This window comes from Tachypleus tridentatus, chromosome 11, assembly GCF_004210375.1.
Source record: "Tachypleus tridentatus isolate NWPU-2018 chromosome 11, ASM421037v1, whole genome shotgun sequence".
Taxonomy (NCBI): domain Eukaryota; kingdom Metazoa; phylum Arthropoda; class Merostomata; order Xiphosura; family Limulidae; genus Tachypleus; species Tachypleus tridentatus.
Window position 1 is genome coordinate 56947865 of NC_134835.1, and position 72089 is coordinate 57019953.

General features: G+C 32.9%; 1 protein-coding gene across 1 annotated transcript; it reads right to left on the reverse strand.

Moving 5' to 3' along the window:
• Positions 1 to 11265: 11265 nt before the first annotated feature.
• Positions 11266 to 55959, reverse strand: ND-49 (NADH dehydrogenase (ubiquinone) 49 kDa subunit). Its single transcript, XM_076467365.1, has 12 exons — positions 55681 to 55959; positions 49105 to 49208; positions 35606 to 35715; positions 34797 to 34998; positions 31936 to 32048; positions 31086 to 31324; positions 19115 to 19234; positions 17664 to 17793; positions 14199 to 14294; positions 13629 to 13712; positions 12776 to 12833; positions 11266 to 11466 (listed from the first exon to the last, which is right to left on the reverse strand). The coding sequence occupies exons 1-12, from the start codon at positions 55779 to 55781 to the stop codon at positions 11429 to 11431; spliced, it is 1395 nt and encodes a 464-aa protein (XP_076323480.1). The 5' UTR covers positions 55782 to 55959; the 3' UTR covers positions 11266 to 11428.
• Positions 55960 to 72089: the final 16130 nt, after the last annotated feature.

Below are 72089 nucleotides of genomic sequence, written 5' to 3' on the forward strand. Positions count from 1 at the left end.
ATCTCAAAGTTAAAGAATTATTTAACTGTTATAGCCTGTAGTTCTTTGAGGTTCGTGAGGGTCATTTTTATGCTCGTTATTATGACTACGAAGGGTTATACAGTGGAGCGCCATTAAGCCGCGGACCAGTAAACCACGAAATCGCTTAAGCCGCTGTAGCAAGTCTTGTGAGCGAGGATTATCGCGGCTCACCGCTAATTTAAGAACGTGTATAAACGCGGCTTACGAATTTAATCCTGGCTTTATAACTTCAAGGGGATATTTAAAAAGAATTTGCTTTAATTTGGGAAATAAATAAAATATATTGCAATAGAAATCGACCGTTAATCTACCTTATCCGCTCTCTATGTCAGCTTTATGGAGGCCGCCATTGTTACTGAATTACACCTCTTCATACATTAAAGTTAATCCACGGTAAATCCGTGAAAAAGTGATCAATAATTAAAGTTTATTTTTAATTCGATAATCCGATATAATGATCACGCAATGGCCTGGATGAGGCTCCTCGGCGGAGCTGTTGGCGACTTCGGCTTTTCAGTCACAAAGGTTTAAGCCGCGGACCACTTAAGCCGCGTTTAAGCAGATTGACCCCCCAAATACCGCGGCTTAACGGCGCTCCACTGTATTTCATTACTATTTTTGCTTTAAAGAGCTTATTTAACCGCTGTGTTAAAATATTTTTTGTATTATCGGTATTACAATCTAATTATTTTGCATTTTGTACTTATACCTTATGGTTTTGTAACATATAACCCTCGTTGTTACAGGGCATTTCCTACTATTTTTGTACAAACATAGTGTGTTATCTTACTTCCTCCTAAACTGGGCAGGTTATTTTTGATAACTTTTAATTGTATCGTAAAGTCGTTGTTAACGATAAGCTTGCCAGTGTTTTTGGCAAGTGGTTTTACTGGGGTACGACGTGTTAACTTTAATCTTTTGGTTTTTCCATAGTCATAGAATTGAGGATGGCTGGGTCAATCTGGGAGTAATGTGAGGTACAGGAAAACACTATATGCTTGTTTTCTGCCTTAATATATATATGTTGTTGTAATTTCTCATTTTCTTTCAGTTCAGTTTGGATATAGAAAGTCTGAAGTAAATAAAATTTAACATTGTTTTATTCGCGTTGTGTCCGGAAACTGATTCATCAACTGGCTATTAAATGTGCTCTCTTATTGGAAACACGAGTTGTAACATTTAATACAGAAAACTGTCTCTTCTGTCTACAAATCAGGTAGTGGTCTGAGATTGCCTCACCCTTATACTTAAGAATCACGTGAAAGCATGGTGTAGCGTGGATACCTTGGTTTAGTGCTATTATTGTATTTTTGCAATTAAAATTCAGACCTTCCCCATGTTAAACAAATTTTTAACTTAAAGATTTGGTAATTTTAATCTCTGAAATTTTCTTCTCATAGTTTCGCCAGCTTCTGGTTATTAATCTGATCTACCACAGGAAGAGGCTTTGTTTTTATTTAACTTTAGTTTAAATTTCCACTATCGATAGCTTACAGGCAGTGAACATACGAATCTCATGAGAGAGAACTAGCACAGATGTCTTTCACTTCACCCTCTCTCTTGTCAGTTTAACACATTCATTATTAGCATGTGCCCTTTATTTCGCTTCATTGTTTTGTGTTTGATCTTTGGTTGCTCTATTATTCACTTCATGTTTAGGCAGCGATTTATCATGGTGTAAAAACTGCTTTTCATACTTTTCAGGGAATCGTTAATGGCGCATCCTACAGGCATTACATAGAAATGACATTTCTATCATATGCTAAAGCAAGGTTTGGCAATAACTTTCTGCTCCACGATGACAATGCCACTGCTTTTAGTACATATTTTAAACAGGATTATCTCGACCAGACGTTACAAGATGGCTATAGCCAGTAAAGACTCCAGAATGTAAACCCATTAAGAACTGTTGAGCAGTACGGAGCCAGAAAACTACTAATTACGACCACAAATAAGCTACTGTAGCCAAGTTGCAGCGCTTTCTAGTAGCAAATTGGAATGAAAACAGTGAATTACATCAATAACCTTATTGACAGCATGCAACATTGCCTTGCAGATGTTATTAGACCATGAAATGAACCAACCAAGAATATAGACTGATATTAGGTCACAGATGTTGTTTATAAGTTGCTCTTACAATTTGTCATTATATATGTTTTGGTAAAGCTTAGTTGTCACAGGTGAAATGTTGCATTATACACCTTCAACAGGGGTCTGATAAAATTGTTTGCTGTTCCAATAAATTGTTCATGATGTCCATTGAATCTGTTTAATTATACAAATTACGTATGCAGATGTTTAATATAACACGAATTTCTCATTTTGACAATACTAAGTGTACTTGTGCACCATCCTAATAATAGTAATAATGTACTTTTTGTCAAAATATGCAAACATTCTGGGCAATACTATTACTGATTGTTTTATTCTGTTTAGATACTTATATAATGGAAATGTATTAATATGTATTACTGACGGTTTTTTGAGTAGTTTGTTACATTTAGCTCAGCAGCTTTACAAAATTCATTATTTTTTAGAAAAACAAAATGTGAATAATCAATTCAGGATTGACCGTGGTCTAGTGTCCAAGATATGAGTCTGTAACTCCAAAAAATGCTATACACTTCTAGGCATAAGTGTGTCATAAGAATGACGTTTAAATTTTACTACTCATAGTCCAGGAAATAGTGTTGAATGCTTTAAACAAATGCATTTCTTCTAGTATATTGGTTCAAAACTAGAAATGGATGATGTAGACAGACCTGTTGTTGCTTTATTTTCAAAACAAACTTTCTCCAGTGAGAAAGCAAAAAGTTTACAGACTTACAATGTTAAAATCCAGGACTTGATTCCCGTGGTAGACAATGTAGAGAATATTCATTATGTAATTTTGCACTGAAGTAAAAGTAAACAAAACATATCTCAGTCACAACTGATACGTTAGCAGTTTTTTTGTCTCTGGGACTGTGTAATCGAACGAGTACTTTTAGGTTTTGCTTTCAGAACAAAAATTCATTATTTATATTTACATAATTCCTGAAATCATGATGGATTGTTTTTTTTAAAAAAAACAGCAGTTAGTATTGTAAGTATATTATTTGTACTTTTTATTGTTGCAAGACAACAGTGAAAGTGTTCTTGATAAAATATTTCATTTTATTATAGTTTTTATTTATATATTTATTTGTACTGCAAAGGGGGATGGCGTTTCTATTGAAAGAAAGTGTTACTATTTTTGCATAGAACTGTATACAGATTTTAACTTGTCTCAATTGATATTTATAATTTTCATTTATACGTGTAACTGTATTCCATATACTTCTATAGGAATTTTTAAAGATATTGAAGGAGACAGTTGCGAAGCCAATTATGTTTTAAGATTTAGTACACTTCCAACGGAGTGTAATATAATTTTTGTTTCTATTATTAAATTGTGTAACATACCTTTTAGATTTACCATCTTATAAAAGATACTTATTTAAATCTCTAAATAATTTACAGTAATTTAATATTTAGCTTTATAAGTCGATTTGCTTCACTAAATTTAAAGGATCTACATAAATAGCTATGTTTAACTATCACTATTCTTACCTTTCTGTAAATATTTTCATATGTCTTTATCTAGAGCTCATTTCTTACTGGTTTGGAACTTTATGAATAAAGCATTGCGGTGTTAGAGTACAAGTTATAAACGAAAATTTTTATGCTTAAACCAAAACATCTAAAATAATGATCTTGCACAGACTTCTAACTCATACTAATATTGACTAAGAGGTCCAACTTAATGTTGATAAACTTTGTTAAGAAACACAAAGGCAGTAGCACTGATGGGTCTGGGATAAGAATATTTCGTAACACATAGACACACATCTTTTTGGTAAAATATATTTCCCGTTTTTAATATGCATAAGACTAAAATCATGTCACTTTATGATGATTCAAAAAGTATCTATTAAATATTTATTAACAAATCAGAAATTACATTATACTATAACATTTAATCTTATTAGCTCACCAAAGCATCACATAATTTTTTTTTTACAAATGAACGTAGTTCATAACCAAAATAAAAAAATGAAAATCATAATCTTAAAAGAACCTTTAGTTATACATTAAGAGTTATAATTTCATGTTTAATACACTAAAATCTGTCTCAGGCAGAATTGCACGGGACCGAGTGAAATTTTCGGCTTAAGCAGGTTTTCCGGCTTAGACAGTGAACATGCATTAGCTTAATTATGTATAATTTTTGAGCGGAACGTTATACTTGCTTGGCTCAAGGGAAGTAAGAAGTTTGTGAATAAAGTTATTATACTGTTTATCCTATATTTATTAGATTAAGAACACAAATAGATATTCAAAATATACATAAGTATACAAAATCTGAATCAAATTTATTTGAAGAAAGTGTCTAGTTGTAACTTTTTCATTTTTATGGGCTTTCTCATGCGGTTAAAAGAAAACACCAATTCTATGGCTTTTTCATGAAATTCATTTTCCCCCTTCATTTCTGCATACAATATGATAGCGTTAATATAACTTAGCAATTGCGATGAAGTAGGAATTTCGATTTTCTCACCATGTTTATCATTTTGTTCATCTTCTGAATCTCTCGCGCTGTTACCATCTCGCGATTCTATTGTAGATTTTCAATTAATTTCATCAGTTACTGTTAAAACATTCTTATTAACGTTCACAAAACTTACAGCGTTTACAGAATCATCTGCATCAATCTTCTCAATTAAATCCACAGTTTCGAAAGCACTTTGTTACGCACTCATCTTTTACACATTTGATTGAATGACTTAAAAATGCAATTGAAACGTCAATTTTCATGGTCATTTCAGATGTTCTCTTACAGTCGTCCATGTTTGCAATAATATGCTCAAGCATCAGTTTTCTGTATTTCAATTTTATACACTGTATAATTCCATTATCTAGTGGCTGTATTACTCATGTTGTACATGGAGGTAGAAAGACTAAACGAACATTTGAAAGTTGAACTTTTGGGTGACAAGTTGCATTATCTAGGAAAAGTAGTATTTTCCTATTTTTCTATTCCATTGTTTTGCTCAATTTGTTCAAAAATTCCTCGAATATAGCACTTGTCATCTACGCTTAATTATTCGCTTTCCATTCCACAGGAAGTTGATTCTTCCTTAAATATTTGAAAAACAGCGCGGATTTTTCACTTTTACCTATTACCCAAGGTTTCTTTAGTTTTTCATCAACAAATGCGACCAAAAGTACAGTCAATCATTCTTTCGAATAGCGACCTCCGAAATAATGACCACAGAAAAAAGAACTGAATATATTTAACCAATACTTATTGTAACAAAATATCCGAGGATTTATTAATATTTAAAGAAATTATTAATTAAACAAGATTTTTTTTAATATTTAAAGAAATTTCTCAGGTTCTAATCCAAGTTATTGATAAATGAAATAGGTGAAAGATAGTTTTCCGTCCGCGTTACGCAGGTTCCGCCATATATAGGGCCTTTAATAAGAGAAATCTTAAGATTAATGCTACAAAAGTTTGACATTTCTGGCTTGTACAGGTTTCCACACAATGGAGTTTCCGGCTTAGACAGGTTTTACTGTAATATAATATATTTACCGTTTATCATTATGAATTCAGACTTGTCAAGCATACTGAAACATTTATTAACCAGACTTTAAGATACGCTGATAAACGTAAACATCTTAATTCATAAAATACTGAATTAATTTTTACAGTTTTTGTACATAATATTCATATTATTATTTTAACTATAGTTTATATTTTTCATTTGTGTAACATTGTGTAAAAACAACACTGGATGTATCTCGAGACACGTACTAAACTCTTGTCAGTACATAAATAAATTAATGAAAGATTCAAACTTGTATTTCAGTCGACACAGCAAAGCCAGGTGGTTGAGGCGCTCGCTTCATAATCTGTGTATTGCGGGTTCACATCCCTGACATATCAGACATTCACGTATTCTTTCAATGTGGAGAGCCTTCTAATGTGACGCTCAATCCCACTATTCATTAGTGAAAGAGTAGCCCAAGAGTTGGTGGTGATGACTAGTTACCTTCTCTCTAGTTTTACACTGCTACATTAGGGACGGTTAACGCAGATAGCCTTTGTGCACAATTCAAAACCAACCAACCGTTAGAGTAAAACATAATTATCATGTGACACCGGCAAAATTATTTGTTCATACTGCATGAGATTTCAATTTCAGGATCAGAAAGAAAAAAAAAATATTTGACGTAGATTTTTGAAACAATGTTTCAGTAACATGAATTGTCGTTTTTACTTAGGAACTATACAAATCAGTGTTCTGTAACTTTCTCATATAACTCACTAACTTTTAAACAAAGATTGAAAATTTTCTTTTAGATCATATCTTTTATTGTGAAACCACAGAACTTACAAATATATCATTGTACTTAGTGTTTCACATTTTCCGAAAGAATCTCAACATCTACGTAAGTATAATCTAATTTTTCAGTCACAGTCAGTGTTCTATGTTGTTATATACCAGATAAAATGTGTTAGTTCTTTGGCTCATTACGTTCAACAAGTGCAGGACAATAGTGATCAAGTTTAAGTCTTTGACTGCTATATCACAACTCAGCGGGAGAGTTCGAGTAAAAAGTACACAAGAAATGTACCTAACTGAAATGTACTAGTTGTATAAAAGTTAATTTAACCTTGCCAATTCAGCAATTTGCAATTCATACACGTTTTATTTTGTGCAATTTCTAGATATTACAGGGTATCGAGCTGTCAGTAGAATTTACCACTCGGAAAACTCATATTGTAAGATGGGTGATACTGACATTTCTCCGAGTGTCTAAACAATTACACCCAGAAGAAGATAACTATACATATATATTGGTAATTTACACTTATCAGTAAGCAACAGTGGTTTTAAACTGCGAATATGCGAGTTCTAGATTGAAAACGGAAAATAATTTCCTAACGTACCCTCGAACGTAACGTCTTAAGAATGTCACGAATGTATATTTAACATTCTGTACTGTTTCGTGAAGTGGAAGAATATATAAATTAGTTTTTTACATACAAAATTCGTTTTTCGTTAATTAATTTAGACTTGCATGTAACTTATTTTGGATATAAAGTATACTCTGTAATGATAAACAGTTAACATGATGTTCTTACAAACTTTGAAAGAATCATCTTTTCTTGTGGACCATATCATTTATGGTAAGAAGCAACAAAACTGAAATATTTTTGTTAAGGACTTTTGCAGGTTTTGTTGATGAAAGCTTCTAAAGTAAAATATATGCACATCATTTATTATAAAACTTGATTACACTCGCCTGCTTCTGAAGTTTTGTTAATAAAATGCTTTCAGTATATATGTGATACTGGACAAGTCTGTCATTTTACTTGAATATATTTATGGTAGTATATTAAGTTATAGTGAAACACATCAGTTTTAATCTATAAGAGAGAGGTAATATGAGGATCATTAGGTTTGATATTCAACAACACGTGTTTTGTAGAGTTTCTAAATGCAGAAACTTTATTTCATTTGACTATAAACATGCTGGAACAAATATATATTTCAAATATTATTACATTGAGCTGTAGGTTAGTATTTCATGAACTAAGATGTTTTCGTGTATCTAAAAGTTTCGTTATTAAACGTTTTCAGTATAGGTAACACTTCATAAATCTGTGATTTTATTCACATTAATGATAATATACGTAGAGAACTATGATGAAACACATAACATCGAGGCTTTTGATGAAAGAAAAATAAAAGTTTCCTTTAATATTCATTTATTACACATATTAAGTGATAAAAAGGCACGTGCACTAGCAAATGCATAATGGAAATTTCATATAGACGATCGTCCAAATAAGGTAACAGAAATGTTAATTTAAATACCAGTTCCCTTACCTGAAATGAATTACAACTTGCAGTATAAGAAACAGAAATCAGTGGTTTGTATTATATACATTAAACAAATGTAATTATTGTGGATAGAAAGGCTACAAAAAGTTTGTATTATCAACATTACATGAAGGAGGTAAGCCATATAAATAAATAACCGAGATAATTTTGATCGGAAGGAAAGAATAAGAGAAATAGATGTGAACAGGCTGCCGTTTAATAGATTTTGTCCATAACCAATCATCATTTAGATTTGATAAGTAGGTCCTTTATCTAATTGAAAACTAAGTATGCAGTGTTAGTTGATGAATCATATTAACACCTAGAAACGAGCATAAAACGTCACATTTTTGGTTCAGATTTGCTGATTAGAGTCTGAAGAAACACTATTGTTAAAGATGTTTTTGTAAACAGTATATTTGTGACCCTGAAGTTTTGTTTTTAAATGTTTCAGTATGTGCAATACTTGTTAAATCTAAGATTTTACTTACATATATTAATATCTGCTTAAAATATATTGGGCTATGACGAAACTTGAGTTTCATAAAAGGAAATCAGTGTACACTGATTTATAACTGTAGATTTGTGTACTTTTATTTTAAGTGAAAACAGAATTGATGTTCCAAAACAGTTTCAAATGTAGTTTTTTGAGACCACAAACTGAAGTCTCACATGAATTGAACATGTAGTGTGAATAAATAATGATACAAAATTATATGACTATAATGCACTTTTGATATCCTTTATTCATTATTCAGTGATGTGTTCAGTAGTGTTTCGTGATAAATTTAGTTTGCTTTCACATATTGTCACCCAAATGAAAAATATAAACTGTAACAGTAATATGAACATAATTTAAAACTTGTATTAATTAAAGCTAATTTAGTACTTTTTAAGTTAAGAAGTTTACAGTATCTTGAAGTTTTGCTAATAAATGTTTCAGTATGCTCGACATATCCGTGATTTTACATTGTCATAACGATAAACAGTAAATATGATGGATTATAAAACGGGAAATAATCACTTGTTGCATAGTTAAAGGTCCTTTTCAGATTATGATTTTCAACTCATTTTTGGTTATAAATTTTGTTAATTTTGGAAAAATGTATTTGATGCTTTGATAAATAGTACATAAAGAACATAATTTCTCATTTTCAAAAAATATAGAAGATTTATGTTTGAATCATTATGTACAGACATCAACTTTAGGTTTGCATATATCATTACAAACTGGAAATATTTTACTAAATAGGTGTATGTATATGTATTACAAAATTTTCCAATTCGATAACTTCCAGTGCTATTGATGTTTTACACTGACAATTTTAAATGAGGACTAGTTGTTTGGCTACATGATGACCTTGTCTGCTTCTTATATTTCTTAAAGTTTATCAACATCATTTCAGTTGTCCTCCTAGACTGTTTCAGTGCGAGTTAGACATCTTTAAGATAATTGCTGCAGAATATTTGATTTGTACATTAAAAATGTTCGTTTATAAGTTGTACCCTAAAACTATAATATTTATGCATTGTTTCAAACCACCAAGAAATGAGCTCTAGAGAAAGACTTGTGAAAATGATTACAGAAAGGCAAGAACAGTAATAGCTAAATACAACTATCTACATAGATCCTTTAAACTTTAGTAGAACAAATAGACTTAAAGCTAAATATAAAACTACTGTATATAATTCAGAGTTTTAAATGTCTTTACAGGATGAGAAATATAAAACGTATGTTATACAGAAATGAAAACTATATTACACTATGTTAAATGTGTATTAAATCATAAAAAAACCAAAAACAACTGGTTATGCTATCTCTTTCAGTATTTTTAAAAATTAAGGTTTGGGTGTGATTAATACTTTTTTTAGTAGAGCATTAAATAAGATGTTACTTACCCTAACTGCTTATAGAAATACATGCAATACAGTTAAATATAAAAATGGTATTGTAAACAAACTGAGACAAGTTGAAATCAGTATGCAGTCCAGAAAAAAACTCACACATCCATAATGTTTTAAGTCCATACCACCATATAAATAACCTAAATTAATTTAGGTATGTGAATAATGTTACAACATTTCATCAACTTCATTATTAAATATATACTGTGAATCAACTGTTTATTCTCTCTCTCTCCGTCTGTGTGTGCGTGTATATATGCTAAAGATTTCCTTTTCAATTTACCTCTGGTGAAAAGGAAAAGATATACAACTTTTGTATATCACTACTATGAGCAGTCAGTAATGCATTACATATTGTTAAAATGAGTGTCACAAGAAACATTAACAACATAAACTGACATTGGTTTGAATTGATCCCCAAGTTGCATTTCTCAAAGGTAGTACACTACTTTTGTATCTTCCAATCTGTTGAAGGATTGTTGCACTGTAATTTAATTTAGTATAAATATCTTTCCACTTTTATGTTCAACTTCCTTTCTTTTTGCCTATGATAATGAGTGTATTGTCTTGACTCTTACATAAAACTTGATTTCAAGCATTCTTGGAAATATGTCTTTTGTCCACAGTATTATAGCATAATAGTGGGTACAGTTTTCAGTGATAATAAAACCAGTTAAAGTAATACATGATACCATGGGATCTGAAACATTCTATCAATGTTTCCCAACTCTTTTGATACAATGAACCAGCTTGTTAAATCACTAAACTTTTGTGGATCAACAAAGTGCAAGTACAATGAAAAACCATTATGAATATTCTCAGTTTTTGATAGTTTCACAGTTGGTTAGTTAGAGTTTATTGGCACAAAGTGCCAAACAAACAGTAGTCAGTAAAATTATAAAACTAAAAGCAACTCAGTCATAATAATGATATGAAAGTAAAATATGGGCAGCTGCGACCTGAGTGTCACAAAGGCCACATACTGGTGAACCTGTTCCTTGTGTATCTATCTTAAAAAAAAAGTAGTGAAAGTGTAGCCAATGTGGAGCTTCGACAAGACAACCTCTCTCTGATCCTTATGGAAACTAGATGGCCAAGCAACAACAGTAGGCTTGTTACTATGCAGCTAACCCCAAATCAACTGCTGACTGGCATGAAGCTGAGCCTTGACGAAAAGTTTGTTATCTCCATATAATTGATAGGCAGACCTGTGACAGTGACAAAGTAGACAAATTTGGTTTGCTTTAGTAAAATCCCACAGATCAGTAAGGGGATCATGATGAATTGGCACATGGTTGAGAAACATGGTGTTATATGACTACATGGTTCATTTCTCAGGTGTCGTCATCTTCTCAAAAAGGTAAGCCACTGCACTCTTCTGGCAATACATAATTGAAACCAAATATAACAATGAAAGGAATTTTATTCAGTGAAAAGTTTTTATTTATTTACCTTCAAGTGTGTACACTCTTCAGTTGAAACTAAACACATGTTTACAACACTTATGGCAATTAACTGCTTAACTTTGAAGCTAATACTACTTGTTTTACTCCTACACTATCATAAGATACTCATGACTTGGATTAACGGTCAATTTCACCAAACACAATATCAAGGGTACCTGAAAAAAAAAAATTAAAACCACTAATAACTTTATCAACACTGATACATCTCATGTAAAACATTACGATCAGGTAAATAAATCTTACATTTTAGAGGTGTCAACTGAGATGCATTTATTAACACAAGGTGCTCTCTATTGTTTATGTGTTAACATTTAGCATAATTCATCTATGATGAAATATACCTAGAAAACTTGTTCTTAAGAGAGTTAAATATAGCAATAACTTTTACTTAATAGCTTATAACACAAATGTTTCATACAACATACTAACATTTTTTAACTTAGGTCAAGCCATTACATGATCTTATTTGCTGAAAGAGAAATCTCAGCATAAAAGCTTTTAAAGTTTTATGCTATATACTATTTTGTAGCATACCAAGTAATCACCTCATAAAATGTAAAATGTCTGGATATGCACTGCAACATTGTACCCAAATGAATAAAGAAAATAAAAAATAAAAACTGCAATAACCAATAATAGAGAACTCAGTTAATCAAATTCCTGTCTTAAACAATGGATGCTCTGGAATTTTATAACTGAATTAAATAATAAGCAACAACAAAGATAAATATTCTAGCTTACACATGTAACATTTTCTATGTTATTACAGCCAAAAGTTGTTAATTTGAAAAACACCTTATACAAGAGTATGCAAACACACAGCATTTTCTTTTTTACAAACAATTTTTTCCACAGTCAGATAAGTCTATCAGAATGATCCTAAATCTTTATGAAAGATTTGAAATTTAAACAATTTATTTCCTATGACTTGATGAAATCAGATATCTTCCACATTAGAAACCATTTTAATGTATGAAAGTCATTACATGTGACATAAGAAAAATATATAAAAACACATGATGAGCATGATTTTCAGTTACAGTAAAAAAAAAAAAAATCTGTAGATTTAAAAAGTAAAACCTTTGTTTCATTATTTAAGTTAGTGCTTAGTTATTGTTAGTATTTAAAAAGTGACTGAAACATATTTGCTGGTTTCATATTTCCATCAGACTGTTTTAAAAAAAACCTGTAGTATCTGTTCAAATTGATAGTATACTGAAAGATGATATCCTTGCTATCACTTGAAAAGAAAAAGTGTGTTAAAAATTCCAGTAATTTGGTCACAAAAGAAGTGACTGCTGAAATACCTTAAAGAAAGATCAACTTGAGAAATATTTCTTATACAAAATTGTAGTTGTTTACCACATAACAAACCAGTGTTTTACTAATAATGACTAAAATAAGATCAATTTGTTATAAACAAAAGTTACAACAATAAACAAAATATCAAACTGGTTTTCTTACCAATAATTGCTACAACATCTGCTAACATATAGTTTCTACCAATTTCGTCAAGAGCAGACTGAAAAACAGACAAAATTTAAAATTTAAGTACATGTTGTTTATGTTTGAATACAAAAATAGATTATGATAATTGTAGTTAAAACTTCTATATTAAAGTAAGGTTGAACATGTTATATTCAAAGCTTTTGAAGCTCTACCACATCATTATAGTTCATGTAAGCACGTGAGCACATGCTCTACCCAATGACTGTGAATCCTGATAACAGCCCTACAATACAGTTTCCATTGCAAAGACGTCTACTGAATGGTTGTCATGTCTAAAGCACATCCATCCTCCTTACATTTTCTATAAGCCATTTAGTATACAAGGACAGCTGTTTTCCAGCTTTCATTTCAACAATCTGATTGTACAGGTGCTGCATTCTCAGGCTACTTAAAGCTTGATACATTTAAGCCAATATATTGTGATAATGTCAAAATGTAGTTTAAAACATAGCATTCAACTGAGACATTTATTGAATACAGTTGTCATATCTCTTGATGGAACGTATATTCAATGCTTTGATAAATTGTACTCAACCCACCGTATACCAACAAATAAATATGCAAGTCTAACATTTTTCACTAACATTGTATGTCAGTCTCAACTAAACTTCAGAATTAGTCAATAAGTAACTTCTGGATAATATAAAGAATCACAAACATACATTGTAGTTTACAACAACTACAATGATAGCTTAAGAGACAAGATAATTACTTAAAAAATAAAATTTAAACTGAATGACATGCAATCATGAACTTATAATGAACAAACACATCTGGTATATATTTACAAAATATCCAGAAAACTTACAAGATGAGCAAACCCAGGGGCCTTAATCTTACACCTATAGGGACGACTTGTACCATCTGATACCAGGTAGACACCAAATTCCCCCTGAAACATACATAATGAAGCTTTAATCATAAATAATAACAGCAACACTGTAGAAAGAAGATAATAAAATACTTGTTTTAGTATTTCTTTGGATAATAATTTATAAGAGGTTTGGAACTGAATTTTTCTACTAAAATCTTAAGATGGAACAAACTTTAGACCTTCAAAACTAAACATCAAACCTGTTCTACTATAACTGAAGATTAAGTATCCTTGCTGACATTAATAGCATTTAAAAAAATCTATATTGTTGTAAAGTTATCCATAAATTTAAAAGTTCAAATAACTGAGTTTATTGTATCAAACACAAATAAACACTAACAGCATTTAAATCAAATATGAGTGGAATAAATGCTAACTCATATTGGAGCCTCAAATGGTAATTAAATTATTGATGCAGTATTTGGTAACTCAAGTTTCTTTTACTTAATCTGTTTAGACAAATTTAGTTTTAAACCTAGATATGTAAATGAATATGAAACTCACTTTGGGAGCCTCCACTACTGTATAAGTTGAGCCTGAAGGAACTTGGTATCCTTCAGTAAACAATTTAAAGTGGTGGATTAATGCTTCCATGGAAGACTAGATAAGAAAAAATAATCTTGTTAGCATTCAAGGACATTCCTATTTGTCACTGATATTATGCTTTAGGTGGCCTTTAGAAAATATTAATTTACTAAATGAAATCCATAGTAACTTTCTATAACAAGTGAACCAATACCTACATATTAACACATAAATTTTGTTTTTAATCTTATGTGCAAAACTGGAGTCAAAGTATGAAGATCTTGATCTTTTAAAAGTTATATTCAAAATTGAATTAAACTTTATTTTCAATTTATGTCAATAAATGTCAATACAAATTTTCTCTTAATTTTAGGAAGAAGGTTTTTTCTTCTACAAAAATTACAGGTTTTGTGATAGACTAGTTCCTGGAAAGTGTGGTACAACTGGTTAAACAGGATGCACTAATGTCTGTGCCTCTTACTTCACCACTATAGGCTGTTGTCATTCATGTCTTCACAGATCATGTTTTAACAGTGTGCTCTCTTTGTCTGTAACCAGCAGAGGATTGTGATCAAATAACCTTGGTGATCTTGTCAAGTAGCTGGAGTTAGAAAAGGCTGACTGGCCTTCCTTTACCACTATGTTAGAACTTCATCCTGTTGTTGTTAATCTTCCCACTAGTAACTGACTGTATTGTACAAGAAGCTCTCCAAATAGTTTTTCCATACCTCAACATATTTCCCATACTATCTTCATCCATGGTGGACCCTTTCCTGTAAGCAAGTGTCACAAAGGCTCAGAAACTGGCCATATATATCTTTTGGAGGTATCCTACTCTTACTAACCACAGTTGTATTCAACAGGCTTCCTCCTATGTTCAGCAGGTCAGATATCAAAGCCAGAAGGAATCTTGGATTAGGTTTATTACAAACATCTCTCTTATGACCAGTTCCAAGGTCATCTTGGACAGGATTCAGAGTGTCACTGGGAAGTATGCCTCCTATCCTCTTTTGATCTTGCTCTCACAAGGCCAGGAAGTTGCTGATATTTAGACTATTGCAACACTGTTAGAGAGTGCATTTTACACTCTTCCAAAACTTACATCTCTTCCTTTGCCTTCTTGGCTATCAAGTCAAAGGCTGAGAGATTACCACTTTCTTTACAAACTGATAGTTTCTATGACTATAAATCAAACACTTATATTCATAAAGCTTCATACTGCTCTCACTTATCTCTTTCAATACAAGTACCAATTATTACATGACAAAGTTCTAGCATCTTATATTCAAAATTTTATTAAGCTACTTTTGTGTTTATGTTATACCAATTAGTGTAGTATAAAACCTTAGGTAACAAATTTAATTTTAATAGTCTATAAGTTTTAATTTCCTAATTTTACAAGTAAATGTTAAATAAATTCCTAAATTTCCACAAGTATGACACACAACATATTTTCTAAAGGCATCTTGTTTTCTCTATTTTTCCACCATTCCTTGAAAGAGTAAAATATTAAATATAAATTACTCAAGATAGAATTGTTATTGCTCAGCCAAATCATAATTTTCATAGCTTTCAATTATATTTGGTTACAACAGCTATAAATAGAAAATCAAACTCTTCCTGAAAGAGAAGATATGACAGATTGATGTGGCAGGAAGTGTTCATGGTTCTCTCTTACATTTAATTATGTATTACATACAACTGATAGAAACTCAAGACTTCCATCTATCAAATGACATGCAGCACAATGCTGTGTTCTGAACAGATAATAGTCAATTTCACTAAGAGTACAAACAACTTTCCAGTGAGAAACTAATGGCTAGCTTGGATAAATTTGTAACAGTTTTTGTCCCACAGTTAGAAAGCCAGAAAAATTGCAAGAGGTAGGGAAAATTGTCTACTTTTTGCATGTTATTAGTCTATGTTCTTTGGTGCATTATTTAATTATATAAAAATTATTTAGTGCAAAACTAACGTTAGAATAAATATGTAGGCTTAAATTTCTTCAACAATTGATAAAGAAAACAAGACTGGGTAAGTACTTTATTTATTATTACAAAATTAAATAAAATATAAAAATAGGGATCTTTTTAGGCTAATTAAGATTGGGTAAAATGAATAAAAATATAAAAATGTTTCATGAGGCATGTACAGAAGCAGTGTGCAAGTAATTTACAGCAAAACACAAGTAATGTAATTTGATAGTGTAATGTGACTTGCATGGGCTAGAGTGATTTACAACTTACTGTCGTGTGGATGGTAGTAGGACATGATTCAAAGGGTAATCAAATAAGCAATAAAACAACAAAATTTAATTATAAACAAATGTTACAATTTGAAGTCATTTTAGAAAGAAAAAAAGGTAATTTAAATTCATTTCAATTATTACATTTTGAAATATGCCTAACTAATAACTCTGCCATACAAGTTGTAAATCCCTTGGTAAATGAGTAGTTATAGTTAGTGAACTAAATAATGTAACATATAAGCTTATCTCTGAAGTATTATTATTACATTTTCTTACCCAATCTAATCTTATCTAATTTAACAATTTCTAATTTTTTACACTTTGGTGACTTCTATAATAATAACTAAAAATATAAATAAAAACAATATAGTACTTACCTTTGACCCTGTTTTTTTTGTTGTTGGTTGGTAATGAAATTTAAACATACTGTTGTTTTTATACTAATGGTACTAGTACACTAAACACTTTTTTATTTACTTAGATAATGAACTTAAGAACACAGAATAACATGTTAACAGCAAACAATATCATATAACTATTATAATTTAACTGGTTTTCTAACTATGGCAAAAAAAACCTTAAAATAATTCCTTACTCATTTTGATACAAACACTGCAAGAAAAACTATCAAACTGAAGATAAAATAGACAATAATTTGTACTTAGAACAACATGTCACTTGATAGATTAAAACATTGTCTTTCTACTGTAACAGAAAATGTCAGAAACAATTAGCTGTAATTTGTTGAGGAGATGTGACAGGTGAGCTTGACTTTCTAGTTTATATCTCTGTAAATGAAAATTGACAGATATAAAAGCTAAATCTAGATTTTGCCACAGTAACATCTGTATTATAATGAGTAACTTATGTTAAACTCTATATTCAAAGAAGGATGGTAAATAAATTTGAGAACGGTCAAAATCTAGAGAAAAAAAATGTCACTTCTCATACAAGAGGAAACTGAGGATTCATTTAAATATTTCCTTCAAAATTAAGAAATTAAAACATATATAATTTTAAAACATTATTAATAACATCTATATTCAAAGTTTGTGTGTGTATGTTGATAATAAAGTAGTCTAATTAAATTTTTAATATAGCTGTGTAAAAGGTGATTTGCACACTAAGCTGTAGAGCAAAAGGGCTAAGCTGTCAGCATATATTCGAACACAAAGTAACAAAATTTAGTATCTCACCTTCATCTCTGCCCTTTTAGGAGGTGAAATTTTGTTGTCATCCACCTTGACTTCTCCTAGTGGCATCTTGTTGAGACACTGATACATAATGTTAAGACTCTGCCTCATTTCCTCAATACGACATAAGTACCTGAGTAAATACAACCAAGATTATCCATTGTTCTACTAAATTTAATTTACATTTATAAAATTGATTTACATCAAATTACTGCCAATTAAGGTAAGAATTATATAACCAATTTTTCAAAAATTTTCACACAAAAATTTTAAGTGAAAATAATAGTAAAGAAAAAACATAAGAAATTAATCACACACAGAGTGGTACAAAAACTGCTTTTCTCCAAGGAGTATAACATTCAATGAACCTGAAACTGATAGGTATTCCTGTTGAAATGTATTGCTACTGAGTAAGTAGTGAGAAGTTAATAACAATGTACAATATACATAATTTTCTTTTTAACTTTCATAAACTAAAATCAGAATCTAAATTTTATTGTTTTTGTCCTCATAGTGATCACTGTTGGTATCAGTTGCTTCTTCTATACAGTAAGAAACTGCTCATCTAGTTCCTGCACCATGGCCAACATTTACTGATAAACTACAGAACATACAAAAGGCAGATTACTGAAAAGTACATGAGATGATGAGCTTTAGAGTAATATAGAAAGATGTGAAATATTTCAATGAAATTACATGTTTAATCTTATGGCAAACATAGAGGTCTAGGTAATATATCCCCAACTTTCATGATGTTAAGACAAATACATATTAACAGAAAATTTTCAACAGATATACACATAATAACTGACACAATTTAAACAGTAACAAAAGAATATATTAATGTGATTTCTAATAGAACAGCAAATTCAAGATTTGTAATTAATTTCTCAAATAATATATACATTAAAAGAAATAAATGAAACCAGGAAATTCATTTTACTTAATATTTTTCTTTAAATTGACTCACTTTTTTTACTTGAATAAATTTATTTAAAAAAAAATTTCATAACACAAGGATAAATGGAAAAACCAGTATCACTTACTACAATATTTATTTCAAAACATTATTTTTCTCATCTCAAAATGACATTGTTATAACAAAGTGAAAAGAACTTCAGAATTCATGCTACAAAGAATACTAACCAATGAACATGGTTCTTGATATGTCGCAATGCAAGCTCTCTGAATAACGGCTAGCCAATTAGAGAATTAGACGATGGGCACAACCTCTGAATAATAGCCAACATTTAATTGTTGGTAGATAGTATAATAACAATGTTAAAATTAATTTTTTCTAATACATTTTAAAATAAATAAATAACTATTAAAATAAAAAAAATGTCATCTGTGTACCACCTCAAATCACCTCAGTTACTACCAAAGGTATGTGTACCACACTTTCGAAAACACTGGCTTAATCCATCAGTTTTCATGGGTGAAACCTAACTCACCTGTCGTAGCAATCTCCCCTGACTCCTATTGGTACATCAAACTCTACCTGGTCATAAGCATCATATGGCTGTGCTTTTCTGATATCCCATTTGATTCCTGAACCTCGTAACATGACACCACTACACAAAGAAAAAACAACAAAAAAGAAACAGTTATAATAAACTCAAATGAAAATAAATTTATTAAATTCAGCACAAATTAAAAATACAATAGACCTGAAAATAATAACTGAGTTTATCTTGCAGAAACAAAATGATAATTTCAATAATCTTAATGTGACAAAGCTCCTGAAGGTGAATACCATCATCACCAATTTTAACCCTTAAATTGTGGCTGCTACCTAAAACATTTCTGCTGTTTAAGGGAAACATATTCATCACAGGGAAGATATCTAGTCAGAAGCACTCTATCAAACACAATCAATGCAAAGGAATTTTCTGTCACTCCTAAAACACATATGCTGCTTAACCATTACAAGACGAGCCACAGTTCAATGGCCATGTCATTGCCAATGGATTTGTTGACTCTCCTTCAGAACTTTACTGAACTTCAATTTTCATATTATACATTATTAAATTTCTTAATTTAAAAGTAAATATTAAAAACTCACCTAAATATCAATTTTTGTGTGCCACATGGTATGTCGAATGCAACACTGGTTCAAATTAAATGTTTGTTGTGTCAAAATACAAAGTCTATAGTTTTGTATGAATTAGGAACTCAAATTACCAATACTGAAAAGCTATAATATAAAAAAGAACCTCCCCTCTTTTCTATCTGCTGAGATATCACTCATGTACTCAATCAAACATAGTGGCCATGCTCATTTCTTTCCATTTTTGGAAATGATCCATAAAATAACCTTATTTCTATATATAACATGTGAATAACCAATTTTTGTTTCAGCCATTTTCAAATATAATGGCATCATCTCTTTCTTTCAAGACAAATCTTTGTGTTGATAAGTCGAGTCTTTAGCCTGTTTGAAATTTCATATTTTTTTTTATCCAATACACCTTAATTACTAAACTTGATACATATGAAATTTCATGGTATTGATATGGTAATTCATGATCTTGTGATTATTGAAATGCATATATAAACATCAGAATGACAGCGACCACCACTAGTGAGAAGGAGAAGGAAACAGGTCTTAAGGGAAAGGTGGTACAAAGAAAACATTGCAACAGGTTTGAAAGTAGAACAGGTAAAAGCATGAAGAATGACTCTGATCCCAATCTGGAAGCTGAAATGGATGAGGCAGTTAGAGAACATGAAAGCAACTGCAAAGAACAGAAATAACAAGGAAGGAGAATGATCAATAACAACAGAAAAAGCAAAAATGTAGGATATAGAAAAACGATAACTAGAAACAGTAGATACAGATAAACCTTGATCAAATAACTAGGTAAAGAACTTGGACAAGTGAGAAACTGAAGAATGAAATCCTTGGCAAATGGACCACTGGTGAAATGTAGATCAACTAAGCTGATACACAGACAATGAGGAAGTACATAAGGATAGGCTAAACAAAGAAGCTACATCAGTAGTAAGTCCCTAAAAGCAGGCAATGGACTGGAGGAAAGCCACACATAAAGATAAAATTTGACGACGTCTGGATGAAACATGCTTAATCAAGGTTGTCAGAGTAGACGCCTGGAAGGAGGTAAGGGAAGGAATTGCTCCTCCTGCTCCAGTAAGAGCTATATTAGAGGAAACCACAACAGAGAAAACCAATACAGAGCAACTAGCAACACACAGCAAGGAGCTGTCTGTGTAAGAGAGAGAACACTGCAGAAGAGTTTGATCTGAGGGTAAACATTGAAATGAAGGCCCCTCCAATCCTGACTGAACACATCTTTCCCCCAGATGTGAGGGGTTGAGGGAAGAAGACCAAAATGAAGTAAGTTTGGCATTTCAGTGGATTGCAAATTGCATAAATCTGAGGTGTACCCAGGCATAAAACACACCCACTGACAACTCCCTGGAAGAAAAGTCTGCTGTACAAGAAAAAATTAGTTGGGGTTGGTAAGTAGGTATTTCATGGTTTATTGGCACAAAGCTACTAAGTTATCTGCACCAAACAAGATGTAGTACACTATAATGGTATATAGAAATTAAGGTAAAGATACAGTCATGTGAAAAAGCCTGTGTATTTTTGTAACATTTTTGGATATATAGATATTTAATCTCAATTTCAACAATACTGAGAGATTATAGGAATATAACAATTAAAACTGAAGAAAAGACTTAAGATCTTCTGTAAATTTAATTCTACAAAAATGCATATTCTAACTGAGGAAAATGTTAGGACACCCTACCCCTAACAGCTAGTGTTACCTCCTTTGGCTAAAATAACTGCAGTGAGACGCTTCTTGTAGCCATCTACCAGTCTCTGACATTGGTCTGAAGAAAGTTTGCCCCACTCCTCAATGCAGAATTCTGTCAGCTGTGAGATGTTTAAGGGTTTCTTGCATGTACAGCCCATTTCAAGTCATCCCACAGCATCTCAATGGGATTAAGATCTGGGCTTTGACTCGGCCATTCCAGGGCTCTCCATTTCTTAGTTTTCAGCCAGTCCTTGGTGGATTTACTGGTATGTTTTGGGTCATTGTTGCAGGGTCCAGTTCCACTTCAGCTTTAATTTTCTTACAGATGGACTTGCATGTTCCTCAAGCACCCTCTGATACACAGTAGAATTCATGGTGGATTCTATGATTGTGAGCTGTCCAGGTCCTGCTGCAGCAAAGCAGCCCCAAACCATGACACTTCCACCTCCATCTTTCACAGTTGGTATGGGAGGATTCTTTTCCTGGAATGCTGTATTTGGTTTATGCCAAACATGTCCTCTGTTCTGGTGTCCACATAATTCAGTTTTGGACTCATCTGTCCAAAGAACATTATTCCAGAAGTCCTGGTCTTTGTCTACATTCTCTCTGGCAAACTTCAGTTTGGCCTTGATGTTTCTCTTAGAAAACAAAGGTTTCCTCCTTGCACACCTCTCATGCAAGTAAACTTGTGCAGTCTGTTTTTAATTGTAGAGGCATGTACTTTCACATCGACAGTAGCCAAAGCCTGCTGTAGGTCCTGTGATGACATGTTAAGGTGTTTGGAGACCTCTTTTAGCATCTTGCGGTCTGCTCTCGGGATGAACTTGCTTTGACAACCAGACCTTGGCATGTTGTTTTGAAAGACCTCCACTTGTTGACTATTTTCCAGACAGTGGAATGGCTGATTTCAAAAGCTTTTGGGATCTTTTTAAATCCCTTACCAGACCCATAAAGCTGCTACAATTTTCTTTCTGAAGGCCTCAGACAGCTCTTTTGCTCTCACTATGATGCTCACTCTCACTTCAACAGTGAGGAACACACCAAACTAAATGTCTGAGGTTTAAATAGGGCACGCCTCATTCAAAATGCTCAGTAACAATCTTCTAATCACGTGCACCTGGTGTGATACACCTGTGTGTGAGTTGAGCCATTATAAGTGGGAATAAATGTGGGGGTGTCCTAACTTTTTCCTCAGTTAGGATATGCATTTTTGTAGAATTACATTTATAGAAGATCTTGAAAAGTCTTTTCTTCAGTTTTAATTGTTGTGTTATATTCCTATAACCTCTCAGTATTGTTAAAATTGAGATTAAATATCTATATATCCAAAATGTTACAAAAATACACAGGCTTTCACAGGGTGTCCTAACTTTGTCACATGACTGTACATAAAATATGTAAAATTAAGACCTGTCAGGAAGACTGAAGCATTAAGTTCAAACTTGCTGTCAGTCACCTGAAGTTGACCTTTCCAGCCCTGGGTTCAGATCAAAATAAAAATTAAAATGTGTTAAAGAAATCATGCTAAAACAGTATAGTCCAATAAAACCCTATATTAAGTTAAAAAGACCAATGGCTCATAAAAATGTAAAAACATGAGTGAGGTGGGCATATCACCTATGACATTGGCTAATATCATGGGCAAACCTACCTTAAAAATGTTTTTAATAAACGACATATTTCTTGGTTGTAACGATGGCATGACAATAGAATATGTATGATTGTGACCCAAGCGTCACACAGACCACACATTGGTGCATCAGTACCAGATAAAAGGAAGTGGTAAGTTAAATAACTGTGACTAATGCATAGCCTAGATAAAACAACTTTCTCCCTTTGAACTTTACAGAAACAAGGTGGCCAAAGAGGGAAAGAAGGTTTGATTTGAAAAAGCTTATTATTTAATTGCTCACTCCAGGTCGACTGCCAACTGGTATACAGTCTGGTTTTTATAACTGGACCACATCCCATATATGGAACAGGTACAGTGGTGATAGAGCCAGAGCAGATGAACTTTGCTGCTCTATCAGCTAGTTCACTCCCATGAATACCAACATGACCTGGTATCCAAAAAATCTGGATGGAGATAGATGATAGAGAGAGATGGACCAGTTTGTTTTGGATATTGATAAGATTAGGGTGGTGACTAACATAGAATGATGTCAAGGTCAATAGACAGCTAAGTGATCATTATGGATCGTACAATTTGAATATTGCATAGTTTAAATAAGATTCGGGGCAAGCTGTTCTCTGATGGCATTAATCTTTATAATGAAAAGTGTAACACTCAGAACACAGCCCTGAGAGACTCCAAGTTCCTGGGGGAAAAATCAGGAAAGTGTTGAGTCCACACAAACCTGAAATCGGTGGTTCATTAAAAAATGCTTAATAAAAAGTAGCAAATTGCCATGCAATCCATGTGAGTGAAGGTCTTGCAAGATGCCATATCTCCATGTTGCATCATAAGCTTTCTCTAAATAAAAAAAAAAAAGAAACAAGATGATGTCACTTCAAAAAGGCTTCCTTGACTGATGTTTCAAGGTAAATTAAGTGGTCTATCATGGAGTGTTGTCTTCGGAACCCTCACTGAGTGGGTGAGAGAAGGTTGTTTGATTCAAGGAAACAAACAAGACAAGCATTAACCATCTTCTTCAAGATCCTACTGACACAACTCGTCAAAGCAATGGGATGGTAATTTGAAGGAATCTTTGGATCCTTCCTTGGTTTAAGAATAGGGAGTACAATAGCTTGGCACCAAGCATCAGGAAAGACATCCTCCTGCCATATCTGGTTAAAGACAGCCAGAAGAATAGTAAAGGAGGCAAGAGAAGGGTGACATAATGTCTTATAATGTATACCACTAGGTCCAACTGATGTACTGTCAGACCGATGAAGTGCAAGTTTGAGTTCCACCAGTGTAAGAGGACGATTGTAGTCATAGGGTTGATCAGTTGAAAAGGAAAGAGGCAGATGTTCAACTTGTGTTTTATTAGCTAAGAAGGAAGGGGATGGGTTTGAAGAGCTAGATACATGAGAGAAACATTCACCAAAAGTATTGGCAATGCTCTGACCATCAGCAACTTCATGGCCATTGAATATTAAGATAGAGAAAGGGACAGGAGTATACTGCCCACTCACCTTCTGGATCTTGTCCTATATGACTTTTGAACTGGTTGTTAAAGAAATGCTGGAGGTGTATTTAATCCAACATTCCTTCTGGCTCTGACGTCTAACTCACCAAGCCTGTGCAAGGGCTTGCTGAGATGCAATGTGGTTTGAAAACGTGGGATATCTGCGAAATTTATCCCAAGCACATTTCTGAGCTTTTTGTGTTATAGAACAAGCAGAATTCCACCATGTGTAGGGATGCTGTGGGAAAGATGTTGAGGTTTTGGAGATGCATTGAGCAGCTGCTTGGCCAATACAGTTAGTTGCTGCTGCTACACAATCATCTATCAATGATTTACATAAGATGGCAGGATCAAGTTCTTAGAGAGCAGTGAAAGAAGGCCCGTTGGCCTGGTCCAACTTCCACTGAGGCACACAGGTCAGGTGGCAATGACCATGGCCACTCTCTCTTAATATGATAGGAAAATGATCACTACCCTGTGGACTGATGCCAACCTCCCAAGAAAAACAAGTTAAAATGAAAGGGGAGCAGATAGAAAGATCTATAATAGTAAATGACTAACTGGGTTCATGTAAGTGTAAGAGCCAGTATTGAATGTTGTGATTCAGATGCATATGCTCTATAGCATGACCCCTCACATCAATACTAGAACCACCCTAGAGAGGTAAGGTACAGAGAGCAAACAATGATGGTACAACCCAAGGAGATATGGATAGCTACAGCCTCCAAGGGCATATTCAATGACAAGAACTGGGTTGGCACATGTTGATCAATCAGCAGTGATACTCCCCCATGTCCTTGTCCTACCCATGACCTGTCATTTTGGTATAAGGAGTATTGTCAATTGGTGATTGTATTAGTAGGTTTTAAAAATGTTTCCTATAAAGAAAGACATTTGGGATGATTAAAAGTTAATATAATCCTTGATGTCACTCACATTTGATTGAAAACCTTGACAGTTCCATTGTAATAGCATGGCAATTTTTATTTATTTTGGAGGAGAATATGGCAAGGAGACTTTCTGCTTGCAATCACGCTTTTTTTCTTTACTGGATGTGGGTCGGTCACTCTCTAGTGATCCTGCTCTGGATCAAGTAGGCAGGTCAGAGTTTGTAGGCATACGGTTCCAGTGATTGAGGATGTGAACAAATGGTTTAATTTTTGGGGTGTCAAGAGAGGAAGACTCCATGGAAACACATGAGCTTGAACAAGGTGAAGTTAGGTAATGACTGGAAGATGTGGTAGAGACAGAGATAGAAGTAGATAATGATTCGTTAACTTTGTTGATTTTTGCAGGGTACTAGATTAAGATGTGCTGTTAAGGATTCTGTAGGAAACACAGAAAGGTCTTTCTGGACTCCTACTGTAGTAGTGGAACAGATTACAGCAGCATAAGTCCAAGATGGAATTGAGAATAGTAATTTCTGAGCCTCCAGGCAAGTAATATTGTAAACTGTTGTTAAACATTGTACTTCTTTCTCTTCTACCCATTTAGGGCAAGAAGTTAAACAGAAAGGATGTGGACCATTACAGTTAATACAATGCAGTTTTAGTTGGCATTCAAAAGCATCATGGTCTTTACCAGCACAATGGGCATATATCAAGGAACCATGGCTAGATATTTTCGAATAACCAAATCGTTGACAATGAAAACATCTAACAGGGTTAAGAATACAAGGCCGTACCTTACAATTCAGATATTCTGCCCTGATTATGGTAGGAGGATGTGATGTTTTAAATGTCAATATTAAAACATTTTTTGGCTCCATAATCCCATCTCTACGAGTAAAAATTCGATGTATGGCTGTAACACCTTGGCTGGTGAAACCTACAAGGATCTCTGAGTTCTTCTAGAGGAGTTACAGTTGAGAGGGATTTAAAGACCATTACAGAGTCAAAGTAGAATGAGGAGTAACCTCAATTGGTATATCCCCAATGGCCTTTAATTTCAAGAGGAGTTTGGAATGTTGTGATGAAGATATTTCCACTAAAATATCCCCAGACTGTAACTTTTTTATCAATTTAGGAAAGCCAGCAAGCCATTCCAAACCCTTCTGAAAAAAATGGAAACATCAGCCCCAAGGGTTTTTCAGTTAAAGAATGTATAACTAAAAATTTCAGGACAGATTCAAGTTTGACCATACAGAGTCATCAATATGTGGTCATTTGCCAATTGTCAGATTTTTCTCTATGTTGTCATGCTTGTTTTGTTTTTTTTTATTTGAGGGATATCCATAATAAAAAAAGTAATATATTTTGGTGCCCACTGACCCCACCCACCATAGAGCCCTACAAGGGTATGCACTACAGTGCCATATGAGGTCACTGCAATGACACCAGGTTTTTGCAAGCACTAAACCCAAACAGCAGTATCAGACATAATGTCCACTACACCTATTGAGGAGATCCTATGCTGGCACTCAGTTGACCCTGGCCCAAATGGACAAACCAACTGATCTTGGAGGGGCCATCCCAAGACTGCACATCTACAGGAATTCAAGGTCAAAATGGTGTGTTGGAGTTGGACCCCTCAACCACCAGAATCCTCTCCCCCCTTCACAGGTCACCACGCATGGCAAATACACAAGTGGATGTTTAAATCCCAGAGGAGGTAAGTTAAAAGTACAGAACCTTCTCTGGGAGGTCCCGTCACCACATACAGGAATCCACATCAAGGAGTAATTGGGGAAGGATGGATGATCTATAACCAGATACGTAACACCCAGAACATGACATGCCAAGAGCATGATGCTGTAGGTGTGAACCTGGTATAAAAGGTTGTTTGTGGAAAAAACCAAGGACCCTGGATATGATACCTCATTTTGAGACATAACTGACAAAAGATGAATTGTGAGAATAAACAATAATCATCCACTTTCATAAGAGTGAGAGAAAATGAGCAAGAAACTGCTAACACCTATAAGGAGTTCATTTGGAAAACAAATTTCTCAACGGACCACTAACCCATTATCTCCCGAGAATTGGAAGAAGCCCCCAAACCAACCAAAATTTGTGAACACATGCAAGGAAGACATGTTTAGGAAAAAAACTCCCATTGTGGTAAGAGCCCTTTAGAGTCACAAAATAAGGTCAGCTTTGATCCCTGGGGGAAAAGAAATATGATCATCTCAGAGAATGTGGAATAAGTTTCACTGGTTGAGAAATATCCACTGAAAGAGTTAAGAGTTTCCATGGCAGCCCATGTTTCTAAAAAGAGAAAAACCCTCTCAAGCAGGAAGGAAAAGTAAAGACACAGGCCATGTGACTGCTTGTTTTATATCCACAATCCAAAGTGGAGAAAGCCTGGCCCAACTAAGATGGAAATTGAAGAGGGCCCCCAAATGAATGGGGTATTAAGCAGGAGTGAGAAGTGACTTCTCCAACTTGATGAGTAAACCTACCTGAGCAGACTTCTAAAGAAAGAAGTGCCTGTGATTGACAGATTGGGCTTGGAAAGAGGTGAATAAGAGCAACCCATCCATGCAATGATGAGTCTGAACACCTAATGAATGAAGATGACATGCAAAAGCATAGCCAACATGACAAAAAGACCAAAGAGTAGTGCATAGAACTGGAACACATCCTCTCCATGAACAAACCAAAAATAATGACGAGATTCCTGAAGAGTGGAGATGTGGAAATAAGCATCTGTCACATCACATTTGGTTATCTAAAGACATGGGGAAAACAAACCTACTAAAAACCAGATAGGATGAATCCATGGTGATTTAGGGTGTGTTCAGGATAGATCAATATCAGGTCTCCAATTTCCTGTCTTTTTGGAAACAACAAACAGATGGGAGTAAAAACCCAGAGGCACAACATGTTCAACATCACTCTTATGAAAAGGACTGTGATCTGATTTCACCATAGAAATGGAGAAGACACAAACTTGAGAAGGAGAGAAAAAAACAAACAAACATGAAAGAGAACAAGGAAGGATGAAACTGGAATTGAATACATTGATCAGATGACAGAAACTGCAACATCCATAGATCCATCATAAAGGGTTTCCAGATGTTGGAAAATAGTTGTAACCTGGTAACCCACCTGTCTGTGGAAAGATATCCCATCGTTAATAACAGTGAGGCTGAGAAGAACAGGAACAGGAAGAATGAGTGTAAGGAAGAGAACATTGGGAGTAAGGAAAACAACAAGGTGAAGAAAAAGGAGCATAGGACACTCAAACAAGCAATAATTGAGCAGAATAGTAGGGCTAGAAAAAGAAGAAGGGGAGAACAAAGAAGAATGTAATTTGCCATATTGACCATGAACTCTGAAGACTCAGAAAGATCCCTAAACACCATTTCACAAAGAAAAGGAGTTTGAGATAGCTCCTGTAATGATAAGGGGGGACACATTCCAGCAAGACACATCCTTTCCAAGTAAATCACAACAGCACAAAATCAAAGAGGCAAGGCTGAATTCAACAACTAGCAAATCACAGGAGCGTCTAGAGACAGGCCATGATCAAGTAAAAAGCCAGAGACAACTGTGAAGAGGAAAAAAAACAAGTAAAAGATTGGTAAACGTAATGTGAATTGTAGTAAACTTGGAGCTATTAAAATGTGATGCAAAGCATCAGGATTAGAATCACACAATGAAAGGAGAGGTCCTAATAGCCAAAATCCAAAAACTGGAATTTGAGGTATAATGGTAAACCATACAGAATTGGTCCAAAATATGAAAGGGATGAGGCATACTTATTCTCCACTGTACTTGAACAGCAAAATACTGAGCATAAATAAGAATGATGAGAGATGGAAATAAATAATAACAATTTGAATGAAGCTTTTCTGTCATTAAGGAAGAATTAGAAGAATCAAGGGCTAAAGTGGATGAATGTGAAACTTTATAAACCTGATCAATAATGTGTAAGAAAGGTGTATTCAACAGTCTCCTGGCTTTAACGTTACATGACTGGCTGAAAAAAACAATTGAAATTATTCTTCCCTAATGAAAAACCTCCTCAGAAGTGTGGTCCTAAAGGAAGGGAGAATGAGCAGAAGAAACAGTATAAGAGTCTACTCCCACTGAATTAATGCCTGAATCTCCTTGACCAACATCAGCAACTCAACAAGCTGGGGACAAGTGAAATGAGTTTCATACATTTGTTACATGGAAATTCAAATTCATAAGTCCATGGGTACTGTTGAAAAAAAAAAAGAAGTAAAGGAACTACTAAATAAGCACATAATTCTCACTAAAAGTGAAAACTAGCAAGAAAGCACATGAAAACACAGCAAAATTCACATGTAGAACAACTGAAAACATGTTTCAACACAATAGCACCAATTGAGAAAGTGATGAAGACTGTGCTACAATGGTCGAGGGAGATACTTGTGCTAGCATACAGGGTGCAATGGGATTGGTGGAGGGTGGTCACATGATCAGCACTTGTTCCTGTAAAGATGCAAAAAATATTGGTGAAAAAAGACTGGTGCACTGTTTATATCTGCTTATGCCTAAAGGGCATATGAAGCTAAAAGAAGTGAAGATAGTACCATTTTGGAACTGCAAATTTTCAAAAGCTTGAGTTAGACTAGAAAAATACCAGATACAATACACGGTTATAAAAAAAATATTTTTTGTTAAAATATGCATCTAGGAGGTCAAAGAGGTTCTTGCAAATGGAACTTGCAGTCTGTGCATTGCACAAAATGTTTTCATTCTTCACATGAACATCCCCTTGTACTCGTGACTTATCAGAGGCGAGTCACACTGATTTTATCTTTTCACATAAATATATCTTTCCTGCAAAAAGTTGATTAAATACATCTGAGCTTTTGTGTAGAACAGACTTCTGCTGCTTATTAAAAGTTTGCCAAAGTTTAAAGATATACCTCACATATATATTTGGAATTATAGTCAACATTAGTTATCCAATACTACCATATTTTAGTTAATTACACAAGGCATTTATAACACTGAATAAAATATGAAATAACTAGACAAACACCACATCCAATTCCAATGGCATTAAATGTACTAGTTCTAAGTAAATAAAATGTGAGGTGAAACAAAAAAAATCCATATTATAATTATCTCATTAGTAACTTTGATAGAAATGTAACTATTAATGTTTTATATCTTATAGTATCCTAATCTAAAGACAAGAAATAAAAATGCAATTACAATGTACATAAATACAAGACACTGATGTTGAACTAGTAAATGTACAATGAATCAAACCATATTAAAGTTTTTAGAAAATAACAGCTTTTGTTATTGTTAAATGGAACATTTTACCATTTTGTTAAAATAAATATAAAAACTCACATATCTGATACTTCTCTTCAGGCTTACTTTTTGTTTCAGTAAAAGTCTTTCCTTATGAAGTTACAACTTACTTCTCAAAACTCCATATTAACAACATTACCTACAAAAATATTTGTTTTGTAGCCTCACTTCTAGTTTTACAAGTCTTCTCATTGTTAATTAAAAAGATAATTTCTTTAACCGCTAAAAGCTTCATAAGCTTAAGTTGATAATCATTAAAAAAGGTCACACCTCATTCCCCAGTTGAGAGCATTCTCAGCTGAAACTACACCTATATCAACTGTTCTATGTTTCCAGATACGGTTGTTGGTAAGCAAGTCTTCAACTTCATCAATTCGTTGCCCAAACCTTTGAGTCCAGTCAAAAATATCATCCATCAAACCTAGAGGCATATCTAAGGCTACACCACCAGGCCTAACATAGGCAGCATGCATTCTTGCTCCAGACACCCGTTCATAAAACTCCATTAACTTAAAAAAAAAAAAAAAGAAGAAAAAAAATTAAGTAATATATATATTTTACTTGCAGGCATAAAACAGTAGAAATGTAAAGTATTTTTTAAACCAGTGTCTCACAACAACATTTTGGAAACATTACAAACTCAAAACCAACAAATATTAAAACCTTTCAAGGCAAAAACTAAATAATATTTAGTATATTTGTAACAGTTTTATACAGGTCAGTTAATTAATTCCACAGGTGAAAAGAAAAATTCTGTGTTAAAGAGTTAAGAAAAAAATTAAGGTAAATTAATTAGAACTTTTGTACCTTGATAAGATTACCATAGTTCAAGATCAATCTCATTAAAACAAACTTTTATAACCAAAAACATAAAAACAAAGATAAGCTACATACATAAATAAGAATAAAAAGTATGATAAACAAAGCTTACACAATAATTATATGTAAAATGAAGATTAAACGGGCAAAGGAATTAGAACAAAATCAAAATAATGTAGATTTAATCTACTTTTATTTTGCAGATTTCAATTTTACTTATAGGTATTTCTTAAGTTTATTTTAGCATTAAAATTTCATTACTTAGTCTAAAAGTCAGAAAAAGTAACATTCTACAACTAACTTTTTCTCTTTCTTCAAACATCCAAAAGAAAGGAGTCAAAGCTCCAATGTCTAAAGCATGAGTTCCAATTCCCATAATGTGGTTCAGAATCCTAGTAATCTCTGCAAATAATACTGAAAAGAAAAACAATGCAATATATTCCATTAAGTTAAAGTAAATGCAAAATTGCAAAATTTAATAATTACAGTGAATTTAAATAGATCTCTTAATAAACTTCTACTGGAAAATTGAAATACTACATTATAAATGTAACAAAATATGTCGCTTGGATATGATGTTTGAAACTTGATCCTGAAAAATTTACAATTAATAGTAATAAAAACCATGAGAAAATGAGAATACAGGCCACATTAATATATGATTAAAATTACAAAAATATTTAGTGTGTAACATAAACCTTATTGGCAGAAAATAATATTTAAAAGAATTTAAGATATATATAAATTCTTTAAAATAATATGTATCAGTAATTAAGTGTATGGAATAACCTTCACTCTACAGATATATCCTATATTGATATACATATTATTTGTAAAATAAGTAACATTAACCTTTCGTGACAGGTGATGGGTCAAAAGTCATGTCATCATATTTGTTGACTTGCATTCAAAACTTTATTGAACTACTATTTTATGAATTTATGTAAATAAGTTTGGAATGAAATTGTGGATTACAATTCAAACTTTAATATTATGTATGAGTTAATTTCTTAATTTAAAAATAAATATTAAAAGAACATGTCTAAATAGTTTTTAGTGAATCATATTGTACATTGAATGCAGCACTGATTAAAATTATATGTTTATGATGTTAAAATACTAAGTCCATAGTTTCATACAAATTAGAAACTCAAATTACTGGTACTGACAGGCTAGCATATAAAATATGAACATCATATCTTTTTAATTTGTTGAGATGTGGCTTATGTACTGAATCAAATCCAATAGACCCATTCACCTTTTTCCATTTTTCAAAACAGTCCCTTATATAAACTTTCTTCAATGTATGACATGTAAGTATCTAATTGACAACTTAGAATGTCCCACTAGTGATTTTCTCAGCCATTTTAATCTGTGAAAAGACTATCACATTCTTTTGAACCAAGATTTCAAGGCAGTTGGTTGTGTCTAGTCTGTTTGACCTAAACACAACTTAGTTACTTAGCTTAATAAAATACAATGGAATTTTACAGTATCATTAAAATTATTAATGATTTTTAGTTAATTTTAAACCTTTTAAACTTTTGCAATTGGAGGATATCAAACAACAGTTCTTTATTAGGTTTTATATATACAGTTATTGATGAGTTTGTGATTAATTAACTGTATATATAAAATCTAATAAAGAACTGTTGTTTGATATCCTTCAATTGCAAAAGTTTAAAAGGCTTAGTAGCCTACACCCAGCAGCAACCGAGTTAAAAGATCATAGTTAGAAAAGATAATTGTTTGCTTTACTTCTTTATTTATTTTTCTACATTTTAAGAAAAGCAAATTTCATAACTTATTTCTAAATCTTAATAACATATAATGTATAATAATTAAAATTTAATTGTATACTGCAAAATACTAATCCACTGAAACACAGCCAACACAGGATCTCTTTGTAAAGAGTAAAGACCAGTTTTATATTAATGGTTACAATAACATAAGTGTCCATGCACTGCATCAAGGCAAGTTATGTAATGTTAGTTAGGCATGACTGGAGGGTCAATATAAAATAATAATAATAATGTTATGAGACTTAAGCTGCTTGGACTAAACATTTGTATTTTTAATTTTATAATGCGTAGTCATTCTAATGCACAAAAAAAGCATAATTTATATTTATTTCCTAAATTGTTTATAATGGTTATAAGATTGGTCAATTGACAGACCCCACATTGTTAGTGAATAGAAAAACCACATATAAAGTCTTACTGAAAACAAGCATTTACAATGTATTTAGGAGGTTTTAGAGATTACACAAATAATATTTGAGATGATGAGATTTTTGGGATGAAGAATAGTTTTTAATCATAACATGAAAACACTTTGCACTCAGACTTGTAACAAAGCAGATTTGATATTTTAACAAACAAATCTTCAGCAAAAATATTTCATTAAAATATAATTTTCTGTGTACCAAAAAACTTGTAATCTTTACTAAAAATCAACCAGATGTCACAAAGATACACCTACTGTATCAAAAGTTCATAAATACTTAACATGAAATGTATAGATGAACTTATGTATATTATACCAAGCCTGTTGTAAAAGGGTTAAAAGCTACTACAATTTTATTCTCAGGTAAATATTCATAAAAGAATACTGTTCAAAATTATTTAATATTTCTCTCATCCCCAAAAATCTTGAATTTTGGCAAAAAAATTAAGATATATGAGGCAAAACTAACACTTTCATAGTTAGCAAAACAGCAAAATAACTAAATACTTTTAAACTACCTTTTTTTAAATTTTCAAAAATTGTCTACTCAGTATACTGAAATTTGAAAAATTGTAACTATTGATAAGGACCAAAATTTGGACTAAAAAGACAACAAAATAACTACTATGTTATCATAAATAGGTATACAAAGGAATAAAATTATTTTTAAAAATTCCATTAGTCTTATATACATAATACATTTGACCAAAGATATTAAAACGGTCTTCCAACTGTTTTTATATGGCTTTAATGGTTCATCTATTGGTTCTGAACAATCACAGGAAAGTAATTCCTGCAACTATGTTTTCAAGTGAAGAACAAGTCTATATATCAAAATGCAGATGGTAATATATGCTATACACTGAATAAATTTAAATTTAACAAAGTAAGATTTAATCTGGAAGCAAGTACAGAATGTAGGAGATGCACACTTACCACGAATGAATTTTGCTCTAGGAGGCACTTCAATATTTAGAAGTTTTTCTACTGCTAATGAAAAACACTGTTCATTTACCATCATAGAGACATAATCCAGCCTATCAAAATAGGGTAGTGCTTGAAGATAGGTCTTATATTCAATCAGTTTCTCTGTGCCTCGATGAAGCAGACCAATGTGAGGATCAGCTCGCATAACTGTCTGAAATAAAGAATAAATCCATTTTACATGCAGAAATAACAAACCAGGTAATACATTTTTAAAACAAACTGCAACTTCCAGTGTAGTCATTAAAAATCCTGAAATGAAAAAGAAAGTTAAACCATGTACACACCATTGGCTCTGTTTTAATTTAATGTGAAGCAACTCTATAATAACACAATATTACTCAAATCTGTTGAAAAATATATAAAACTTCTTTATAACTTTTTTTGTCCATTATGCTAAGCATAATAAAAGTTGAGTAACTTCAGAATGCATTAACATTTCTTTTATTTTTGGCAGTTGGTTTAAAATATTCATCACTGAGCAACTGGAGAATCATAATATAAAACTATCTGGAGTGAAAGACAAACTAAAGCAAATAACTAAAACTTCTTTAGATATTAAAGTTTACCATAGTTTGTTATTTGCTGTTTATACACACACAAAATGGCCATAATATACTGTAAAAGTATTTACAATATATTTTAATACTGAAGAAAACAATAAAGTAACTATGATATACAATATCTTTCAGATTTTCTTAACTGCAGCATACAAATTAAAAAAAAAAATTTTATCAGTAGTGAGTGAGGTACGAATTTACCTCTCCATCTAGTTCTAACACCATTCTCAAAACACCATGAGCTGCTGGGTGTTGTGGACCAAAGTTTAATGCGATGTTACGAACATTCTTTTCTACAGGAGGTGTTTTAGCTGAAAGAAAAAAAAATATACAACACAATGCTTTTTACAACAGTTAATGAAATCTAAACAATATTTTGATGTTAAAGCAATAATTTAATGAAAACCTACATGAGAACCCTTGAAACACTTGTTTTACTTACAAAGTACTGATATGTACAAAACAAGCTACAGAAATATGAAAATATATCTCAGCAATACTTTTCTTTAGAAAATAGACTTTTTCACTTTTGTGAAACAACAAATATTTTTAAAACAAAATACTTATTATTGTAAATTTTTGAAAACTTAATGCATGACAGAAAATAAATCTTGTTTCTGAAAAACATTTTTAATATGCTTATTGGTAGGGTAATCTTAGCTTTTAAATCACATTTAACTTAATCATTGTCCCTAACTAAATATGATTATAAACATACAAAACTATTACACACTTCAATACATCAAAAAAGCCTGAAAATATTTCTTAAAGAACTAGATAGCAACCACTTATTTTATATAGTCTTCCAGTAAATGCCCGGCATAGCCATATGGTTAAGACACTCGACTTGTAATCCGAGGGTTGCAGGTTTGAATCTCTGTCACATCAAACATGCTTGCCCTTTCAGCCATGGGGGCATTATAATGTGATGGTCAATTCCACTATTCATTGATAAAAGAGTAGTCTTAGAGTTGGCAGTGGGTAGTAATGACTAGCTGCCTTCCCTCTTGTCTTACACAGCAGGTAGCTCTCATGTAGCTTTGTGTGAAATTCAAAACAAACCAAAACAAACTTCCAGTAAAGTTTATGAAAATATTTTTGTACCGCCTCAATATTGTTTAGTATTCACATCAGTAGTTTTTCAAATGAAGAATTTATGTGGAAGAGGGGTTAAAGGAGGCATATACTTCTGGTGTTTATCATTCTAAATTTGAGATAAAAATAATGGTGAAGCATCTGTAAAACTCTTGTGAAATAGATCTGTACAACTGCTCATTAGATGACACTTGCTTATAGTGCATACACTGGATACACTGGCTGCCATTTCTGGGAGACTATTTAAAAAAATCTAATTACAAGATGCTTTGTTAAAAAATAAAATAAAAGGACCATGAAACTGAAATAAAAGTATTCTATTTTAGTTATTGTGGAGTATTTCAAGCTCTTTCATTCAGTAATAGTTATAATTGTTAGCAGATTCACCACGCTATACAACTCATTGCATGAAAGTTATTCAAAGTACAGAGCTAAAGATTTTCATACATTTTACTGACATAAACTGTAAAATTTTTATATATTAAAAGTGGTACAATTTATTGAAAAAGTTTTTTAAGAACTCCATTTTTTCAGTGCTACATTTAAAAATTACATCAATAAAAATATAATCAAACCCTCATGTGCAGTCCTAGTGAAAGTTGTAAGAAGAGCATTTTCATTTAAGATTGTGCTATGTTACAAAGAAATGGTTGTTGCACATACCATAGATATTTTTCTAATTTATGGATCTTGAATATCTAAAGTGTGCAATTTCTTAATGGATTTCTGTTTATGATGCCATTCAATAGCTTGTATGGAAGTTGTGGTTTCATCTATATATAGTGACATACATGCTATGACCATTACAATAATATAAGCTTCGGAATAGAATTTTTCAAAGATAAATAAAATAAGTATAAACTAAAAAATACTCCATGTTGGTATGTAAATGCAATGGTATGTTTTTAAGTTAGTATGTACAGTTAAAAAATTATTTCAATTTTGCATTTGATTAAGATGTCAAAGCAAGTCCAAGCTTAAAAGAGGCCACAAAAAATAAAATCTACCATAACTTTGATAAATTATATGTAATTAAAATATTTTTGCAGGATTATTTTCCACACATGGATTGACAGTAATAAATTTTAGAATCTTCATAAAATTTTTCTTATCTGAAAACAGAGACATCATTATTGAAAATAATCAGCAAATCCTGTTTCTGTGGCATAAAGTATGTTTCACTCAGCACACAAAACTGATCCGTTCCAAAAATAAAAGTCAGTTACTTTCCATTGCAGCTACAAACTTATCTAAAACTATTGTTAATGTTTGTTTTTGATTAAATGATTTCAGCCTTTACAGCACCACCTTCCCATATTAAAAATTTGTCTCTTGAGTCTTCAAAGTCATGTAGCATTAAATTAAGTAGCTTTGTCCGATATTTACGTGTGATAATAAAAACCAGATAGTAAAACCACTTAATGAAAGTAACCAAGCCTATACTACACAAAATTTTTAATGTACTGTAGTATTTTACAATGACAAACTATTTTATTTCTTGAATTGATAAAACAGATACTACGAGTCTTTAAACTTCTGGCTACTAAGAATCTCAGTAGGTAATATTGCTCCCATCAAGTGGATGAAATTGTTTGACATTTGACATAAAGTTTCCTAAAGTATGTAGCATGAAAACATATTTAACATTTAATTTTTTTTCTACTATTTCTAATAAAAATTTATTTTAACAACCTGGATTCTGAATAGTTCACCTGCTTTGTGATTTTTATACTGATTATAAAAATACTATTTCAGGCCAGAAAATTTGTCACTTTTAAAGAAAGACCATTTCATCTTAGATTTTCTCTCATTTTAAAGGGTACAAAGGTCACAGTATACATTAACGTTAACAGTACAGAAATGGGTTTCTCAATTAGTTAAGGAAATAAGGTATTAATTTTTCACCAGGGGCTTGGGAAACTGGATTATTCTTCCAGATTATATTTATCATGTAGGTAATCACTGAAACTTACAAAGTAATGGTACATCAGCTTTAAGATTAAATAGAAAAAAAGAAAGAGGTATCATGCTGACTTAAAATGTCCTGTGACCTTTACAAGATTCCTAGTTTTTGTCCACTTCTAATCCCCAATGATGTTTAAAAAGTTTGTACAACTTATAGGTACTTCTCTCCACTTGTTAATTTGTCTAACTCTGAGAAGGATCAAATAAAACTCTTTGGAAGATATGCTTTTTAAAAGTTTCAAGGATTTAACCTTTGGTGATTTTACAAACCAGAAACAAATTTCAGGCATCTTTATCCATTGTTAATTCATACAATAAGTACTAGTTTTTTCCCCTCCCTCTTGACACTGAATGACCTTTGATTTAAGAATTGCATACAGCTTGTATGCACCTCTATCCTTCTATTACTCTGTTTAAGAATGATCAGACAAAATCCCTTAGAGGAGAAGTAAAAAGGGCTATTTTGCACCAATAAAATTCAACACCACCTTGTCTGACAACTAAACCAAGATTGATGATAGTTATACAGTTTCAAAACAGCAGCTCTTTCAAAATCTTGATGGTCAGACAAATAGATAGAAAAACACACTGCCATGATATAAGGTCAACATTATATTTCCAAACAATGCTACTACTAGTATTTTTTTTATGCAATTTCTAATGTAAGCTTGTAAAAATAAATAGTAAACTATGCTTACACTACAGCGTAATACATGGTCATAACCTAGAAATTACATGTCATCACCCATTGCATTTTCAAACTCACTACTTGTTATTCAGCAGTGTTAACTATAACTAGCTAATGCAACAGGCCTAAGCCTTTGATGGGTTTGCACATAAAATTTAGAGTCAAATTATTAACACATCCTATTTCTCTTTATTTCATAAACATGAGAGAATTCTCAACAGCTGCAGCACTTGAAATCTTTTTAGGATGGATTAAATAATTAATTTACTATATTTTGTTTTTCTTGAGGTAGCATTTTCTCTACTATTAGTTTTAAAAACTTTCCAATGAAGTCAAGTGGCAGAGAAGGGAAAACAAAAATAAAATTGTACCATTAGTTACTAGCAAGCATGTAATTTAAGTGTCTGAAATTCCCCACTTGTGACATTGACTTCATTCAATGTTCGGCCTATCAAGTCACCAATGGTTTCATCCAGATTAATTTTTTGTATTGAATGTCTTACAATATCTAAGTTTTTCCTTACAATTAACATTGACATTTTACAAGTGGCTTGTGAAACACAATCAGTTCTATGAAATAAAAAATATCTTAATTGATTAGTTTTCAATCTGGGAAATAGTATTGTAAAAATATGCACCTAAGATTGTGGCACACATTTGTATGTAAAAATACCAGAAATTTCTAGAAGTACTACAGCACATGTATTTCTGCAATGTTAAATCACTTTACAATACCATTTTGATTTTTTTTTGTCTCATGAGCAAAATGCCACCTCAGAAATTAATAAAAAAAAAAAGGAAATGAGATTTTGTTTTCTTCTTAGAAACATGAATTCCAATTCAATATGCAAAGAACGAAAATGGAAAAACAATTTTTTTTTCCACAAAATCAAAATTCTGGGGTCAACAGGACTGTAAAACAATAAGAAAAATAATCCTGGCCTTGACTATATTTTTCTGCATCAACAATACCAAGCATGGGATGTACATAAACCAGATTTGATTAACCTCAAACTTAAATTCTTTAAGGTAGGATTAAGAGACCATGGGTATGCTCAGTTTGACCTAAGCTGTAATGAGATCACAAATCATTAAAAGCTACGAGTTAAAAAGTTTGTATATGACAAAAGAAATTTGGAGCTGTTCTACGAGCCACTATGTTACAGCTAAAAATAGTATGTAATTTACATTTTTATAAAAAAAACAACAAAAAAGATCAAGTTTCTGGCACTTCACAGTGTTCTCTCTCTTAACTAGTTCCTTTTTGTAGCAAGGAATATTAGCAGTTGTGCACTTCATTTTGACCAACATATGTACATGCTGACTTTGATTATCTCATATTGCTGTCACTGTGGATCTTTGTGCAATTTCATTGGATTTGTTGTATGAACTCCAATTTGAATTGCTTGCTACTACCAAATGCCTGCTGTATGGATCAACAAATGTTTCTGTTACAAGTCTAGTACTTGCAAACCCTAAGGTTTCCCTTTACTGTGGTAATAAATACAAAGATTGCAAGGGCACAATGGCCAAAGGGATACCAAAAGATAACAATTGTGGCTGTAAGTGTCTGTAATTTTGTGAGGACACCATGGCCATTTTGAAAAATATGGCAACAATTTCCTGCCCTACAATTTATTATTTATCTTACTTTCATATCTCATATGGATAACTTCTAGAACCTCCTAAATGAATATTAGAAATTTTCAAGGTAAATGTTGTATATGATTTACCATTTTGTCAACTATATCAGTAATTCTACTGATTATCATCAATGCTTTAAAAATGGAAATATCAACTCAGCTTCTTGGAATAGTCTTAAAATTTCTTTGAGTCATATTTATAATTAACATTATACATTTTCATTAATACTTTAATTTCAATTTTTTTATTTTTGTTTCCTGTTCTTTATCTTTAATTATTTACATCTACATCAATAACCTATTTCTTGTGATATAACATTTGCATTAAAATAGATAGTTTAGTCTCCATTAAAACATAATTTGCACTAAGCTTGATATGAAAGATGTTTTGAGTGAAGCAAAGCATAGAATAATATTAAAAAATCATTAAACATTTTCATTAATACTTTAATTTCAATTTTTTTATTTTTGTTTCCTGTTTATTAATTATTTACGTCTACATCAATAACTTATTTCTGGTGATATAACATTTGCATCAAAATAGATAGTTTAGTCTCCATTAAAATATAATTTGCACTCAGCTTGATATGAAAGATGTTTTGAGTGAAGCAAAGCATAGAATAATATTAAAAAATCATTAAACCTTTCAATTATTATTTTCAAAACACAAATAATAAATAATTAAAACACAAAAGTAAAACCTAAATGCAATTTAACTATTTATCAAAATAACATATATAAACCATGAAAAAACTGCCATGTGATACAGACACGGTTTTCAATAATCATTGGTTGGTTGATTTAGTGTTTTATGGCACAAAGCAGCTAGGGGTATCTGCACCAAATATCCGGTACAAAGTTAAAAGTAAATTTAGCAAAATTCATAAAAGGAATTTAAGGTAAGACAAAACAAAAAACCACAAATAGCATAAAACCAATCTTTACATCTAGTCTACAACACTAAGAGAAAAACTACAGTAATTCAAGTTGTAAAGGACTTTCTGTAGCGTAACTGTAATTATCATAACTCACCAGGAAGACAAACAGGTAAGTACAAAAACCACTGTCAGTCCCCTGAAGTTAGCCTTTCCAATCCTGGTTCTGAGTTATTTCACATTATGGCCATTTTCAAAAAGGAAAGTAATAAAAAGGTTTTAAATGACGTGTACCAAAATTATAATAATAACTCACCAGGATGACTAATGGGTAGTTCAATCAGATAGTTCAATCAGCAGCGTTACTCACCTGACAGCCTTTCCAGTCCTGGTTTCAAGTTATTTAATGTTACAGCCAGTTTCTAATTTCAAATCAAACTAGATGAACTTTGATTTTTAAAAGGAAGCCCCATTAAAAAAGGTGTAATGTATAAATTAAAAATCTTAAGTGGCATTAAAAAGATTAATGGCCTTTAAAAAACTAAAAACAAGGTGGACAGCATTACCATCACCAATAACACTCTCTTACATTGTGGACAAACCTTGGGACAGAACATGCTTGAAATGGTGCTGCTGCTGAGTCGTAAAGATGACAAGAAAATAAAATGTGGCTTATTGTGATCTGAGTGTTACACTAACTACATACTGGTGCATCAGTTCCAGATGAAAGAAAACGATGAGTTAAATCACTGTGACAAATGAGTATTCTAGTTAGAACAACTTCCTCTTTCCGATCCTTACAGAAGCACGACGGCCATAGCCAAATACAAGGTTTTATTTGGAAAAGCTTGTTTTCTCATTGCTCATTCCAAGTCGACTGCCAGCTGGCACAAAGCCAAGCCTTGAATACAGGACCATAGTCCATGTACGAGAGAGTTACAGCGGTGATAGTGCCAGAGCAGATAGAATTAGCTGCAGTGTCGACGAGCTCGTTTCTGCAAATACCAACGTGGCCCAGTATCCAGAAAAACTGGATAGAAGTGGATGCAAAAGAGATGGGCCAGTCAATTTTGAATATCGGCAAGAACAGGGTGTGAACCAACGTGAAGCAATTTCAGGGCCAATAGAGAGCTAAGCAAGTCAGTATAAATAGTGCACTTTGATTACAGCTTAGATTCTGTGTGATCCAGGGCAAGAGAAATGGCGTACAGTTCAGCAGTGAACACAGAAGCTGTAAAGGAAATTCTGCTCACAACCACCAAACCACAACAAACCATGGCAGAGCCCACACAGTCACCTGATTTCAAACTATCTGCATAAATAGGAATGGAAGGATGGTTCAAAAGATGTTCAGAAAATAACAGACAGTATTTCCAATCAGGAGTGTTTACTTTTCTCAGATGACTTCAAGATAGGTCACAATTGGGGACTGTAAGAAGCCATGGTGGAATGAGCTGACCAGTGGATACAGCAATGTTATCTAAGGACAAATCCAATTCATCCAACTACACCTGAATACAAAGGCCAAAAGAAGCAATGGCAGACTGTCTGTTCTGAAAAAGTATGGCCCACAAAGGAAGAAAAACACAACCCCAAATGGGATGTTTTGGTGGAGAACCCTCTGTTTACAACCACGTTTTTTTTCCTTACTGTCCTTATTCGAGGGAGGTCTTTCGACCTCCATGGATCCTGCCCTAGGTTGATTGGGCAGGTCTTTGCTGTTGGAAGGGTATTCCAGTGACTGAGGACGTGAACAAATAATTGTTTTGCATCTTGGGGTGAGAGAAGAAGATGTATCCAAGGAAATACCTGTACCTTGAACCAAAGAATGTGGATGTTGGGGTTTGTTGGAATGCATGTAAGGGATAGAGATGGGTGTTAAAGTTGATTCATCAACTTTTTTAACTATGGATGTCAAAATACTTTTCATTTGTTTGGAGAATGATTCTTTTGAAGGCACAAAGAGATCTGTCTGCACTCCTACTGTAGTTGTGGAATGAAGCGCAGCAGCATACGTCTGAGATGAGGTGGTGGACAGCAATTTTCGAGCAGATAGGTAATATTATGAATCATTTTCAAACGCTGCACCTCTCTTTCTTCCAACCATTGAAAGGAAGAATGAAAGTAGGATGAGTGACAGCCATTTCAACTGATGCAATGAGGGTCCATTTCACACTCGTATGCATCATGATCCTTGCCACCTCAACGAGCACACACCGAGGAACCACGACATGATATCTTTGAGTGAACAAACCACTGACACTGAAAATACCGTAGAAGGTTTGGAATGCATGGCCATACTCTGCAATTAAGATAACCCGCCTCGATGGTGACAGGCAAATGTGGTAATGAGGACATTGGTTGGTATCATAATTCTATCTTTGTGGGTGGATATATGTCTCACTTCAGAAACTCTTTGGATGAAGAAACCAGCGAGAATCTCTGACTCTGGGACGTTCTTCAAATCTCTCTCAACAATAACTCCTTGTGATGAATTCAAAGTAGTATGAGGTGTAACTTCAATAGGTATATCCCCAATTGCCTTTGAATGCAAGAGGAATTAACTGTGTTGAGATATGGATGCTTCCACCAATATGTCACCAGATAGAAGCTTCTTTTCTGACTTTGGAGAGCCAGCAAGTCCCTCTAGTTCTTTCTGAATGAAAAAGGGAGACATATGACCTAAAGGTTTGTCTGAAAGTGAGTGAAATATAAGAAAATGAAGTACAAGAGGTGGCATGGATTGCTGCTCAGAATCTTCAAGACGTGGTCGTTTACTTGTAGACTATTTTTTCACTATTTTATTTAGATTTTTAATTGGAAAATCCATAATAAAGAAAGTGAAACTTTGGTGCCCACAGACCCCACCCACCATGAGGGCACGGACTACAATGTCAAACAAGGACACTACAGCAATGCCAGGATTTTGTGAGCACTATACTCAATCACCAGCATCAGATACAATGTCCACAACACCTGTTGAGAACATCCAACACAGGTACTTGGTTGACCCTAGCCCAAATGGACCAGCCAATTGACCCAAGGGGGTCACCCCAAGGCCACTCATCTACAGGAATTCAAGACCAAAGTGATGTGTTAGGATATGACCCCTCAACCACCAGGATCCTCTCCTCCCCTTCATGGGTTGCCAAGCCCGACAAACACGAGTGGATGTTTAGATCCCAGAGTAGGTTAACTGAAAGAACAGCACCTTCCCTGGGAGGTTCCCTCACTACATACAGGAATCCACATTGAGGGGTGTGCTTTATAGAAATTAAAATACATCAAATCTACACTCTTACCCTCATCTACATGAGCAGTAACCTTTTCAAAGAATATCAAAAGATTTGGAAAGCAAAGTTTTCCCTTTCTTGTTGACTATCCAATAAAATACAAAACTTTATTAAATGATTTTTAAAATATTATTCTTATTTCAATCCATTTAAAATGGATTTATAAATGTACATTTCCTGTTACAGTAACAACTTTCAAGAGCATCTCTTTCCATTGGTTATAAGCATTTCACTCAACTAAAAAAAATGAAAAACTTTCTTATAACACAGCTTATTTTTTAAGTGGCCATGGCTTATCTTCAACTGAGGAAATATTAATAATGGTTTTCTGAGGAAGAAATTTTTGGAATGTGCTGAAGTTATGAATAAGCAACATGTTTATGGTGTACTTTGTACATCTAAAGGAAGTGTCTACAGTGCACACATAGTTCCTTCTGCATCAGCTCTTAAGTTTGAGTAATTGTAACTGTGAATAGGTCACATAACAGTAAAACTGTTTTTAATTGTTTTTTATGTTTCTTTCAAAATAAAGGAATAAAAATTTAGATAATATAAAACACTGAATTATAATGCCATGCCAATATAAATTGATAGTAAAATGAATTAATTAAATTTTGAATGTAATGCAGTACTATACATATAAAGGAATTTAAAAATACAGGAATATAACTGAACACTAGTTAACATTTTGTAGACATAACCACAAGAATTAGGAAATGATGTCTTAAATACTTTTTAACTATGATATCCTATATTTTTTCTCTCTTAAACTCTTATAAAAATGCCAGCTTCCATTACATTTAATCAAGTTATTTCAACAGTCATTCATCCTGTTAAAAAATAAAACTGGTTTAACTGGAGCCTAGCCCTCATTTTCAAATTGGACCTTTATCCAACTGATACTCTTGAAAATCTTATAACCTTCAATAAGATCACTTCTTATCATTCTTTTCTCAATGTAAAATAAGGAACTAATAAGCTTTCCCTATAAAATAGCACTTCTATTCTTGGAAGTATCTAGTATCACTTCTATTGACCCTTTCCACAGATAACATCATTTCTTAAATAAAGATATTAAAATTGTATTATACACAGTATTCCAAGTAAAACATAATTAGTAATCTGTAGGGAGATCTAAGAACCTCTTTTCAATTCTAATCACTACGTATACAAATACATCCCCAAATGCTATTAGTATTATTACTAGCTACAGAGCATTATAACAAAGCTTTAGTGACTTTTCTACTATTATGCCAATATCTTTTTCTTCACTCTTGTTATTGAGTTGGTAAATTTCCATATATTTGTTATCCAAATTATGGTAACCTACAGTAATTACCTTAAATTTACTGTAATTAAAAGTATAAAATGACCTTATGTTCATCCTTATCATGGTACCAAATGAAAGAAGCCTGAGACATGAAAATACTAAAAGATCACAGATCTCAAGGACTCATAAATAAATCTAATGAAAATTCTAAACTATACCTCCTGAATATATTTCAAATATGTTTTTCAGTAAAATTTTATATTTTATTTACCCTAATTCTTTACAAGGATGAAAATTTGACCAACTTTAAAACCATCAAAAAAGTATAAATAAATCTAAGATATCCTTTTTCTTTGTAGAATGACTTCAAATTCTAGCATGAAACTATATTTGTTTACCCTAAGCAGCTTTAAGCTCATAACAGTATACATCTATTTGTTGCCCTTTTAACTGTCTCACTATTATTTGAGCCATAAGAAGTTGTAAACCACATGAAAGATGTGCAACTCATGTTATGTATGCTTCTGAATTACATTACTTGTGAGTTACTTTGAGTTGTTTGTAATTGCACCTTGTGAAAAAGTTTATTACATTCTTAATATTATTAACTTTACCTAATCTAACCTTTACTAATATCAAATATTTCCCATTTTTACATTTTAGTTTCTGCTACAATAATAAATAAAGAAAATATGAACAACACCATATAATGTTCTTTCCTGTGCCTTTTTTTGCTGTTAACTATTGATGACATGTAACCCTACTTTTTTTTATATCAATAGTAGTAATGCTCCATATAATTTTTATTTAATTAAATGATGCACCAAAAACTTAGAATTATAACATGCGAAAAGAAAACAATATTCAGTAACTATTACATTTTTTCTGGTTTTCCAATATTCAACAAAAACCATTACAAACCCATGCAAACTATCTAATGTGTTTTCCATGACAACAAAGCTTTACCAAAAGAGAAATTAACATTTTTCTGTTCAGAAAACATCAAAATGCAATACATCATTTGATAGACAAAAATCTGAGTTTTCTATTGGTTATAAATAACATAGGATTAAACATAAGATAGTACTACTGACAAATCTTGGAAGAGAGGATGTGTCAGGGGGGTGTGGCAAAAGGGTCTGATTTTCTATTTGGTGGCTCTGTAAACAAACAAAATTAAAAGCTCCAAAAAAATATGCTTTACCTGAGCAATGACAATATTATAATGAGTAATTTGTGTTGAATATTTAACTTCTTGGATGGGTGATAAATAAATTAAAGAAAGAATACCTAATGCAAAAAATGTAACAATTTTCACACTAAGGAAAATTCATAATTTAACAAAATGTTGGCTTATTAAATTAAGAACTTAAAACTTGTATCATAATAAAATATGAATTATTAAGTATGATTCATTCTACATTAATTGGTGTAACATGAACAAACATAAAGTAGTTTAATCAGATTTTGAATGTAACTCACAAAAAATCTCATGACCAGAGCAATAAAGTATAGCTGAAGAAAGAGGGGTATTTACTGCTGAAAAGTCAAGACATTTTCTTTTTCTAAAAGATAAGTAAACCAAATTAAGAGTGATGAAGCATAACCAAAAAATAAAATAAAATAGATTATTTTGAACAGTAGTTTGTGGCAACCTTGTTCAGTTGCAATATCTTCAAGTCACTTTTTTCTATGGTTAATCAATTATTGAATTATTTTGTAAGAACTGAGGGGTTTGATATCCTTTACAGTTTTAAAGTTACCAGGAACTATTTTTTTCATAAAATGCCTTGTACAATTAAATATTAGGGTTTGAAGCCAAATGAAAGTGTTATTAGAATAAAACATACCATTTACCTCTTTTCATTTGTGAATATCTTTACAAAGAGTTCAGACTTTTTGTGGTGGATTCAGTTGTGTTAAGAATGAAGAATGTTTAAATGATGCTAAGATATATATGCTAATCAAATTCAATATAAAGGTAATATTAATGCTCAAATGTTAAGTAAAATAAAACAATTAATGTATTAAATAAAGAAACAAAAATTAAAGACATTTTACTGAAAATTTCTGTTAACTATTTTCAGTTGTGAATAAGGTCCTTAAACAACTTGGCACTATTTTATGCAGATGAACACCTTACCACATAAAAGCTTGTTTAAAATACAAAAACTGATAGTTACAGTAGGCTTAATGGGTAGTGGTTGGGTGTTATATTAGTTAGGTAGGATAACTTATTATGACCCTTCATACTAGTATAATTTGCCTACTGGGCTACTAATCAGCATCTTACCACCATAAAAAGGGCTGTAATGTTAATTTCAAGAAGTAAGTTTATATAACTTACTTATACCCAAAAGATAGTACCTAAGTTTTATAAACATTTTCATTTTGTTTTTTTTTTCTTCTTTGGAGAGCAATCATCTTCCCATAACTGTCTGCAGGCAGTGAAGGGCAATACAGATGTGGCCTTAACAACCCACATCTGGCTCTCCTAATTTTTTTCCCTATTTATATTATTTTAATTTTTATTCCTTTATTTTATTTCTTTATATGAGACTGATGAATGGAGGTTAACACAGATAGAAATTGTATCCCACAGCAGTTTAGGTCCTACTTCTGCAGTCACTTCCAAAACCTAGGGTACATTTTATATCCCACATTATAACCTGTACCCTGAGAACCCTTTTAATTGGTGCAGTGTTTATTTTTCAATTTTGTTGCAACTTCTCTTTTTTTGTAACAAACTAATCAAATTGAATATCGATTAGCAGTTTCCACTAAACTAATTTGTCTCCTGGAACTGCAGTTAAATTATTTCCATCCAAACTCAAATGACCATACTGCAACACTGTTCATATTTTAACTTACAATTCCAGGGTGGTAGCTTCCACTTTGAAGAAATTTCATCAGGATACATAACTGGACCATGAAACTGCTTGAAAAACTCAGCATCAGGGAACCAAGTGGCATTTCTGAAAAATAATATTACGTAAAACATAAATCCTTATAAATAGTAATGTCATTTCTACATACAAGCTCAATATTCATATAATGTTGCATCCAATTAGTTTTACATTAAGAATAATAAAAACAACACTACAAAAATTAAAGTATATATAAGCATACCAGCAAAGTAATCACATTTCTGAAGTTCAATGTATGCTATCATTTACGTTTCTCTTCAACTGTATTCATCCAATTAATACTGCATCTTAAATAATATTGGAAAGTTTTTTTTAAATACATATAGTAATATTTATTAAAATATTTAATGACACCTATAGATTTTATTTGATATGTTCAAACAGAGTATTCATGATGAGTATACTGGAATAGAGAGAAACTTTGTTACATAATTTAAAAAAAAAAGGTGCAATTTTTTTAATAACAAGTAGTTGCCATTAGAGTATAGTCATCACATTGTTATGCTATTTATATAATTAATCTAGTCTTAATAGTACAAAGCTAAAATATAATCACAAAAAATCTTAGTATTATCAAGAATATTTTTCTGGAAAAATTTTAACCTTCAAAATTTTAGCTTATAGTAAATACATATAACTTGTTGCTAGTAAAAATCATAAAATCCAATGAGAGAACAATTTTCCACATACCTACTATGTAGTTTTCATAACATTATATCTATATGACAATTAGTTTTATTTCTTGTGTTCAGTGAAAGAACTCTTAGAACAGCACAGCATTCAATAGCACATTCAATTTTAAGCTTGTGTTACATCACTTTCATTATACTAATAATTCAGAAGTTAAGCAGGTTTTTAGTTCACTGCATATTTAACAAACAGAAAAGACCATGAGTTTGATCAATATACTGATGTGGAAAAAAAGAGAAAAAAAGAAATAGTCAACATAAACGAAATGTCTAGCGACTTTTAAACAATTATTTAACAGACAAAAATTAAGTCATATTTGATCAGACAAAAGAACAAAATGTTTACTCAATTTAAACTTGTAAAAACAAATTTTTAAGTATAACTGAATTAAGATCTGCAACTTATTAGTGACTATAGCTTTGATGCAGCATTGAATAAATATTCTTACTCTGCAACCATATAAAATTATACTGCACTTAAAGTACTACAGCATGAGCTAATCTGAAGAAAACAGGTCATGTTTGGGACCAACAAACATAAACATCAGTAATAATATGATGTCCACCCACTCTCAAATTTTCAATGACCCTGCATGATCTCATCATTAAAACTGAAAATGTCAAGTACAATTACTATTACAACAAAAAAAATACCTATTGCAAGAAAAATAATTGTACAAATGTTTTTTTCAATTTCTTAAACTTCCCTGTGGATAGCAAATTGCATTCACATGTTATAAAATAGAAAAGGAGACTGTTAGTGAAGAACTAGAATATTTAATTACACAACCACTTCATCATGCCTAATTTGGGACATTAATTATGATTTGTGAACTTTCCATCTCATAAGTTGTAGATTAGTGTTCACCTGATTTTTAGTCTATAGATGAATATGAGAAACTAACACATTTTGCATGAGATCATACTCATAGCTATTCTGATGATATTCTTTTACCAGTTATAATTTTCCTGCACAGAATACATATTTCTGATAGATACTTACCTCCGATCATGAAATAGCTTTTCTCAATTAATGCTGCCCTCTACAGGTGCAGATTTTTAACTTACCACTAACCTTGATACTCTTACCTACCCCAACGTGTTTAATGTGATACAGCTGCACTACAGCATGCAACATCAATAGGAATGTAACACACCCTCTTCATACAACTGTCACTTTGAGATAAGGTACCCTTAAGAAACACCAGAAATGGGGAGAAAATATGGAAGTGTGAAAGATGTTGAGTATCTTTTGAAAAATATGTTTTCTGTATAGGAAAATTATAACTTCCAGTGCAATACCTTACTTAAACTCATAGAATAACTAGAATTCCACATTGATCTGGTGGTGGTAAAGGTGCAAAATTACCCAAATAATCCCTCTTCAGAATGTCTCTAAAAAGAACTCATCGAGTGCAACATCTCTGTGATGAGGAAACAATTACGGAAAACTGCATCACATCTGAATCAATTACTCTTTGCTCTTGATAAGTAACACTGTCACTAAATGAGCAACAAAGAGGCACAAATAATAATTAGCTATAGAAAGTCTCAAGTATAATGCAAACAAAGCATTTCAAATGATAGTAAGGAGATCCAATCTAGATCAAACTAACAGAACCAGGATCAGAATATCTTGTCCATGGTAGAAGGAGGGTTCTCAACTATTAATATCCAAACTAGAAGGAACAGGAAGTCAATTCTAATCTAAAACCAGAGGATTTGGAAATGATTTACCAAGTCCAGGGCAAGAGTCTTCAACTAACTGAAGTAAAATGTGTTTATGGTATAGAATGGCTAGAGCTTGTTAGATTGTATACAGGAGTTTAACTCCAGCCCAAAACCTGAGGTACCAGAAATGCATCATCCAGCTCATGGTAGAAGGAGTCCTCTACCAACTACACTTCAGAATCAGAAACCAGAACCCAAGATACCATGCAACCACACCAAACATGACCAATACCTGTTGTCCCAAAAGGTAGAATGCAATGTAGAGGGTCAATCCAGTCCAAAACCATGCATCACCAGAAATATATCATCCAGTATGCAGTAGTAAAGGTTAAGCCCACTCACATGTGAATACTTATGTGAGTTGGTTTAGCTTCAACCAATACCAGTTGCCTACAAACAGGTGACAATAAGGAGGAGGCTTCCCAGGCAAAGGGGAAGCTGCCTTTTTTTGGTGAATTCATTCAGTTCAGAATCAAAAAGTATCTTGAACTGTGCATCAGGTCTGCAGGAGTGAGGAATGAAAAACCATATACACCTACAGAACATCACCACCCTACTCTCAACTAAGTGGGATTTAGTACCCTCAGGTAAAAACTTCTAAAGGTCCACCACCCCAACAGCCAGGACCTAGTAAGTGATAAGGACTCCTATACTCCATTGAAAGGATAAAAGAATATAGCACCAGAGAAAGTGCAATGGGTGACCACAAATTTCTATTTTTAAAAGCAGGCCATTCCTCACTTATTCAATTGAAGAAGTGGCAGGGATGATCAGCAATCTTCTTCTGTTTTATATATGCTAAACCACAAGTGAATGGCTAAGAACCAAGATAATTATGATAACAAACACTGCAAAGGAGGACCTAGAAACAATTTTAAAGAACCCATCTCAACTGTGAATGTTAATGACCTTGTTGACTGTACAATGCAAATTCAAAAATTCCTCAAACAGGCATCAGTCACCCCTGAGGTAACTCCACTGACTATAGAAAAATTTCAATTTTAATCACAAGATCAAATATTGCACCAAAGTACTACATAAATTAGCCCATGAAAGTAATTATGATGTCTATATTCTTAACCCTTTTTGTATACAGAGAGTAATAAATGAAATTATAGCAAGTAAAACTTCACACATCACACACACCAAAAAATGAATTATCAGAGGATTCCTACTTGCAGAGAAAATTATATATATAAAAATGGTTGGTATGGATAAAGAAAGCACCATGTAGCGGAGCAAACAATGTTTTGACCTTCTTTGGTCATTGTCAGGTTCACAAAGAAAGAAAGAGATAACTGACTAATAGCTGACCACATGTTTGAAAGCAGTTGTGTAATTGAGTGTACGAATGTAGAGGGCGTGCTTAGATGTTGGAACGTTGTTCGCTCCTCTACATAGTGCTTTTTCTACTCATACCAACCATTTTTATATATATAATTTTTAGGGTTGTATTTAAAGGTTGGTTCATTAGCCACAAATTGCTTCTAAATATCTGAAAATTCGTCATCAGAGATATTCAAGTAGTATCAGATTTCTTTTTCCATTATTAGACAGAAATTATCTGACAATGTTTGAATAGCAGTCACATGTTAACTGTCAGTCACATAGAAAATTTTATTTGTATTATATTTATAGTGTTCATTAATTAAAGTTGTTGCATTAAAGAAACAAAATATATATTCACCAGCAAAATATAATACATAGAAACACCTGTGCATTGGGGGCAAACCATCATAGTTGAGGCACAAAGGGGTACATTTAACAAATGTAAAGGGCATACACATACACACCATACCAACTGATACTGTATGAAATAGCTTAGATAACTAGCATTCTGACCACTGCTATGTTTGTTGTATCTTAGCCAGCCTGAACAGTTTTGGATTGAGTGAAAAATGTCATCAGCAATGGATATAATAAATATGGTATGGTTGGAATACTCTTATTATACATTCTTTTGTTTCTTGAACATACTAAGAGATTACATTAAGAAAGTACTTGGCTTAATAATAATGTTATATGACAAAATTATTGTAATAAAACCATTGCTGTAGTAAAATTTACATAATGTCCAGCATACAAGATATAAGAGAAGTGTTATAACAGATCAACTAGGAACCATAAATTACATGTGAAGATTAATCATTTTAATACTAAAAAATAAGCATCAGTGTAACATCATTTCTCCACCCTCTCCAATGAAAAATATTTCATCAACAATGTTGTTAAAAAAAGTGACTGATAAAAAATTATTGTGTGTGTACATATATATGTATATATAAATGTATGTGTGCGTGAAGTTTAATAGGTAAAACTGCAGTCCACAAGAGAGGGTATTGGCCAGTCAAAAAATGCATTAGACCACTACATCACATATTCTCTTTTCAATTTCATCCTCTGGTGAAAACAACATTTTGAACCCACACAAACAATCATTAAACAGTTGGTCTGTTGTACATAATATCACAAAATGCCATAACATTATTAAACCATCATTTAATAATGTGGTATAAGGTTTAAAAGATTAAAATCTACCATTCGTTACAGTCCTATTCTTTGTTGGATTTTTTTTTTTAACATGTAAATGGAAGTAATCAACAGTTTGAGTACTCTTAATTCACTGTAATAAATGCAAAGCATAATTTCATGAAGATACAAACATTGAACAGCAAATTAAAAGTTAAACATTTTTACAGTAACATATGAATCAAGAAATGTATCTATCTTATAAAATACCCTTTTGAACAGAATTTGAAATGTTTTGTACATCATTTTACTTTTAGAATATAAGTACCATGTTCAAACCGGATGTTTCTTTACTTGCAAAAACCATAATATGTTCTGTTAAAAATAACTATTTCAGTAATAAATGCACACTTAAAACAAATGACACTCGCACTTTGTTCTTGTTCAGAGAGCAACATTATACAGTAAATAATAATGTTTAGAGCAGATATAAATCAAAACTGAAAGTGGTGTTTGAAAATATTTTACTACCTGTTAAAGCAACCTCTCGTTAACATCCAAGATGCCCACTTAATACTTCCAGTGTAAAAAGTGCTTCTTATAAGTTACATTGACTACTTCTGTATGTATATTACTGTAATACTGTATGCTTTAACTACCAATGTTTTTAATTATTAATTAAAGTTCTCTGACACTTGAATATTTTAAGTACAATTATTACACATGGCACATTCCATAATAATTGTTTCTTCATAACTTGAGATGGATTTTTAAATTTATTACTATTATTATTTTTAATCATGTAGTCACATATAATTTGTTTGTTTTTGATATTTATCTTGTTTGCACTTAAATACTCTTAGACAATTTATGAAGTAGGAAGAACTAGAATTGCCTAATTATGTGTGGAAGTGAAATATGGAAAGGAAAAAGAAAGTTAATTTTCCTTCATAAAAATGTAAAGGAAAACAAATGTTCTGTTTAGAGTTAAACATTTTTGTCTTGCCAATTAATCGAGCTTTAAAAATGCAAAATTATGCATCTCAAGAATAAAACAAACTTTCTGGCATATCACAGCTGAAACTTCATCAAGTGGTAAAGCTACAAGGACCCATCAGCATTAAAATGTTTATTGCTGAAAGAAACTATCACATGCATTTAAACTCTTGTTTCCTTAACCACAAATCAGGAACATGTAAGTTCCGATTCATTTGTTCATAAGCTTCATCTCTACCAGCTTTGATGTCATGACTGTGATAATTTGCAACTGACATAATTGAAAACAATAGTAGACTTAGAATACAGAGATGTTAAAGCCATACAGTATACGATATACTAAACTAACAATGCAAAATAATATCTATAATTAGATTACAGTAATACAAATATCAAGCTGACTAAAAATGTTAACAAACTGAAAATTATACTCTGTTTTATAATAAAGACTAAATATACTATTACTATTTATATTACTACCCTTCCGCCAGTTCTAATGTATAGCTATAATTTGATTAGAAAATTAGCAACGTGACTCTAGCTTTGAGAGGTAAAAACTAAAATATGTTATTCAAATAAAACAAAAAATAAGTAATATCATTCAATACTAAAAAAATAAATATAAAAATTCTTACCTTACGAAGTTTAGAGACGCTCCATATTTTAAATGTCCTTGGCTAAGGGTCACAGCAGGAGATAAAATTCTACGTAATGCACAACTAATATTAACAGCCATTTTCAGGTCCGCTTTAATATCAGTATTTAAGAAACAGAATTCGTTCACTTTTTAGGCAAACGATTTTCCATTACCCTACAAAACGCAAGCCATTAATTACATTCGCATACGGAGATCAACTGAAAACGAAAAAAAATCTTAATTATTTAGAAATGACACTAGGTGACGCTAATTATCTTTTAGAACTATATTATTAGTTAAGATTTAAATTATATTTCTTTATTATTTTTTAAATTATGGAAAATATCTCAATCAAAATTTTCAATGCACTTAAAGAATACAACTTTAGTAACTTGATTTGTGCTTTATAATCAATGAGTGCAACATTCCTCTGACAGAGAGAATAAGGCCCATATTTTATCTAACAATTCGACCAAAGTATACGCTGTGACATTGCATTGAAATTTGTTCATTTATGCTCAATACAGCTGACGACAACATTTAGGGTACACATGTAAGGCTGCTCAGCAATGAACACGTTGGATGTTCACTCTTTATATCAAGATCTATCCCTACATTTCACAACTATCTTGTATAATCTTGTGTCGAATGGGGTAGGACGTTTTATGTCATATTCTTAGAATTTTCTAGATATTCTAGGTCTACATTTCATTAATATTGCTATTCACAAACAGTGTTTTCCTATTTTTCATGAGTGATATTTACAAATATCCCAGTATATCACACAGAAAAGAAGATTACATAATGGTACATATATCCAGCAGGTTGTTGAGCATTTCTTCTGAAGGCAATAAAAATAGATTAAGATAATATTGTAAGAATGTGGATGTCAAAATATGCTGCTTTTCACTGAGCAAGTGAGGTACGAGCTCAGTAGTACTTTGATACCGGCCGTAAATCCAGTAACAGGGGTGTGTATAAAGATAAAAAGATTAAGCTTGAGTAAAACTAAAACAGATATTTCAAAACAGTACTTTTGAAGTTCCAGATGCAGTGAAACATAAAAGTTTATATTCATAAAGAAGCCAAGGTATGTCAAATTACAAATTCAAGTTGACTATTCTAACATACAAATACATTATTATAGCAAGCCTTTTAGATGCATCAAGTGGCTATTCCCCAACGGTTTGTAGAGACAACAGATACGTTCTGGCAAAGATTAGGATATTAGCTGTATTTGGCCTATTTTCTTCCTTTAGTATTAAGAGGATGATCAATTATTTGAAAATGTTGCACATATATCTTCACGTTTTGACAATAAAACGGAACAAAAACACATGAAAATATTTGTGGAAAATTCTTATTTTACCAATTTCCATTGATTATACATTAAAAGTGGATATTTAATTGCAATGCCAGTTTCGATGCACATATTTAAATAGGCAAGTATATTACAGTTTTAATTCAAATGAAAAGTCATAAAATTTAGTCATTGTAAAAAAAAAAATGTCTCAAAGTTTTACCCTTGTAACGTTATCAAGCTAAAATTTTGCCACCGACCCTTTGGAATCGAAAACTAACTTGAAAATTTTTACTGTTACTTTTTTTTATTCAAATGTTATTACCACATTGCAAAAAGACTAATTAGAATAACCATTTAGTCTATACAATGTTTAACTCAAATCTAAATGGAAAGGTAAATACTACTAAACACTAAAAGTGCTATTAATGTATTAAAATGTATTCACATTAAGAAGTTATAATGGAGTATACACTATACATATTATTACCACATTACTATTTTCACAGATTTCATCATGAATCATGATTCATAGATAAATTTACGATATTACGAAAACCACGAGTAAAATATCACTACTTCACCCCGTAATCAGTTACAATTAGATAAAGTAAATATATGCAACACATAACATGAGAATTACCAGCTATCACAGCTGATATATGGAAATATACAATGGCAAACCAAGCAATACCGCCATACCATTATGAATATACAAAATACATTTATTCTAAAATAGATTTACAGCATACTTCTACAGCCTACTTGCCGCATTTATAGATCACTTAGTGCTTCAGATTGTTGTCAGATGTAGTGAGTATGAACATAATAATATTTTATACCTATTTATATTTAATAAGAAATTCATATAAAATAATAAAAATAACATGTTTATAACATATTGTTTATACCTAATTCCTTCATCACATCATTTGATGCTTTCTAAAAATACTTGATTTTAATATCAGACTGAAATCATCAATTGAATATAAATCCTTGAAATTGGGGTGGCCTATGCTTACATACACTGGATGGTAGATACAACATAATTACTCATAGCTTGAGTAGCAATACTCACTTCTTTCTGTCTATTAAAAAATATGTGTCTCTGAGTAAACTTATTTCTCATGCACAGTACAGCGCCACACTATAGATGATGAATGTTTTTTTCCATATTTCCATTTCAATTTTTGTTGGAGAAAGAATGGAACAGAAGGAAGTCAGTATATTTCTGAAAGATTTGATCACGTGGCAAGAATTAAAGGACTCATAGGTGTTCTGGTCATTATTAGGGTCACTAAACTTAGAGTGGTAGTAATAATGACCAGAACACCTTTCCCAACGTGTGTTGAAGCAAATGGTGCTTATCTTGATTAAAGTATGTTTTACAACACTGGTTTATACTTTTCCAAACTTCACAGTTGAAAAACTACATTTATTTCTGGAATACCTAATATATATTGGTAACTTCCGAGAGCAAGTTAAAAGATAAAAAGTGAAGTGTAGAGAAAGGAAAGTTTAGTCAGAAAAAAAGCAAATTTCAAGCCAGCCAGTAATTTAATGATTAGCTGTAATGGGCAATAATTTAAAATGAATTTCACAGTATAATAGAAACAAAGAGAATAATTTGCCTTGTCAAAGGGTGTTCTAAAATAATTGAAATTGTCAATGTGAACAGAAACAATAATTTCAAGTTCAATATAGAACCGTGGTAACCCACAGGGTAGGGTAAGGAAATTATTCCCTGATAGGCTTGTGATAAGAGCATAGAAAAATAGTTCGTCTTCTCCATTGGAGTCCGAAGTAATTAAATTGGTCTAAGTGAATTTTGACAAGACAATAGAATCATTTAGATATTCAGACACAACTTGATATTCTATAGTGTTAAGATTTTTTTACGTACGTTTCATTTGTTTTAAATATATATTATTTTAAAACACGTGGATTGTGTCCTGTGCATTTATGTTTTAATTAATTACCAAGAAGTTACAAACACCTATTACAAAGCATTCAAGCCCACTGGTATGTAAAACTCTGACATTTGGTGAACCAGCTAGGATATTTCAGTGGGAAATGCAATAGAAAAAAACGTGAATGACAGCAGAAGTATTGGTGATGAAAATAGTGTAGATATTAAAATCATGTTGTATAACCATGCTAACAGATTTTGATATATGGATAGGAAGAGGATAGCTTATTGAGTTAAAATACGTTGAATTATGAGAGTTTGTTTTAAACAACAGCAAGAAGTAGAGTGAGAAGATAGAAAAAAGATTAAAAGGAGAAAGAGAAAAATGAGAGAAAGTAAAGACTGGAAAAAAGAGAGAGAGAAAGGATAACAGCATAAACTGAGAAACAAAAAAGAGAGAGAGAAATGAGACTACAAATAAAGAAAATAAGAATCCAAATTGAGATTGCCAAGTGCACACAAGAGAAAGAAGGACACCATATTGGCAATGAGGTCAAGGAAAGCTGACTCAAGCTGCCTAAACTTAACGAACATAAAGATGGTATGGATGCTATCCTGGAGAGATATGAAAGATTCACACAAAGTCAAAACAAGGACAAAGGTGATTGGGCAGTCTGTCTTAGTCCACTTCTCACAGGAAGAGGACTACAAGTCTATGCAGGCATGACGTTAGAAGATGCCATAGACTATGACATATTAAAAGTGGTGTTGCTGAAATGCAATTAACTTACTGAGTAAGATTTTTGTTCGAAGTTTAGAGAAGCTAAACCTAGCACTGGAGAAACTTGCAGCATGTCTATGGCGATATTTCATAAGATGGAGTGACAGGGCCAAGTGTGACGATAGTTTGAGAGAATGGCAGAACCACTAGTAAGTGAAAAATCCATAATTACATCCTCAACCGACATACTGCTGTTCATAAAGGAGAGAACACCAAAGACGTGACATAGATGAAGATGATCAATCTGTCGGAACAGTATATGGAAGCCCATGGAAGGAGTATAATTGACAATTCCAAGAATATCCAGCTGTAGTCCAAACCAATAGTGGTTTATTAGAAAAAGTAGTCTACCTAAGGTGACAGAGTTCAATAGACAATTGAGAGAAGAGATGCTATATTTATTATAAAATAGGACACAGTGGAAAGAAGTGCAAGCCAATCATCAACAAGCAAAAGAAGAAAGAAATCTCAATATAAAGTAGCTGGAACTACCCATAAAGGTGATGTTTACAAAAATCAATAAAACACTTCAGATTAACCACAAGAAGGAAGCGCTATTTTCATAATTGATCAGTGCTCGGCTACTAGTTGGCTCAAGTTAGCAAACGGATCAATAGTGTCAGTAGTGAATGGAGCATGTTACACGTATCGAGAGGCGTTAACAAATCATAACATTCCAATATCTGTAGACCATGTCGTGGACAACTAGGTGAAAGTCCTACAAGATTGTAATGCATCAGTGATAACTAGTCTAGTACCTAATAACCAAACGACAGGCAAAGTACACCTGTGTGTACTAATTGATGAGACAGTGAGGTATTTCACATTATGTTGAAGACCTTGAAGCAATGTGTATCAAGACATACAATTTGATGATTGAAAACATGCCAAATAGTAAGCATTTTTTAGGACGAGACAGCAAGAAAACTGATGTGGCATCTATAGTTACTACAAGAGCTCAAGAAAACAATTTAAAGTAAAACAACAAGTCCACGCGAGTATTAAAGAGTGATTTCTCGAATGTAGGTCTACGAGAGTGGATGAAAGTCTTTTCTCTGCATAAGCTTAGGGACAGTGCCCAAAAACATTCGAGCACAAGACAAAAAGGAAAAATACTTGCAAAACAGAGGATCAGAAAGAATTATTGTATCAGACCTTTCAAAGCAGTTCTATTAAAAGTTAAACACGTCAAAGGCAGCATAAATGCTTATATTAGGTTATTTGACAAATAATCTCGGAGTTTTATATTGAACTTTTAGCCATTTATAGGGAAAAGAAAACTGTCTTTTTACGACTTCATACAGTCACGTAAAAAAGTTAGGACACCCTATGAAAGCCTGTGTATTTTTGTAACTTTTTGGATACACATATATTTAATCTCAATTTTAACAATACTTAGGAATATAACTAAACAATTAAAACTGAAGAAAAGACTTTTCAAGATCATCTGTAAATGTAATTCTACAAAAATGCATATTCTAACTCAGGGAAAAGTTAGGACACCCCCACATTTATTCCCACTTAAAATGGCTCAACCCACACACAGGTGTATCACATCAGGTACACATGATTAGAAGATCGTTGCTCTATTTAAACCTCAGACATTTAGTTTGGTGTGCTCCTGACTGTTGAAGTGAAAAATTGTAGCAGCTTGTGAGTCTGGTAAGGGACTTTAAAAGTTCCCAAAAGATTTTGAAATCAGCCATTCCACTGTTCGGAAAATAGTCAACAAGTGAAGGGCTTTCAAAAACAACTGCCAACGTGCCCAAGTCTGGTCGCCCAAGCAAGTTCACCCCAAGAGCAGACCGCAAGATGCTAAAAGAGGTCTCCAAACACCCTAACATTTCATCACGGGACCTACAGCAGGCTCTGGCTACTGTTGATGTGAAAATGCATGCTTCTACAATCAGAAAGAGACTGCACAAGTTTAACTTGCATGGGAGATGTGCAACGAGAAAACCTTTGCTCTCTAAGAGAAACATCAAGGTCAGACTGAAGTTTGCCAGAGAGAATGTAGAAAAAACTCCATGATTTCTGGAATAATGTTCTTTGGACAAATGAGTCCAAAATTGAATTATGTGGACACCAGAACAGAGGACATGTTTGGCGTAAACCAAATACAGCATTCCAGGAAAAGAACCCCATACCAACTGTGAAACATGGAGGTGGAAGTGTCATGGCTTTGGGCTGCTTTGCTGCAGCAGGAGCTGGACAGCTCACAATCATAGAATCCACCATGAATTCTACTGTGTATCAGAGAGTGCTTGAGGAACATGTGAAACCATCTGTAAGAAAATTAAAGCTGAAGCGGAACTGGACCCTGCAACACGACAATGACCCAAAACATACTAGTAAATCCACAAAGGACTGGTTGGAAACTAAGAAATGGAGAGTCCTGGAATGGCCGAGTCAAAGCCCAGATCGTAATCCCATTGAGATGCTGCGGGTGACTTGAAACGGGCTGTACATGCAAGAAACCCCTCAAACATCTCACAGCTGAAAGAATTCTGCATTGAGGAATGGGGCAAACTTTCTTTATACCGATGTCAGAGACTAGTAGATGGCTAGAAGAAGCATCTCACTGCAGTTATTTCAGCTAAAGAGGGTAACACTAGCTATTAGGGGGGTAGGGTGTCCTAACTTTTTCCTTTGTTAGAATATGTTAGAATATAGATTAAATATCTATATATCCAAAAATGTTACAAAAATACACAGGCTTTATAGGGTGTTCTAACTTTTTCACATGACTGTATATATCGTTGAAAAACTTAAACTTTATTCTATTCGTTAATGCCTGTATCCTTTTCTAAAACTTTATTTCCAGTATTCCAGAGCTTTACAATAAATAATGGAAAGTAGTTGCGCATAATATTATTGCATTAATTCAAACTTGGTCATAATGCATCGCAAACAGCTCGCTACAACAACGAACCAATCATGAGGCGAAGAAACCACCTCCAAAGGTACAGCACAGCGTTGGTTTCAAACGTTTCGTAAAGTAGATTTGAGCCTTAAAGGTAAGGAAGGGAAAGGACGTCCTTCTGCTGTTGAAAACAAGCAATTAACAACATTAGTGGAGAGAAACCTGCGTTAAACTGTTCGAGAAATAGCAAAATAACTGGGTATTAAGATTTTCACAATCTCGGACCATCTCGAGCAAATTGAAAAAGCCATACAAGTGTGTCCATACTAACTTAGCGAGAATCAGAAAAATTGCCGTTTTGGACTGTACTTCACGCTGAATTTGCCCAACAGAAATGACCCGTTTCTTGATAGAATTGTCATCTGCGACAAAAAAGTCGCAGATACTTTACGATAACAGAAAACGATCTGTACAATGGATTAACCGTGGCGAGGCCCAAAAGCACTTTCCAAAGTCAAAGTATCACCAACAGAAGATTATGGCCACTGTATGGTGATCTGCGGCCGTTACAATCCATCACAGTTTGCTTAACCAGAGCCAAAATACCACTGCGGAGGTATACTGTCAAGAAGAGAAAGTAATGCATAGAAAGTTACGTTACAAAAGTGCCAGCACTATTCAATCAAAGAGGACCAATCTTGCTTCATGATAATGCTCCGCCACATGTTTCTCCAGAAGCTCATTGAATTGGGCTATAAAACATTGCTTCATCCTTCTTACTCCCCAGGCCTGTTGCCTGTCGACTACCACTTCTTCAAGCACTTAAACAACTTTTTACAGAACAAAAGATTCAGTATCAAAGAATGGCTTTAAAGAATTTTTGAGTTTTAGGACTTCAGAGTTTTATTGTTATGGCATAAATAATCTTGCTTCTCGTTGGCAAAAGTGTGTAGATTCACTAGGTTTCTATTTTAATTAAAACGTTGCTTTTGAATATTTTTATTTCTTATTAAAGTTAAAATTTAAAGTCTGCTATTAAAAAAGTAAAAAATCGTACATTTTCTGTGTAGTTCAATTGTTGTAGTATTGTTGGCGCCAAGTTACTCGAATCTTTGGTATTTTTCTCGTTACATCAAGTAATTATTGGTAGATTATAGCGCCGTTGGCGTAATTTATAGAAACTTTCAGACCTCACTATGATTCTTTTAAGGGTAGACAAATGCCTCGTCATCTAATTAGTGACGTGCATGAATGAATAATCGAGATTTCCACTGTCCCTATCTACTATCTAGCAAAATCACAGCCAAAAAGTATCGAGAGAGATTTTATATGATTTATCTAAAGTAAAGCAACATTATTATTTTTAAAACCTTAACACTCGTAAATTACACAATTTTGAAACTCTTGTATTTTTTACATGATGGGCTGCATTATTGATTCTGGATTTATGAATCAATCCTTCCATACTTGGGAGGGATGCGGGGCAACGAACTTCCTGGGGGGATAAGGGTTTCTATAATAGTACATAAAAAGTATCCTGTGTACCCTTTTCTCTTGCATAAAAGATACTACCCACTTTATCAACATCATAGAAGATATTAACACTCACTGGCAGTTACCACAAAATAGTCTTTTTTTTCCTTCTTTTACACCAGCATCCCACATGATGAAAAGTCAGAAACTCTGAAGTCCGCATTAAACATCTCTAACCCATCAGAATCTCAAATAATAACCGATCTTGCCATCCTAGTTCTAACTTTGAACAACTTCGAATTTAATAACGAGCACTACATTCAAGTTAACAGTACTGCAATGGGTACCAAAATGGCTCCTAGTTATGCCAATATCTTTATGGGTCATATTAAAATCAGCTTTTACAGCTCTGCTCTGTAAAACCTCATACATGGAGATGTCACATGGACGACATATTTTCATTTGAACAGCCGACCTTCAATCACTTAAAGAATTATCACACTTGGAAATTCCTTTCACAAAACAGTCAAGTTTACCTGCGATTATTCGTTTACACAGATTAATGTCCTTGACGTAACAGTTTCTCTAAAAAACTGCATTTTAAAAGCAGACTTGTACAAAAAACCTACAGACATACCACAGTACCTACACTATAAAAGCTGTCACCCTTCTCACACTAAACGAAACATTATCTACAGTCAAGCTCTTAGAATAAAGAAAATATGCTCAGATGAAACAAATTACAGAAAACACACTAAGGATCTAAAACAAACTATGTTACAAAGAGGGCAAAAGGAAATCGAAAACTGAGAAGGCTAACAACATTCGGCGGAACACCTTTAACCAGAATAATAGTAAACTTTCAAATAGAATTCCTATTGTTATTACTACAGCTTGTTAATCATCTTAAACAGATATTTCCTGAAGTTCAAGTTGTTTCCTTTCGAGAAAACAGAACTATAAAGGATATCCTTGCTCACACGAAAATAAATTATACCCCTCCCCAAAATAGTTGTCGTCCATGCAATAAAACCCTTTGTCAAACTTGCGAATTCATAAAAACTACTATTTCATTTTCCGACAAGTTCAACCTACGAAGTTTTAAAATATCTAAAGAAATCACTTATGAAACAAAAAACATCATTTATCTTATATAGTGTAAAAAAATGCAATTATCAGTATATAGGACATGCACAAACAACTCTTATAGAACATTTTAACAATGGAAAATCCTCTATTAACACCGAAAAAGATCTCCCTGTCGCTCAACACTTCAACCAACACGATCATTCCATTAACGATGTTACTCTCACTGGCATTGAAACAGGATTCAAAACTAAAGCAGACAGAGAAATAAAAGAAGCATATTAAACTGCCAAGCTAAGCACAGTTCAGCTTTTCAGAATTAATCTAGATCCAGGAATCAGTGCTCTCCGGCCATTAGTTTCATCTCTGTCAGAAAACTAACTTTATTCTTCACTTACTTTTTCATGAACTATCAAAGGTGAATTCTTTTTTCCTGTTTTTAAATTGATTTATATGACATATCTTTCCCAATTACTCTCCAGGTGTTATCTTTACTTTTTTTACTTAAACACCTAAGCACAGTTCTTAAAAATACACGCGGATAAGAATCCCATTCACACCAAACATGCTCGCCCATTCAGCCGTGGGTGCGTTATTATGTGATGGTCAATCCCACTATTCATTGGTAAAAGAGTAGCCCAAGAGTTGGCGGTGGGTAATGATAACTAGCTTCCTTCCCTCTAGTCTTACACTGCTAAATTAGGGAGAGCTAGCGCAGATAGCCCTGGTGTAGCTTTGCGCGAAATTAAAAAAAAACACACCAAAAACACACGCATATTTTATTCATTCCACAGTTAGAATACCATCAACACCTTTTCATGCACATTATCGCCATCGGCTACATGGAACCGGAAATGAGACGCTGACAACATTAAACAGAGAAATAAACAAATACTGGAAAGTCCGATGACCTCTATGACGTTACTGAACTAAATCTTTATATATCACTCGTTCAATTATACTGAGCGTTCCCAGATTGCCCTTGAAGAAGAAAGGTCCACCTTTCGAAAGCGCTCGGGTTATAAGAGTTTCTATTTCAGTTTTTTCAAGACTTTTTGGACCTACGTGTTTTTAGCACATCATGAATATGTAAAGTTACATAAAGAAAACGCATTTTCACTACCAGATCCATGTGAAAATCCTAACTTTGCATCTGTATTAGTAACGAGCATTGTAAGTCTCAAACATACTTCATTCAGTTTGTACCAAATCTTTTTCTATGCACCACTTCTAAACTGGAAACTGATGACCGTGACATTCCACAGATCTCTTCTCTTTGAGACACAATAACTTTCTAATGTTGATACATTTATCCTTTCAGACAGCTTCTTGACCGAAGTCAACCTTTGGCTTCCACTGTTTGTCTTTCCTTCAATATTTATAGCTATAATCAGTCTTTCAGTTTGTTCATTTTTCATAACTTGTACAAGAAACCCCAACAAATTCCTTCTATAAAATATTCTTGACAAAATATCTCCAGTTGAAGTGACTTGTCCAACATACTTTTAGGATAAGCCTTAAGAACCGAAACTTAAGTGCTTCAGTAGTACAGCACTATGTCTGCGGACTTACATGTTAGAATATGGGTCTCGGTACCCATGGTGGGCAAAGAACAAATAGTCCGCTGTTTAGCTTTACACTTAACTTCAAACAAAAAATAACTTTTTCTTTACTACATAAAGTTTTTTCTTGATTTACGTGTTTATATTATCCACGTTTGTATTTGTATTGCAATAAAGTATGATATTAACACTTAAGTGAGTAACCAGCACAAGGTTTTGAAAAAATTAAAAAACAACATAAAATTTTTCTTACTAATAATACAAACCTGAAACAGAATATATTGTTTCTGCAAATAAACAGAAGTTTGTTTGTTTGTTTGTTTTGGAATTTCGCACAAAGCTACTCGAGAACTATTTGTGCTAGCCGTCCCTAATTTAGCAGTGTAAGACTAGAGGGAAGGAAGCTAGTCATCACTACCCACCGCCAACTCTTGGGCTATTCTTTTACCAACGAAAAGTGGGATTGACCGTCTCATTATAACGCCCCCACGGCTGGGAGGGCGAGCATGTTTGGCGCGACTCGGGCGCGAACCCGCGGATTACGAAGCGCACGCCTTAACGCGCTAGGCCATGCCAGGCCCAAATAAACAGAAGAAACTATAGAAACTAAAATTAAGTTTCATGAGTACAATTTTAAACCTTTTCACAAATACGTCATTGAAGTATTGAGATAGTCGTGCAATAACCAGTTCAAACTATTTTTCTGATGTAATAATTTTTAGAAATCTCATAAAATTAAAAATGTGTAATTCTGTATAAAATAAGTTCATTCTGTTAAACTGAACTGAAGCATAATATTGACGCTGAACCGAAAGATGTTAATAATTACATCACTACTACCCCTAACTGACTCGCTATTAATGTTGCTGGCGGTTACTACAAAATGTCAGACAGTAAGCCAGGAAAATTATCTCGCCAATAGGCGGCAATTCTTTTGTTTGGGTAGGCTATTCTGTCAAACATGAGGTTGCATAGCTGAAACGAGTCAGTTTGTTTTCCTATAATTGTCCTCAACTCAAGTCAACTCTCTTTTCATCTCTCTCCACGTATACAATATAATATTTTTGAATTGGCGAAAATAATGTCCTATGAGGGTAGTTAATTGGAGAGGTTAAGCCTGCCCAGTCCTTTAATATGCGTCACTCCTGTTCTTGTCTACAGTTTGCGTGTTTAACAGAGCTTACTCAGTCTAAATATGCAATGTTTAACACTGATATGCGGTACTCATAGAAAAGCCTACTGATAAGTATACATTATCACGTATTACGTTAGCTAGTGTTTACAAGTAAACTCTTGGACACTACAGTTGATACTAGACTGGTGGTTAGTGTTCTCCTTGTTGCGGGTTCGAAAACCATCATAGAACATGCTTGCCCTTCCAGTCAGGAGGGCTAAATAAGATGATGTTTCATCCCACTTTGCGATTAGAGTAGCATAACAGTTTGCAGTAGATTGACTAAATACCTTCCATTTATTTTATAATTTTTAAATTAAGGACAACTTGCATGAGAAGCTCTGCACGAAATTTAGTAAACAAGCACGGACAGTGGCTTTACAGAATCAGTCTAAACTCTCCTGCGCAAAATATCTTATGTAGCTCTTTGTGTATACAAAATCCTACGATTTGCGTGGGTGATCATCTTTGTAGAGGGCGAGTTCATGATTGTCTCGCGCAAAAACAGAACTGATCATAAAGTTTAAAGCGCGATGGCTTAAAATAGATTGTAACCTATAGTTCAATGTGCCCAGGCAAATAATGTATAAAACTGATTTATACTTTTGTCTAAAAAACAGAGCTACCTGCTCTGTCAGTATTCTCTCACATAATATCCAACGTTCAATGAAGTAGAAACTTCCTCAAACTGTGAAGTATAACACTGCTTTTCTTGGTTAGATTGTCAAATGATAACAAATTGCAAAGTCTTCGACGTCTATGACTCCATAAATACTGTTTTTTTATTTACGTCTTTCAAAGTATATCTCCTGATAAAGGCTCGTGTATACAAGACGCCCAATTTAACATTTATGTAAATATATTGAGTTATCTTAACGTTGGCATTCGCTGTGTTTTAAATACTGATAACACACAGTGTAAGATTAGGTCAGATAATGTAATCCACACATTATACTTAACAATAGAATATCGTCGGGACTGAAAACACATATATCTTAATAGTCTAAGCGTTGCTCCTGCAGGAAGTGCATATATTTTTCATAAGCGAAACAAATTCTCATGTGAGGGCTTATTAAATTACAAAGAAACTTGTTTAAGAAAAAAAAAGCACACTCGTAAAATAGACTATTTTTTGGAAGAGACAACATTATTCTTGATGTGGAGATATACGTTAGCATTTCACATAAATTAACATTTGAATAGTGTTTACATATATGGATACACATTACACTAAATATCTTTAGAAAATATTTTCTCAAGACCGTTTAAAAGTAGAATTTCCAACTAAAACAAAACAACTTAATTTCAGTCTTACATACGAATATATGTTTATTTAAAAAACTTTCAACTTGAGGTTAGTATAAATAATGCATTTACAAAATAGACTGCGATCGAAATGTTAGATTTTCAGAAACTACTACATTCCTGTATAATTTCAAATCTGACAAGAACAGGCTTCTTGAATGCTTCAACGTAATGTCTGTTTGTAATGTTCTCCGCTGGGACGGTGGTAAGTCTATGGATTTACAATGCTAAAATCAGGGGTTCGATTCTTCTCGTTGGATACAGCAGATAGTCCGAAGTGGTTTTGCTATAAGAAAAATACACACACTGTCTGCAAATTTTTGTTTAAAGCGTGAGCGAGGAGTGAGTAACCTTCAATTCACGTATCTATGCCGCTGAACTTTTTTACTTTCGATTTTTTGTGTTTTAATTTCGTGCAAAGCTACATGAGAGCTATCTGCGCTAGACATCCCTAATTTAGCAGTGTAAGACTAGAGGGAAGGCAGCTAGTCAACACCGCCCACCATCAACGCTTGGGCTACTCTTTTACCAAAGAATAGTGGGATTGACAGTCACTTTATAACGCCTCATGGCTGAAAGGGCAAACACTATTGGTGCGACGGGGATTTGAACCCGCGACCCTCAGATTACGAGTCGAACGTCTTAACACAACTGGCCATGCTAGGCCAATTTTACTTTCGAAAATGAGAGACATCTTTTCCTCATATACGATTTTTAAAGTAAAATGTTTATGCTACAAATCATTTTTTCATTTTTTATAACAGGATTTATATAGTGACAATATTGATATAAATGTAAGTGCGTGATAGTCGTATTTCACGCTGATCTGAAATGCTGTATTTTACACCAATCAGGTTTGAACTGGAGTGTATACATTAAGAGGAATGTAAAAAAAAAAAAACTTCTGCAAATAATATATTTTCGATAACGCCTCTTTGGCCTAGAATATAAATTTGTTTGTTTGTTAAAACCGGCATAATAATTGCTGGGCCATATTTAGTTCTTCTCATAGTATATAGCTACTAAAGTAAAACAAACACTTATAACATCAAGTATGAATTTTATTAGAATTTCACGCAAAGTTACACAAGGGATTCAAAACTGCGATCCCGAGATTATGAGCCAAGCGCCCTAATTACCTGGCCTTCAACCAGTAATACTAATGCCAGTAACTCTATATCAAGAGCAGTCTATCTGCTGCTAATATATTACTTATCTATAGGACAACTAGGCATTCGAAAGGAAGAATTTCTGTCAATATGTATTAACAGAGAAGTAAGGTTGATTGGAATATTTAAATTTATCGAAGAATTTGGTAAATTATAATACTCTTAAAAATCGATATATCAGGGACAGTGAAGTAAAAACCTAAGTTTCATAATATATCATGGCCCGGCATGGCCAAGCGTGAGACTCGTAATCTGAGGGTCGCGGGTTCGTATCCCCGTCGCGCCAAACACGCTCGCCCTTTCAGCCGTAGGGGCGTTATAATGTACGGTCAGTCCCACAATTCATTGGTAAAAGAGTAGCCCAAGAGTTGGCGGTGGGTGGTGTCCCAATTTAAGAAGGGATAAACTGTGTTATGAATATGATTAGAGAAAACAGAAATAATTTAAAACATTTAAATATTTCGACAGATTGGGTTGAACAAGCTCTAAGGTTTGTGCTAAATATTGGATATGTAAGATTATTGGAGAATTTTATAAACAAATCAAAGGAATAACTATGGGTAATAATTTTAGCTGTAATATTTATGCATATACTTGAACTAAAAGTAATTAATTCTTGGAAACCAGGAGGAAATATTAACCAATAAATCTGACACATATTCATAGATGACGTATTTGGAGTGTGGAACATTAATATAGTTTCTCTTTCAACAACTTTTTGAATAGCGCTCGTCTATTCATAAAATTCACAATTCTTATACCATACCAGGTAGATATTTAGTGTTTCTGGATACCACAGTTCAATGTCAACAATGGGGAAATCAGTACTGGTATTTGTAGCAAGCCATCTACTAAATCTTTTTGTTTGTATTTCTATTCACATCATCCTTCTGCTGTAAAAATGTGTCTTTAATGGTTACCACCATAGGATTGATAAAGTTTGTAACAACAAAGAAATGTGGGCAGAGGCTTGGGAAAACCTGAGGACTCTCTTAAGAAACATATCTACCTACAGGAATTTATACAAAATATACTATGAAATTTTGATTGGCAAAAAGAAAATAGAAATGTTCTCCAGAACCGTAGAAATAAAGTATCTTTACAGCTCAGGCTACGTGGGTGATTCCTTATATAAATGATAATATCATTACTGAAGTAAAAAGAATAATTAGAGCATCAGAATTACTATTAAATTGGCACAAAAAGTAAGCATATCTCTTGACCATTAATAAATGGTCCGACATGGCGAAGTTCTCAGAACATTCGACAGGTAATCTGAAGGTCGCGGGTTTGAAACCACGTCCAACCAAATATGCTTGTCCTATCAGCCGTGGTGACGTTATAATAAGACTGTCAATCCCACTATTCGTTGGTAAAATAGTAGCCCAAGAGTCGGCAGTGGGTGGTGATGACTAGCTATCTTACCTCTAGTCCTACACTGTTAAATTAGGGACGGCTAGCGCAGATAGTCCTGGTGTAGCTTTGTGCGAAATTCAAAAGAAATCAAACAATGAGACTTTACTGACCTCTCCCCCAAGAAACGGTTCGACCTGAACACTGACACTGAGATGATGATTATTGCTTTGCTTTTCACTCACTGATAAAATAAGCTATATAAAATGCCCCCCCCAACACTGACACTGCGGCGTGTCTGCGGACTTACATCGCTTAAACCGAGTTTCGATAGTTGTTGTGGGCAGAGCCCAGATAGCTCATTCTGTAGCTTTGTGCTTAATTCTGAACAAACAAATTAACAAAAGTTATATAAGATAAAACCGAAGGATC

Coding starts and splice junctions, on each gene's coding strand:
- ND-49 (XM_076467365.1), bottom strand. CDS start 55,781: ATGGCTGTTAATATTAGTTGTGCATTACGTAGAATTTTATCTCCTGCT. Junction 31,325..31,935: donor TGTTTGAAGAAAGAGAAAAA/GTTAGTTGTAGA, acceptor TTTTTTTTTAAG/TTAATGGAGTTTTATGAACG. Junction 19,235..31,085: donor GCTCTCAACTGGGGAATGAG/GTGTGACCTTTT, acceptor TTCTTTGTGTAG/TGGTGTCATGTTACGAGGTT.